This window comes from Hyperolius riggenbachi, chromosome 4 (assembly GCF_040937935.1).
Source record: "Hyperolius riggenbachi isolate aHypRig1 chromosome 4, aHypRig1.pri, whole genome shotgun sequence".
NCBI lineage: Eukaryota > Metazoa > Chordata > Amphibia > Anura > Hyperoliidae > Hyperolius > Hyperolius riggenbachi.
In genome coordinates this window covers 119,231,371-119,303,459 of record NC_090649.1, presented here as the reverse complement: position 1 = coordinate 119,303,459, position 72,089 = coordinate 119,231,371, and the positions used below count along the sequence as shown (strand labels likewise).

The 72,089-nt window shown below is 44.0% G+C and overlaps 1 protein-coding gene across 1 annotated transcript; it reads right to left on the bottom strand.

Annotated features, from left to right (window-relative positions):
* Nucleotides 1-20,004: 20,004 nt before the first annotated feature.
* On the bottom strand, nt 20,005-67,877 carry LOC137570483 (apolipoprotein L3-like). The gene is made up of 6 exons (XM_068279152.1): nt 67,818-67,877; nt 49,960-50,035; nt 40,607-40,651; nt 32,393-32,470; nt 26,849-26,917; nt 20,005-23,513 (listed from the first exon to the last, which is right to left on the bottom strand). The coding sequence occupies exons 3-6, from the start codon at nt 40,637-40,639 to the stop codon at nt 22,743-22,745; spliced, it is 951 nt and encodes a 316-aa protein (XP_068135253.1). The 5' UTR covers nt 40,640-40,651; nt 49,960-50,035; nt 67,818-67,877; the 3' UTR covers nt 20,005-22,742.
* Nucleotides 67,878-72,089: the final 4,212 nt, after the last annotated feature.

Sequence of the window (72,089 nt, the reverse complement as noted above, 5' to 3'; positions counted from 1 at the left end):
TCATTTAAAACTGCATTTTGTGTTCAATTATGTTATCTTTGACTAATAGTTAATGGTTTTTGATGAGCCGAAACATTTAAGTGTGACAAACATGCAGAAGAATAAGAAATCAGGAAGGGGGCAAATAGTTTTTCACACCACTGTACTTTATAGTTATTACTATTATTAAAGGGAAGGTTCAGGAGTGTATGAAAAAAATAAAAATCCACTTACCTGGGGCTTCCTCCAGCCCGTGGCAGGCAGGGGTGGCAGGCTCCCGGTGGTCTCCGGTGGCCGACCCGACCTGGCCAGGTCGGCTGCCAGGTAGGGCTCTTCTGCACTCCAACGACGGGCTCTTCTGCATCCCACGCAGGCGCACTGCCGTCATCGGACGTCCTCCGGGCTGTACTGCGCAGGCACAGAACTACTGCGCCTGCGCAGTACAGCCCGGAGGACGTCCGATGACGGCAGCGTGCCCCCGTGAGAGGTAGATTGGAGCGCAGAAGAGCCCGACCTGGCAGCCTGGCCTGGTCAGGTCGGGTCGGCCACCGGAGACGACCGGGAGCATCTGGAGCGGCGGCGAGGGCACCTCCTGCCTGCCACGGGCTGGAGGAAGCCCCAGGTAAGTTGATATGGGTTTTTATTTTTTTTTTCATACTACCTGAACCTTCCCTTTAATATTTCTATTGAATCTTGCTCTGTCTCAATTTTAGGATTAACATTTTTGGGTGAGAGGCTGCACTACATACCTTGTACCACAAGAGGGCACTGTTGGCTCAGTTGTTAATCTCACATTTCAGGTTTAAAACCGTTTGAAAGGTTAATGCAGACAGAGGTTACTAGTGCTTCCCCACACTAAATGAACTGCATTGTTGGTCCTTTATTATTCCCAGCAAAGCACTTTATCACTTTGAAGCAAACTGCTTCACCAAAGGCAACTCAGCCTCTTTCTTTCTGCTGCTTATACATTGTGTTACAGTTTTTGCTTTGTTTTTCTTAGAAGTTTTTGTCTGCTTAGAGTTATATCACAGGAAATACAGAATCTGGGTATCATTACCATTATATTGGCATAGACTATAGTACACTCTTATCCCCCTTCTTATGTCTACTTTTAATATAATATCTCATAATGCCAAGAGGGTTAAAGGGAATCTGTAAGGAAAAAAAGTGCCCCTATATGCCGTACTTGCCTCAGGAGGGAGAAGCCTCTGCATCCTAATGAGGCTTCCCCCGTCCCCTTCTTATGTCTACTTTTAATATAATATCTCATAATGCCAAGAGGCTTAAAGGGACTCTGAGCTCTAAACAAAAACGAAATTGGTACTCATCTGGGGCTTTCTCCAGCCCACCGTAGGTCGGGAGGTCCCTCGCAGGGGCATAGCTAGAAATGACTGGGCCCCATAGCAAAAAAAAAAATTATGCCCACTCCCCCCCACGACCTTCCAACCCCACGGACCTCGGACCTCCCACCCAAACATTTTGTGGGGAAATCTGATTTCCCCACAAAATGCAACCAGATTGTCGGCAGATTTCCCTACAATATGCAACCAGATTGTCGGCAGATTCCCCCACAAAATGCAACCAGATTGTGGGCAGATTTCCACAAAATATGCAATCAGATTGTTGGCAGATTTCCCCACAAATTGCAACCAGATTGTTGGCAGATTTCCCCACAAATTGCAACCAGATTGTGGGCAGATTTCCCAACAAAATGCAACCAGATTGGCGGCAGATTTCCTCACAAATTGCAACCAGATTGGCGGCAGATTTCCACACAAATTGCAACCAGATTGGCGCCAGATTTCCCCACAAAATGCAACCAGATTGTTGGCAGATTTCTCCACAAATGCAATGAGATTGGCAGCAGATTTCCCCACAAATGCAGTGAGATTGGCAGCAGATTTCCCCACAAATGCAATCTTATTGGCAGCACATTTCCCCACAAATGCAATCTTATTGGCAGCACATTTCCCCACAAATGCAATCTTATTGGCAGCACATTTCCCCACAAATGCAATCTTATTGGCAGCACATTTCCCCACAAAATGCAATTAGATTGTCGGCACAATTCCCCACAAAATGCAATTAGATTGTCGACAGATTTCCCCACAAAATGCAATCAGATTATTGCCAGATTTCCCCACAAAATGCAATCAGATTGTCGCCAGATTTCCCCACAAAATGCAATCAGATTGTTGCCAGATTTCCCCACAAAATGCAGTATATGTAGCCAGGTCTATAGTGGGCTGACATTAATTACCTGGAGGGAGGTGGTTGGGCAGGCTGGCATGCTATTTGTGGTGCAGGCACTGTACTGGGTAGGCAGTTAGGTAGCCGGGTGGGAGGGTAGGTAGATAGGTAGCCGGTGGGCAGTTAGGTAGACAGGTGGGAGGGTAGGCAGTTAGGTAGCTGGGTGGCAGGGTAGGCAGATAGGTAGCCAGGTGGGCAGTTAGGTAGCTGGGTGGCAGGGTAGGCAGATAGGTAGACGGGTGGGAGGTTGGGCAGTTAGGTAGCCGGGTAGGCAGTTAGGTATCCGGTTGGGAGGGTAGGCAGTTAGGTAGCCGGGGGGAAGGGTAGGCAGTTAGGTAGCCGGGTGGGCAGTTAGGTAGCCCTGTGGGAGGGTGGACAGTTAGGTAGCCAGATGGGAGGGTGGGCAGTTAGGTATCCGAGTGGGAGGGTAGGCAGTTAGGTAGCTGGGTGGGAGGGTAGGCAGTTAGGTAGCCGGGTGGGAGGGTAGTTAAGTAGCCGGTTGGGAGGGTAGGCAGTTAGGTATCCAGGTGGGAGGGTAGGCAGTTAGGTATCCGGGTGGGAGGGTAGGCAGTTAGGCAGCCGGGTGGGAGGGTAGTTAGGTAGCCGGGTGGGAGGGTAAGCAGTTAGGTAGCCGGGTGGAAGGGTAGGCAGCTAGGTAGCAGGGTGGGAGGGTAGGTAGACGGGTAGTTTAGTGGGGTAGGGGCCCGACTCCTACCCTCCCTGCCTCACCTGGGGTCCCCCCTCCTTTTATGAGCGGCGGGAGAGCGGCACAGCAGGCTCCGGTGGGGTAATCAGACGCTAGATGTCCAACTGCCTCCCAGGCTATGGTGTCTCCTCTGTATGCTGCTCGCAATAAACCAGGAAGCAGTGCGAGCAGCATACAGAGGAGACACCGTAGCCCAGGAGGCAGCTGGACATCTAGCGTCTGATTACCCCGCCGGAGCCTGCTGTATATGCCGCTCTCCCGCCGCTCATAATAGGAGAGGGGCCCCCAAGGTGAGGGAGGGGGGCCCGGGCCGGCGCCAGCATTTATTATAATTTTTTTTTAAAAAGTCCTCTCAGTAGGGCTGCCGCGGGCCCCATAGCAATGTCTATGGTTGCTATACTGATTGCTACGCCGCTGGTCCCTCGGCGTCCATCTGGCTCTTCTCCCAGGGCCTGGCCAGAAATGGCTCCCCGGCGGCATTGGACCCGAGTGTCGGGCTCCTTCTTCCTGAAACGTCACATCTGTCGTCACCACGATAGCCGCCTCGCGTCGTCACGGCGTCCGGCGTGACAGTACTGCGCATGCGCGGTTTAATCACACAGCGCAGTACTGTCACACTGGCCACCTTGATGACGCGAGGCGACCGGCGTGGTGACGACAGACGTGACGTTTCAGGAAGAAGGAGCCCGACACTCAGGCCCAGTGTCGCCGGGAGCCATTTCTGGCCAGGCCCTGGGAGAAGAGCCAGATGGACGCCGAGGGACCTCATGACCTACGGTGGGCTGGAGAAAGCCCCAGGTAAGCACCAATTTAGTTTTTTTTTAGAACTCGGAGTCCCTTTAAATGGGAATCTGAAAAAAAGTGCCCCTAGGCTGTACCTACCTCAGGAGGGAGAAGCCTCTGCATCCTAATGAGGCTTCCCCTGTCCTCTTCAGATTTAGGGATCTAGTGCTGGCAGCCCCCGAACAGCATGCAGCAATATTTTCCAAGCCTCGCTCCTGCACAGCCACAGTACAAGCTTCCCCTCGGGCTCCGGCGGAAATAGCCGAGCCCGATCAGGTCTGTTCTACTGTGCAGGCAAGACTTGGTAAATATTGCAGCGCGCTGAAGCCCCTCATGCACTTGCACCGCCCACTGACAAGCTTGTAATTCCACATGAAAGACCAATACAAAGTGGTGTACACGTGAGAATTGGAAGGAAAATCATACATGATTCCAAACATTTTTTACAAATCAATAACTACAAAGTGGGGTGTGCGTAATTATTCAGCCCCCTTTGGGCTGAGTGCAGTCAGTTGCCCATAGACATTGTTTGATGAGTGCTAATGGCTAAATAGAGTGCTCCTGTGTGTAATCTAATGTCAGTACAAATACAGCTGCTCTGTGAAAGCCTCAGAGGTTGTCTAAGATAATATTGGGAGCAACAACACCACGAATTTCAAAGAACACACCAGACAGGTCAGGGATAAATTTATTGAGAAATTTAAAGCAGGCTTAGGCTACAAAAAGATTTCCAAAGCCTTGAACATCTCACAGAGTACTGTTCAAACGATCATTCAGAAATGGAAGGAGTATGGCACAACTGTAAACCTACCAAGACAAGGCCGTCCACCTAAACTCACAGGCCGAACAAGGAGAGCGCTGATCAGAAATGCAGTCAAGAGGCCCATGGTGACTCTGGACGAACTGCAGAGATCTACAGCTCAGGTGGGGGAATCTGTCTATAGGACAACTATTAGTCATGCACTGCACAAAATTGGCCTTTATGGAAGAGTGGCAAGAAGAAAGCCATTGTTAACAGAAAAGCATAAGAAGTCCTGTTTGCAGTTTGCCACAAGCCATGTGGGGGACACAACAAACATGTGGAAGAAGGTGCTCTGGTCAGATGAGACCAAAACTGAACTTTTTGGCCAAAATCCAAAACGCTATATGTGGCGGGAAACTAACACTGCACGTCACTCTGAACACACCATCCCCACTGTCAAATATGGTGGTGGCAGTATCATGTTCTGGGGGTGCTTCTCTTCAGCAGGGACAGGGAAGTTGGGCAGAGTTGATGGGAAGATGGATGGAGCCAAATACAGGGCAATCTTGGAAGAAAACCTCTTGGAGTCTGCAAAAGACTTGAGACTGGGGCGGAAGTTCACCTTCCAGCAGGACAACGACCCTAAACATAAAGCTAGGGCAACAATGGAATGGTTTAAAACAAAACATCCATGTATTAGAATGACCCAGTCAAAGTCCAGATCTAAATCCAATCGAAAATCTGTGGCAAGAACTGCTGTTCCCAAACGCTGTCCATCTAATATGACTGAGCTGGAGCTGTTTTGCAAAGAAGAATGGGCAAGGATTTCAGCCTCTAGATGTGCAAAGCTGGTAGAGACATACCCTAAAAGAATGGCAGCTGTAATTGCAGCAAAAGGTGGTTCTACAAAGTATTGACTCAGGGGGGCTGAATAATTACGCACACCCCACTTTGCAGTTATTGATTTGTAAAAAATGTTTGGAATCGTGTATGATTTTTGTTCCACTTCTCACATGTACACCACTTTGTATAGATCTTTCACGTGAAATTCCAATAAAATTGATTCATGTTTGTGGCAGTAATGTGACAAAATGTGTAAAACTTCAAGGGGGCTGAATACTTTTGCAAGCCACTTTATACACTTACAAAGTTAAGGAAAGGTGGGTTGGGGGGGGGGGGGGGGGAAAGGCTGCGCATCCCTAAACACATGTTGCAGATGCAGCCTTAGTGGTATGCGCTGGCGTTCTCCTTGCTGTTCTACCAAATGTAAGTTACACCTTTTTTTTGCATAGCTGCTCCCGAGGTTTTAAATTTAGGATAGGTCACTTGCCCGGAGATCTGCCTCACCGTGGTGCAAGTGTCTAGTATAATATACTTTGCATGCAAACCATATTGGAAGCTAAAGTACCTCCTAGTTTAATAAATGTTAGCACTTGTCTTGGATGCAGGGCATGCATTTTTCAGTCTGGCAGAGGCGCTGTATGCCTGTGCGATTAACCATTCAATTGCAACATGTGTTTAGGGATGCGCAGCCTTCCCCCCCCCCCCCCCCCCCCCACCTTTCCTTAACTTTGTAACTATGTAACTGTCAGGTTAGCTGCTCCCAGCCCCTCCTCCTGAGTTTCCTGTTTGCATGATAAATAATAGCAGATTTGCATATGATTTGCATCTGAATTGAATGCGAAGTGTGCAGAAAGTCTATATAGGTGCTACACACTGAGCTGGTGGTCATTTCAGATGCAGCCTTAGTGGTATGCGCTGGCGTTCTCCTTGCTGTTCTACCACTTTATATACTGTATACTCGAATATAAGCCAAACTTTTGGGATCAAAAAGTATCCCAAAAGCGTTAATTACCCTTCCTCATTCCGGGTGGCCACCTTCTCGTCTCACGTGCAGCTCTATATTTGCTAGAGATCCAGGCTTCTGTGTCTTCTTTTCTTTGGGCAGCCATCTTTCCTTCTCCCTTGCAGTTCTGTGGCAGACCTTATACAAGTACTTTTTGGATATTACAGCCTAGAGAGTACAGCCTGGCAGACTTAACTTGATAACGGCCAGTCGGCTGAAATGTTGTGCATTTTTGCTGTGATGCTTTAATAAATTATCTATTGTTGCATAAATCCAGGTGGAGACCCGGTCATCTTTGTTCTATGACTTAAAACAAACCAGAGACAGTTTAAACTACAGATTTGATACTTACCTCCAGCCCCACAACTAACAAGACTTGTAGGAGGCGCCCAAAAATATCTTATCTTGAATCATATTCATTAGACCTCTTCCATACTACATGCAATTCCGATTCCGATTTGTGATTTTGATGCGACTGTACATGCAATTCTTTGTGATTTTTAATCGGTACTGCATGCTGCGTTTTTTCTGCGTTTTTCTTCTTATTTTGATAGCATGCAGGGAAAATCGGAATCGCAAATCGAAGACGCAAATCAGACTTGCAAATCAGATTTGCAGTCATATTTCACATTGGTAAAATATATATCATGCATCATACTTTAGATTCCTACACAACCTTTCAAAATGTTGCCTTATTAGACATTTTCCCTCCTCGAGGTCATGTTACTTATTAGTGCTACAAGGTCTCAGGTGTGAATGGGAAGCAGGTGTGTTACATTTAGAGTCATCGCTTCAACATGGCACCTCATGGCATTCTCTGCCGCGGAAGATCTTAAAAGAACTTTTGCTCTACACAAAGATGGTTTAGGCTATGATAAGATTGCCAACATTCTGAAACTGAGCTGCAGCATGGTAGCCAAAACCTTGCAGTGGTTTAACAGGACAGATTCCACTCAGAACAATGAACAGTTTGTCTTTTGCAAATAGTTGTATGAGTGGCGGCAAAATTGTTGCAGAGGTTTGTCCAGGGGCGGACTGACAACTCATGGGGCCCCCGGGCAATAGGAGATTATGGGGCCCCCCATAACAGTGTTTCCCACCTTTCACGTTATATTTTTACAGACTAAGATATAATCATTTATTGACAACAGTAAATATGTTATATTGAGATATCGTACAGTGACAAAAATCCCAAATGACCTTAGCAGTGGTGTAAAAGGTCTGCCGGGGAAGTCTGAACTCTGCCATAGTGTTTCCCCCCAAAATACATGTAATCTGACAGCATTTCACCAAAAATCCATGCAATTTGGCAGAGGTTTCTCCAAAATACAGATAATATGGCAGTCGTTCCCCCAAAATAGACGTTATCTGGCAGCAGCGGTTCCCCCAAATACACATAATTTGGCAGCGGATCACCCAAAATACATGTAGCAGCAGTGGTTCCCCCAAAATACACAGAATCTGGAAGCAGCAGTTCCCCCATTATACACAATCTGGCAGCGGTTCCCCAAAAATACACATAATCTGGCAGCTGTTTCTCAAAATACACTTAATCTGAGAGCAGCAGTTCCCCAAAAATAGTTAATCTGGCAGCAGTTCCGCCAAAATAGGTGCCCCCAGTATAGGTAACCAGGTCAAAAGGTATCCCCAGTGGAAGTATCCAGGTCTATAGGTTTTCCCAGTGCAGGTATCCAGGTCTATAGGTGTCCCCAGTATAAGTAGCCTAATCTACAGGTGTCCCCAGAATAGATAACCAGGTCTATAGATGTCCCCATTTAAGATAGCCAGGTCTATAGATGTTCCCAGTTAAGATAGCCAGGTCTATAGGTGTCTCCTGTATAGATAGCCAGGTCTTTAGGTGTCCCCAGTATATGTAGCCAGGTGTATAGGTGTCCCCAGTATAGCCAGGTCTATAGGTGCCCCCAGTATATGCAGCCAGGTGTATAGGTGCCCCCAGTATATGCAGTCAGATGTATAGGTCTCCCCAGTATAGCCAGGTGTATAGATCTCCCCAGTATAGCCAGGTGTATAGGTCTCCCCAGTATATGCAGCCAGGTGTATAGGTGTCCCCAGTATAGCCAGGTTTATAGGTGCCCCCAGTATATGTAGCTAGGTCTATAAGTGCCCCCAGTATATGTAGTCAGGTGTATAAGTGCCCTCAGTATATGCAGCCAGGTGTATAGGTCTCCCCAGTATATGCAGCCAGGTGTATAGGTCTCCCCAGTATAGCCAGGTCTGTAAGTGCCCCCAGTATATGCAGCCAGGTGTATAGGTCTCCCCAGTATATGCAGCCAGGTGTATAGGTCTCCCCAGTATAGCCAGGTCTGTAAGTGCCCCCAGCAGGGGCGGACTGACCATTAGGGCACTCGGGCACGGACCGAGGGCCCGTGGTCAGGGGGGGCCCGCCACCCGCCAGAGAAGCCTGACCAGGAGGGGAGACAGCCAGTGAAGGAGGGCAATGGGCATAGCAGCGGAGAAGGGGGGAAGTTCCCCCCCCTTCTCTCACCTTGGGGCCCCCCTTCCTGGCTGTCCCCTCCGTAATCTGTAATGTGTCGGACAGCTGGAAGCGGCTGACAGCAGGCGGAGACTTACCGCTGTTCAGCCACCGGAGGCATCGCTGATCTGTGTGCAGCTAGTCTGGGCTTCTCAAGCCCACACTAGCTGCACACAGATCAGCGATCCCTCCGGTGGCTGAACAGCGTCTCCGCCCGCTGTCAGCCGCTTCCAGCTGTCCGACACATTACAGATTACGGAGGGGACAGCCAGGAAGGGGGGCCCCAAGGTGAGAGAAGGGGGGGGAACTTCCCCCCTTCTCCGCTGCTATGCCCATTGCCCTCCTTCACTGGCTGTCTCCCCTCCTGGTCAGGCTTCTCTGGCGGGTGGCGGGCCCCCCCTGACCACGGGCCCTCGGTCCGTGCCCGAGTGCCCTAATGGTCAGTCCGCCCCTGGGTTTGTCTCACCCCTGGGTTTGTCTCACAATACTGTGTAATGGGTGTACATACCTCCCACCCCTGTGTAAAAATATATAGTTAATTTGTTCACTGCACTAGCTGTTATCCACTCTTGTCTTGTATTAACTGTTGTATAGTTTATTTTGTTATACCCTGTATACTAGCAAAGAAATGAACAGCGCTACTTAAAAACAGATGAGTGCTTACCTGCAAAAAAGTGCACACCCCACTCATGGGATTCAAATACACAATGAGCATACACATGACCTGTCTACCACTTGGAGGATGTTAGTTTCCGCTAACAATTTGCAATTTGTTAGGTACTTGTCCCTCCCACTGTCGAAGAAGTCTTTCCTCCATGGGAGGGGACCTAACACTAACTAAATTCTACCTATGCATATGCATAGCCTGGGCGCGCTACCAGTAAAATTGAGAATTGCGCAAAAAAAGTGGGATCAGCGCATCACCAGGCCGCCTCTGAATGGCCTCAGCTCAGAGATGCGCTGAGCCCCCCCAGAAACTGCAAACGCACCTTGATCTTTTATCTGATTAGCCGCACCCAGGCTATGCATATACATAGGTTAGGATTTAGTTAGTGTTAGGCCCCTCCCATGGAGGATCGACTTCTTCGCAGTGGGAGGGACAAGTACTTAATAGGTTACATGCAAGCTGTTAATGGAAACCAACATCCTCCTCTAGTGGTAGACAGGTCATGTGTATGCTCGGTGTGTATTCGACCCCACAAGTGGGGCTTGCACTCTTTTGCAGGTAGGCACTAGTCTGTTTTTAAGTAGCGCTGCTCATTTCCTTGCTATGTACTAATGTAATTCGTTTTTGGTCAGCTGCTCCCACTTAACAGCCATGCTTTTGGTGTATATGCAGAGCTTCTGTTTGGGTTCAAGGTGCGTTTGTAGTTCCTGGGGGGGGCTCAGCGCATCTCTGATGGAGGCCATTTGGAGGCGGCCTGGTGTTGCGCTGATCCACCTTTTGCACAATTTTCAGTTTTCGATTTTATCTGATTAGCCGCACCCAGGCTATGCATATACATAGGTTAGGATTTAGTTAGTGTTAGGCCCCTCCCATGGAGGATCGACTTCTTCGCAGTGGGAGGGACAAGTACTTAATAGGTTGCATGCAAGCTGTTAATGGAAACCAACATCCTCCTCTAGTGGTAGACAGGTCATGTGTATGCTCGGTGTGTATTCGACCCCACAAGTGGGGCTTGCACTCTTTTGCAGGTAGGCACTAGTCTGTTTTTAAGTAGCGCTGCTCATTTCCTTGCTATGTACTAATGTAATTCGTTTTTGGTCAGCTGCTCCCACTTAACAGCCATGCTTTTGGTGTATATGCAGAGCTTCTGTTTGGGTTCAAGGTGCGTTTGTAGTTCCTGGGGGGGGCTCAGCGCATCTCTGATGGAGGCCATTTGGAGGCGGCCTGGTGTTGCGCTGATCCACCTTTTGCACAATTTTCAGTTTTCGATTTTATCTGATTAGCCGCACCCAGGCTATGCATATACATAGGTTAGGATTTAGTTCGTGTTAGGCCCCTCCCATGGAGGATCGACTTCTTCGCAGTGGGAGGGACAAGTACTTAATAGGTTGCATGCAAGCTGTTAATGGAAACCAACATCCTCCTCTAGTGGTAGACAGGTCATGTGTATGCTCGGTGTGTATTCGACCCCACAAGTGGGGCTTGCACTCTTTTGCAGGTAGGCACTAGTCTGTTTTTAAGTAGCGCTGCTCATTTCCTTGCTATGTACTAATGTAATTCGTTTTTGGTCAGCTGCTCCCACTTAACAGCCATGCTTTTGGTGTATATGCAGAGCTTCTGTTTGGGTTCAAGGTGCGTTTGTAGTTCCTGGGGGGGGCTCAGCGCATCTCTGATGGAGGCCATTTGGAGGCGGCCTGGTGTTGCGCTGATCCACCTTTTGCACAATTTACAGTTTTCGATTTTATCTGATTAGCCGCACCCAGGCTATGCATATACATAGGTTAGGGTTTAGTTAGTGTTAGGCCCCTCCCATGGAGGATCGACTTCTTCGCAGTGGGAGGGACAAGTACTTAATAGGTTGCATGCAAGCTGTTAATGGAAACCAACATCCTCCTCTAGTGGTAGACAGGTCATGTGTATGCTCGGTGTGTATTCGACCCCACAAGTGGGGCTTGCACTCTTTTGCAGGTAGGCACTAGTCTGTTTTTAAGTAGCGCTGCTCATTTCCTTGCTATGTACTAATGTAATTCGTTTTTGGTCAGCTGCTCCCACTTAACAGCCATGCTTTTGGTGTATATGCAGAGCTTCTGTTTGGGTTCAAGGTGCGTTTGTAGTTCCTGGGGGGGGCTCAGCGCATCTCTGATGGAGGCCATTTGGAGGCGGCCTGGTGTTGCGCTGATCCACCTTTTGCACAATTTTCAGTTTTCGATTTTATCTGATTAGCCGCACCCAGGCTATGCATATACATAGGTTAGGATTTAGTTAGTGTTAGGCCCCTCCCATGGAGGATCGACTTCTTCGCAGTGGGAGGGACAAGTACTTAATAGGTTGCATGCAAGCTGTTAATGGAAACCAACATCCTCCTCTAGTGGTAGACAGGTCATGTGTATGCTCGGTGTGTATTCGACCCCACAAGTGGGGCTTGCACTCTTTTGCAGGTAGGCACTAGTCTGTTTTTAAGTAGCGCTGCTCATTTCCTTGCTATGTACTAATGTAATTCGTTTTTGGTCAGCTGCTCCCACTTAACAGCCATGCTTTTGGTGTATATGCAGAGCTTCTGTTTGGGTTCAAGGTGCGTTTGTAGTTCCTGGGGGGGGCTCAGCGCATCTCTGATGGAGGCCATTTGGAGGCGGCCTGGTGTTGCGCTGATCCACCTTTTGCACAATTTTCAGTTTTCGATTTTATCTGATTAGCCGCACCCAGGCTATGCATATACATAGGTTAGGATTTAGTTAGTGTTAGGCCCCTCCCATGGAGGATCGACTTCTTCGCAGTGGGAGGGACAAGTACTTAATAGGTTGCATGCAAGCTGTTAATGGAAACCAACATCCTCCTCTAGTGGTAGACAGGTCATGTGTATGCTCGGTGTGTATTCGACCCCACAAGTGGGGCTTGCACTCTTTTGCAGGTAGGCACTAGTCTGTTTTTAAGTAGCGCTGCTCATTTACTTGCTATGTACTAATGTAATTCGTTTTTGGTCAGCTGCTCCCACTTAACAGCCATGCTTTTGGTGTATATGCAGAGCTTCTGTTTGGGTTCAAGGTGCGTTTGTAGTTCCTGGGGGGGGGCTCAGCGCATCTCTGATGGAGGCCATTTGGAGGCGGCCTGGTGTTGCGCTGATCCACCTTTTGCACAATTTTCAGTTTTCGATTTTATCTGATTAGCCGCACCCAGGCTATGCATATACATAGGTTAGGATTTAGTTAGTGTTAGGCCCCTCCCATGGAGGATTGACTTCTTCGCAGTGGGAGGGACAAGTACTTAATAGGTTGCATGCAAGCTGTTAATGGAAACCAACATCCTCCTCTAGTGGTAGACAGGTCATGTGTATGCTCGGTGTGTATTCGACCCCACAAGTGGGGCTTGCACTCTTTTGCAGGTAGGCACTAGTCTGTTTTTAAGTAGCGCTGCTCATTTCCTTGCTATATACCCTGTATACTGTTGTTCAGCGCCATGGAAGATGCTGGTGCTATATAAAAGAATAATAATAATAATAGAGGTTGAAGAGGTGGTGGTGCATGTGGGTGAGCCTGTCAGTACCCAGACCATACGCTGCACACTGCATCAAACTGTCCTTCATGCTCATCATCCCAGAAAGAAGCATCCATGAGAAATTAAAAAAAATATTATTTTTAGGAGTAGGAGGAGTAGGAGTAGGTTTATGTCAAGCACTGCCCATTCAAATGAATGGTCAGTGCTTAGTACTGTTGTCTACCATTGCTTACCGTCATTTGCGCAAAAAGGCATGTTTCAATCCCGATTTTTTTTCCCTTTGTTTTGTTTTTTTTCCTGGTTGCAACCTGCAGCATCCATGATTGGCAACTGCAGCGCTTTCGTGTCCCCCTGCAGGAGTAAAAAATGCAATGCACGGAGCGAGCAACCGGAAGTGCTGCCAAAGGTTATCAAATGCTCTTATGCATGCTTTCAAAAAAAGCATTTGTACGAGACACAGGGAGGCTGCAGGCTACTAGTTCAAACGCCCATCTGAACCAGCCCTAATGCATTCTACTGTAGACTATCAGGCAGGGGCGTAACTAGGCCCCACCGGGCCCCCCTGCAGAATTTCCCAGCGGGCCCCCCAGCAGAATTTCTGAGCGCCCCCCCGGGCCGTTTTGAGGGGTTGAAGGGGACGCAGCATGAGGGGAAAGCCATGCAGCAATTCGGCGGGGAGGGGGGACGTTCCCCCTCCCTCACCTCGGGGCTCTCCCCTCCACTTTAAATCTAAGTCCGGGCAGTGTCTGGGCAGCGGCGGGAAAGCATGGGCTTAAATTCATCTTCGGGTGATCCGGATAGTAGTTATCTGGATGACACCCAGTACTGCTGTGCGACGGGCTGGGCGGGGGATCAAGCTTACCTTTCTTTGAAGAAGAGGCGCCTGGAGATGGCAGCCTTGGCAGCTTGCTCTGTCTTTCTATGTTTGTTTTATGTATTTTTGTTTTTCAACATTGCCTTGTGCAACCCAACCCGGATAACCTTCACCAGTGAACAACTACTGAGCATTCGGAACTTAGCTAAATATAATCTACCCCTGGGTATTTCATCTACTCTTGATCTTCTGGGGATTCTGACCAGTGGAGCTACAGTGCTGAACCAGGCAGTGAGGCTTAGAAGAAGAGGGAAACGCCCCGGGATCCAGACTCGCTTTCGACGCAGAGGACTGCGCTCTCCACTACCTGGAATCATACTCTCTAATGTCAGGTCCATATGTAACAAACTAGATGAGCTTCAACTACTGATTAGAACAAAGAAGGACTTTCATCTCTCTGCTGCCCTTTGCTTCACAGAGACTTGGCTATCTGAGCTTATTCCTGACAACGCTCTGCCGATTGATGGATTTACACTCTACAGATCTGACCGGGACCCACTTACTTCTGGCAAAACCAAAGGTGGAGGACTCTGCTTCTATATTAATGATAGATGGTGCATGGATGTTACAGTTATTAAGAGGACATGCTCGGCTGGGCTGGAAACACTCTTCATAAACTGCAAACCCTACTATTCACCCCGTGAGTTTTCTTCATTTATTTTGGCTGCTGTGTACATCCCTCCACAAACATGTATGCAGCCTGCGCTCCAGGAACTCGCAGATCAAATCACTGAGGTGGAAATGGAGTACCCAGACTCTCTTTTTATCATACTAGGGGATTTCAACAGTGCTAATCTTTCCAAAGAACTCCCCAAATACAGGCAACACGTCACAAGCGCAACTAGAGAAGGTAAGACACTCGATCACTGTTACACTACGACTAAGGACTCGTATCACTCTGTCAGCAGGGCAGCTCTGGGGAACTCTGATCATGCTGTTATACAGCTTATCCCAACATACATCCAAAGACGAAAAACTGCCAAACCTGTAGTGACCACAGTTAAGAAATGGACTAGTGAAGCTGTAGAAAAACTGCAGAGCTGCTTTGATTTAACTGACTGAAATTTATTTAAAGAATCCTCCAGTGACCTAAATGAATACACTGACGCTGTGACATCATATATTACCTTTTGTGAAGAGTCCTGCATCCCCACAAAAAAGTGCACCAGGTACAATAACGATAAACCCTGGTTCACATCACATCTTAGGAAGCTGCGCCTCGATAAAGAAAGGGCATATCATACAGGCGATAAAGTCATCTACAAAGCTGCGAAATACAAACTGCAGAGAGCCATTACCGCCGCAAAAAAAGATTATTCTCAAAAACTTGAGGAAAATTTTTCTAACGCCGACTCATCCACAATATGGAAATCTCTACATGAAATTACCAGCTACAGGAAGAAATCTCCTCCCCCCTCACTACATAACCTGCAGCTTGCAGATGAACTGAATACATTTTATTGCAGGTTTGACACTACCAACAAAAGCCAAACACAACAAGTCAATTTGTTCATCTCTGCCACAGGCAAACTGAACACTCTTCCTGCCAGCCAACGTCTCCACCCCCTGCGGTGCCTCAGCAACTACACAACACAGGAGGCCAGACACAATCTATTGACCTGTCCCCAGATGTGCATGCTCTAACAATATGCCAATCAGATGTAAATGGACTCTTTAAAAAACAAAACACCAGGAAAGCAATGGGACCAGACGCTGTGTCTGCGAAATGCTTGAATCTCTGTGCCGACCAATTAGTGCCTGTATTTACAGACATATTCAAAGCATCTCTAGAACTCTCAATTGTTCCTGCCTGTTTTAAAAGCGCAACTATTGTACCAATTAAAAAAAAAACAAGACCTACATGTTTAAATGATTACAGGCCTGTTGCCCTGACATCACTGGTCATGAAAGCATTTGAAAAACTGATAATGACTTATCTGAAATCCATCACAGATCCCTTGCTGGACTCTTTGCAATTTGCCTACAGGCCTAACAGATCCGCAGACGATGCCGTGAACATGTGTATGCATTATGTACTACAGCATTTAGATATCCCAGGAACCTACACCAGGATTTTATTTATAGATTTCAGCTCTGCATTTAATACCATAATTCCATCACTGCTGCACAGCAAGCTCTCCCAGCTACACATACCTGAACCCATCTGCAAATGGATAAGCGACTTCTTAACCGACAGAAGACAGCGTGTTAGACTTGGTAAACTCACATCAAGCTCTCTGACAGTCAGTACTGGTGCACCCCAGGGCTGTGTGCTTTCCCCACTGCTGTACTCACTTTACACCAATGACTGCATCTCCACAGATCCATCTGTTAAGGTTCTGAAGTTTGCAGACGACACAACAGTTGTTGGTCTCATTCAAAACGGGGATGAGTCTGCATACAGGCATGTGGTGGGACAGCTTTCCTCCTGGTGCAGCAGCAACAACTTGGAACTAAATGCTCTCAAAACCACGGAGATGATAATAGACTTTAGGAGATCTCCCCCCCAGCACCTCCCCTTAACCATAAATGGATCCACAATAACCCAAGCAGAGTCATTCAAGTTTCTTGGGTCCACGATCTCAAACGACTTAAAATGGGACAACAACACCGCCACTATTGTCAAGAAAGCACAACAGAGAATGTACCATCTGCGGCAGCTGAAAAAGTTTGGCCTACCTCAAAATCTAATGGTGCAGTTCTACACTGCAATCATCGAATCCACCATAACATCATCCATGACTGTATGGTTCAGCTCCTGCTCAGCATTAGAAAAGGGGAGACTGCAGCGCATCATCCGATCAGCGGAAAGGATAATTGGCTGTAGCTTACCTTCCCTGCAGGATCTTTACACTAGCAGGTGCAGAAAGAGAGCATCCAAAATTGCCTCTGACCCCTCTCACCCAGCTCACTCCATCTTCCAGCGCATGCCTTCAGGAGTAAGATTCCGGTCAATCGCTACCAAAACCTCTAGACACAGGAACATTTTTTTTCCTCAAGCGGTAGCCATACTTAATGCTGAACCACGTTAGAGCTGCTAGGACTGAAAGTAATCAGCACAGAACTAAACATGAACAATTCTCACATTGCTTACTGCCACTATACTTATAATGTCCTTAACTTGTAATATTCACACTGTCTGTCCTTGTATTGTTTTTGTTTGTGTTTGTTAAGCAACTGCCAAGACAAATTCCTTGTAGGTGCAAACTTACTTGGCGAAAATAAATTGATTCTGATTCTGATTCTTTCTGACGTCTTCTCCGGCTGTCCCTCGGAGCCTCCCACGATGCGTTCCACTCAGTGCTCATGTGACTTCAAACACTTCCTCCTTCCGGGTTGAAGGAGGAAGTGTTTGAAGTCACGTGAGCGCCGAGTGGAACGCATCGTGGGAGGCGCCGAGGGACGGCCGGAGAAGACGTCAGAAGGGTAAGCTTGATCCCCCGCCCAGCCCGTCGCATAGCACAGCACAGCAGAACTGGGTGTCATCCGGATAACTACTATCCGAAACACCCGAAGATGAATTTAAGCCCATGCTTGCCCGCCGCTGCCCAGACACTGCCCGGACTTAGATTTAAAGTGGAGGGGAGCGCAGAGGGGAGAGCCCAGAGGTGAGGGAATTGCCGCCGAATTGTGCATGGCTTTCTCCTCATGCTGCGTCTCCTCCAACCCCCGCAAAACGGCCCTGAGCGGGCCCCGGGGGAGGGGGGGCAGGCTTCAGGGTGCAGGGGCTGCAGGCCCTATTGTTACGCCAGTGCTATCAAGGATGATTTTGCAGCAGTCCACCTTATCTGTTTGCAGAGCGACTGTGATTTGCTGCACAGTGTTATTAACCCTTACATGAAAAAAGAAAAAAGAAAAAAAGGAAACAGTAGCAAGTTCTAAATAGGAGTGGAGCTATATGTACATGTTTATGGCATTCTTCTACATTGTGCCTTCAGTTTCCCTTTAATCCAATATCTTTTGGTTTCTCAGAAATGCTTGCGGCACTGAGGAAATCACATGACCACCAATGAATTATAGGAATGTTGTCTGCCCAGCAACACCTGACCTTTCATAGCACAAAAGCAAGCTATTATTAGGTATGTTTTCACAGAAACTTAACCAGACCTCAGACAGGATACCTTTATTTACCTACAAGAAATAAAGGCTGTGATAAGAAACACGCTACAGCAGACAAAAGGTGTGACCAAATAAAGACTTTCGGTTTAAAAGTACTCAGTAAACAGTTCCTGAAATGACTTTACCTGATGCAGACATTGCAGTCATATGCCTCTCTTGAACTTACGCAGTGCCTGATAAATATCATTGTGCCACAAGCCAAAGTAAACACTGCAGATACTAGTGTGCCACATTCTCCTCAGGATAAGGAAGTAAGTTTGAAAATTAAATGCTCCAATCTTTTTTAACAGCACAGTAACAAAACAATCGGCATATATTTAAAGCAAATCTGAATTGACCCTGAAAAAAGTTAGAAACTCACTTATGAAGTGGGAATGCTCTGGATCCCATAGACTCTAGAACCTTCCCGGTCTTCTCTCTGTCACCTCATTCCACCTCTGTCTGTCCCCTATTGAAATTCTGTGTCTTCGGGACTCCTCGGAAGGGATCTCAATCACTCACATCCCCGAGGGCTTTTTGAAGACAAGCATATCCGTACTCCACATGCACTAAGCTGAACCCGCTAGTCTTGAGAAATACTCAGGGAGGTGAGGTTACTTTTTAATCCTTCACAAGAACTCCTGAAGATTATGCGAATAGTTGGACTGAGGGCACGAGGAGAGGACTGGGATGGCTCTATGGGATTTAGAGCCTTCCCTCTCCATAGGTGAGTATATAACTTTATTAATTTTTAACCCTTATGGAGGGGCCGCCTAACCCCCTTAAGGACCAAGCAATTTTGCTGAAGGGGGGGGGCATTTGGGAGGTCAGGCTACTGGATCCCCTGTGCAGTTGGCAAGGCTTGGTGTCCCCTATGTGGCCAGGTGTCCCCCCTGTATGCAGCAGCCATTACTTATCTCCCAGGCTCCAGCGATGAGCCGCAGTAGACCCCTCCACTCCGGCCGGCATTCCCACTCGTAGTGCCGCTCAGCTCCGGGTTGCAGCTTGATGACGTCATCAAGTTGGGAGCCGGCACTGACGTCAGAGAGAGCGGGGATGTCGGCCAGAGCGATGGGGATCATCGTGGGAACTGCAGAAAGGTGAGTGGATCCTTTTCTTCCCCCTTACCGCACCAGCTGCCAATAGTGATCACTATGATCCGCCGGCTAACATAGTGATCACGTGATCAGAAGCCATATGCGATGGCTTCTGATCACTGAGAGGTGATGTCAGCCGTCATATGACAGCTTAATCTCCCCTCTCGGGTGCACAGGATCGCGTCGGGAGCAGAAATGGCGGGCGGAATAGTTCCTACACCGCATCAGGCTAGAACAGCCACAAGTGCGGCGTAGGATCTAATATAGGCGGTCCCCAGAAGGTTAAAGAGAATCTGTATTGTTAAAATCGCACAAAAGTAAACATACCAGTGCGTTAGGGGACATCTCCTATTACCCTCTGTCACAATTTTGCCGCTCCCCGCCGCATTAAAAGTGGTTAAAAACAGTTTTTAAAAGTTTGTTTATAAACAAACAAAATGGCCACCAAAACAGGAAGTAGGTTGATGTACAGTATGTCCACACATAGAAAATACATCCATACACAAGCAGGCTGTATACAGCCTTCCTTTTGAATCTCAAGAGATCATTTGTGTGTTTCTTTCCCCCTGCATCTCTCATGCACTGAAGTTTCAGGCTGCTCTTTTCTTCCTGCCCTTGTCTGTAATTCCTCACTATGTGAAAGCCCAGCCAGCTCAGAGGATGATTTATCCAGCTTGTAAAATATAAGAGAGAAGAGAGAAGCTGCTCTAATCTAAATAACACACAGGCAGTGTGCATAGAGGGGCCTGGAAGGGGGAGTTCATAGCAGAACCACAACACTGAAGAACTTGGCAGCCTTCCAGACACAGGCTGACAAGTCTGACAAGAGAGAGATAAGCAGATTTATTACAGAGACTGTGATAGTACAAAGTGCTGCAGTAAGCCAGAACACATTAGAATAGCTTTTGGAATTTGTAGGATGATAAAAAACATGATGCAATTTTTGTTACGGAGTCTCTTTAAGGTAAGTTCAGTATTGCTTTAATTACTGCCACTTTAACAGAGAAGGCAAAGAACACTTTAAGATCTCAAAACCATATAACCCCAAAAGAAAGTCAGTGATGTGTTCAAGGCAGTATCATCTTAGTTCTTCTACCTCTCCAGAGGTGTATATGAAGTTAAAAAATATACAGTAAATAGGATAAGGAAAAAGCTCATATGTGGCATTTAAGTGACAATCCTGTATCAACTTTTGAGGTGATGCAAGCACAAGATTTACCAGGTAGTACTACATTAAAACATGACATATTTATTGGAATTGGATATCATTAAAATCTGGTATGGCACTATAAAACATTACATAGTGCAAAAATACATCTTATGTAAAATAAGAGTAAAAGTCATTTGCTAGACAATGATATTTACTAGTTTAGAACCCTAAACTAGTACTTTTAAGGCCTAAATCAAATACATTATTTGCTAGACAGTAATACACAGTTATACTTGAATATAAGTCTAGAAATTTAGGTCTGATTCACTTCATAAAAGTATGGGGGTCGACTTATACACGAGTCACAGGCAACACTGAGCACGCTGATTGACTGAGCAATTTACCCAGTGGTAAGTGACACTTTGAAGAAAGGAAATGCAAAGAAAATACAGGTCATAGCTTAGGCTCGTATATCATAGCTAGTAAGTTCTGACTGAAATATAGTCCTCAAATACTAAATGGAATTTGTTGAAATCCACCTAAAAAATGTCAATGTCAACCTGACAGTTGAATCAGTTAGATCCAGTCCAAGGTACTGTTGGTGTTGGATTAGTGTTTGACCTGAGGTACTCATTTTATTTGAATGGAGCGACAAACACAGCCGAGCTGAAACTTCATAGGTGTTGCACTGAAATTATACACAAGTCAGTGCAAACTGTACAGTTGGACACCAGGTGGTCTAGGTAGAGATAGATTAAGATGCAATGGGGCCCTAGGCAAGTTAGTAGATTTGCGCCCCTTTGGGGTCCTTTTGGTAAGCTGAAGTGGAAAGAGGTCAGAGAAGGTAGCAGGTGAGACCCTTGACACCCACTAGGCCCCAGGTACTTGCCTAGGTTGCCTGGTGCATGATCCTGCTCTGGGTCTAGGCATGTGCTTTGGGTGATCTCAGTGCTGCTGGTGATTTTAGCTCTACATATAAGCTGGCCTTACGTGATTCATCAAAATTGATACATTATTAAACATGCTTTCAAAACATATTCATAATTGTGTGCAGAAGCCAAGCTGCAGTAAAAATAGCCATTATATGGATTTTTATTTGTATAGTAATTTACACTAACAATTTTTATTATTCTTGTTTGGATCACTGGCAGTATCGCAGTTAATGCTATTTTACGCAATCTACATTTTGCATGCTGTATTTTTTTGCAGGTGTGCCAAAATAGACAGCAGGTTGTTGACTAGCGATTAAGAATATTTACATGCAAATCTCCTGTGACCCAGGGTGGAATTTCAGTTTAGCCTAAGATTGTAATTGCTGCTTAATTAACCAGCTGCCAGCGATGTGATTAAAGAAAAGTGTGAATCCGGCGCTAGCTGACCGGAAGAAGGCGTGGCTAAGCGCCGAAACGCGTTGTGACAAGAAGGAGTAGGAGCCGGCTGTTGTCCCCAGTCCACCAGCCTTACATCGTGCACGGATCCTGGAAGCCCTGGCCAGGCTCAGGAAGTGGAAGTGACTCGCTGGCGGCCCTCTACATGTGCAATACTTGCACATTCATTGTAAGTGCAATTGTTTTATGCGTGATATCAGTAAATAAAGTTAATGCACCATAGGAGCGCACCCTTGTCCTCTTGTCTCCATATGCAGTGATGTGATTGGCAGCTGCTGGCTTAGATAGGCTCTCTCTTTCTGGATCATCACTATTGTTGCTTTATGTCTTTCACTCACTATCTTAGGCTGGGCACCCACTACAGATCGCTAATCACAATTCGCTTTGCGTTTTTGCTACCATTTTGTACAGCAATTTTAGAGCTATTTTCATCGATTTTAGAAGTGATTTTATTTAATTTCTAGCGATTGTGATTGTTTTTTTTTTGGGGGGGGGTGGTTCAGGTGGTAAAATTGCTGCAAAATTGCTTCTTTTACAGCGATTTTTAAACAATTTTGCAGCAGTCCAATCTTTTGTATTGGAGTGCAATCACTCCAAAAATTGTGCAGGGCTCATGATTGCTATTTCTCTAATTGTAATAGCTCTTGTAGGTTTGTTTCCATTGACGTTCATTAGCCTAGGGCTGTTGGAATTGCCAGCAATCGCCATCGATTCCAAAACATGACTAAGGATATTCCAAGTGGGCCAAAGTCCTTAGGCCCAGGACCCACTGCGGGTACATTGTGTAGTCGCAAAGCGCCAATGCTTTTAAAGATTTCAGAAGTGCCAAGATTTCTTAGAGCGATTGCAATTTGGCTACTGTAGCCACTGATGCAATTGCACCAGGATCGCTACCAAACTGCTGCAAGCAGAATTTTGCGACCTCTCTGCATTCACAACGCTGCTTGTGGGACCACCCCCATCGGGATCCACTGGCAAAGCGCTTGCCGATCGGCAAGCACTGCCAAAGTGAGGCTAGTGGGTCCCAGCCTTTACACTGTTTGTCCAGCATTAACCTACACTTTTGTCATCTTATTGGAAAGTGGGTGTCAGGCACGCCTTACTCAGGGATAGTTGGCCTGGCTGACTATCCCTATCTATAGCAATGTTAATCAAGGTACCTTTGGGGGTTCTGTATTATGTTTGCTTATTTGACTGTCCTCGGACATGATTGATCTGCTCTGTTAATGTACTCGATCCATTCAGGACTATTTGTGATTGCTCATGCAGCTCATGGTATTGTTTCTCTATCTCCTCAGCAGCTTCTCTTATCTTCTTCGCCTCCTCTGTCTTTGCTCCTTTATGGAGTTCTATTGCTCCTTTGACTACAAATGCCGCATCAACCAAGATAAAGAGGGCAGCAAACACTCCAGATATTACTGTTATGGCCTTCAGGCCTTGCCCCGCTAACTGAGCACTCCGGGCCGCCGCAGCAGGGATTTCTGAGAAGCTGGCAAGCCTTACTACCTGTATGGTGGAATTCATACCTCTTGCAGTCATCTGAAAGGCATGCATTGCAGTAACGGTTTTGCTGATGTCATTAAAAATGGTTTCCAACCTCTTAAGATCCTTTGCAATTTTAGACAACATCTCTTCGGCCTTTTTGCATTTGGCTTTTATGTTTACAGTGTCAGCTATGGAAGCTGATGCACCTGTGAGTCCCCCAGCTGTAGCGGCAGCGATACCAACGCCAGTCACAATCAGAGAGGCACCAAGTGTAAAAGGCGCCAAAGCCAGGCCTACAATGGTTGTGATCCCGCCAGCTATTCCAACTGAACTTCCCGCTACACTGGCAATTGTGGCTCCCTTATGGAATGTGTCAATGTCATTCGCGATGCCCAGAAGCTGTTCTTTTAATGGCGTAATGTTACTTTTCAAGTTGTTGTCAATGTCCTTAGCCTCATTAACCTGTTTATGATGAGAAAAAAAACATATTTTAGGTTTAATCAGTCAGTTAAATAGAAACTGTAGTGAAAATAACAGAATTAATAAAATTACATTTTTTTTTTAAACAACAAACAACATTTGTAAATCGCTTTGCTCCTGTAGGACTCAAAGCGCAACAGCATGGCTCAGATCAGTATTTGGTTGATTGGTAAATTGTGGTACAGAGGAAGAATTCTACAAGTCAGTAAATACCAGGCTAAACGGGTGGCTTTTTAGTCTGTATTTGAATAACTCCAGGGATGGGGCTGTCTTTACTGGGTGTGGTAGGGAATTCCAAAGGGTAGGGGCAGCATGACAGAAAGCTCTGGCTGCAAAGGTTTTAAGGTGCACTCTAAGAGTGACAAAGTTTATGGATCCTGCTGATCTGAGGTTGTGAGAAGTGTGGTGCCATTTAAGCAAGTCCTTCGTATATCCAATATCCAAATTGTATAGGTATTTGAATGTCAACAGTCCAATCTTGAAGAGAATTTTTAAGTTAAATCATGCTTGAAGATGTACAGCACTGCGTAATATGTTGGCGCTTTATAAATACAATAATTAAATAGATAAATAAGAGTATTTTCAATGTTACTGGTAGCCAGTGCAGTGAGCGAAGAATCTGTGTAATGTGACAGTGGCGAGCAGGGGCGTAGCAATAGGGGTTGCAGAGGTAGACACCGCATCAGGGCCCTTGGGCCAGAGGGGCCCCGAAGGGCCCTCCCTCAACTACAGTATTAGCTCTCTATTGGTCCTGTGCTCATAATAATCACTTCTATAGATACTTTGAATAGTGGTAATTATTAACAAACTGATCCCCAGCCCCTTCTTGCACCTCAGACACTGTAGTTGCCATTGGCAGGTTTTGGTGCGCCATATCAATTGCTATGTATAGAGTGCTTGGGGGGCCCCATAGTAAAACTTGCATCAGGGCCCACAACTCCTTAGCTACGCCACTGGTGGCGAGGCTGGTATGTTAGCAATGTGGCAGCAGCTTTCTGTACTAATTGCAGGCGGTACTGGTCCTTGTTTGGGAGGCCTGCATAGAGGGCATTGCAGTAGTCCAGCCATGAGATGATGAAGGCGTAAGCTAGAGCTGGAAGGTCCTCTGGCAAATGAGATTTATATAGTCAGTTTTTGCCTATTGCAAAATATTTCCTCTTCCTGATTTACTTTCTAAAAATTAATCACAGGTGGCGAGTTTGAGGGCATATTCACAGTGGGATGTTGCGGAGCTGCATTATAAACTCCGTTTATAAACGCAGCTAACCGCACTGCAATGCTAACCCTATGGGACGTTCACAGTGTGACATTAGCGTTGCATTGTAACGTGTAGCGCTATGGTAACGCACTGCTGCAGTGTGTTACCTGTAAATGCAAACGTTACCAGGTACTGGAAAGCATACTTTTCATTGCCTGAATGCTAAACTATACCTACTGTATGTTTTTTTGCGTTGCGTTGTAATGCTGCAGTGTGACTTTAACATTGCATTACAATGCAACAACCCACTGTGAATGTAGCCAGAAAAAAACATACCTGGTCTCCCAGAATGAATGGGGGAGGGGAGGAATTCTGCATTTCCAATCAGCCGAAGCCAAGCATCACAAGAAGGGAGGGCCTACATAGCAATATACAGCAATATGTGGCTATAGGAAGGGTTTCTGATGCTGAAACCAGGAAGATTACCGTAACACTGGGTATCCTGATTCCTGAATAGTTTACTGCATTCTACATATGTCAGTGCCTAGGAAACAGTACAGTAGTACAGTAGGAAACAGAGTATTGGAGAAACAAAGATTGGATTCAGATTGGGATAGGTGACTACCATGATTAAGCTGAAACCAGCCTGTCTGAAGGTAGCTATAAATAAAGCAATCATCAATACAATAGTTCAGTCAGAGCAATCCAAGGTTAGTTATCAGTCGCATACAGTATGTGATCACAGACAATGAGAATTCTATGGAAGAATCACATTATACCACCAGTGCCTATTGATTTTCTAATAGGAAATGATTAATCAGACTGTTCAGATAATTTACTTCTGATTTTATTATCAGGGTTGCATGTAATTGAAATTACGAGTAGCACTTACTGACCGTGGGAAAGGAGGGGTTAAAGAGGAACTCCAGTGAAAATAATGTAATAAAAAAAGTGATTTATTTTTACAATAATTATGTATAAATGATTTAGTCAGTGTTTGCCCATTGTAAAGTCTTTCCTCTCCTTGATTTAGATTCTGACATTTATCACATGGTGACATTTTTACTGCTGGCTGATGTCACTGGAAGGAGATGCTGCTTGCATTTTTGGCAGTTGGAAACAGCTGTTATTTCCCACAATGCAACAAGGCTCCCACAGTGTGATGTCAGGACCACAGTGCTGTGATGCGCTGACATCACACTGTGGGAGGGGTTTCACCACAATATCAGCCATACAGAGCCCCCTGATGATCCGTTTGAGAAAAGGAATGGATTTCTCATGGAAAAAGGGGTATCAGCTACTGATTGGGATGAATTCTGATTCTTGGTCACGGTTTCTCTTTAACTTACCCATGCCGCCCACTATTGCTGATGTGATCCACTTGTGTCCGTCACAATCCACGTCACTCCCTTGCTTCCTTCTTAAGGGTTGAAGGAGGAAGCATGGAAGTGGCGTGGAGCGCAATGTCTAACGCGAGTGGATCACATCAGCTATAGGCAGCTGCATGGGTAAGCTAACCCCCCCTCTCTCTTGGCTAGTAAGTGCTACTCCTAATTTCGATTACGAGCAACCCTATTTATGTTCACTTCAATCATATTATCTAATCAATCATTAGTTACTATTACCGTATTACTTCATGTATGGCCATGCTGCAAATTAAATGGGGCCAGTTTGTTAAACTTTAGTATTTTTCATTTTGTTTTCACATAAAATGAAAGCATTCATATTTTTCTTCTTCCTAAAATGAAAGGGTCTATTTTTCTCTTTTCAATTCCCATCATCTGGATGAGGTATTCCATAAGATAACAGGCAAAGTGAAATGTTTCTCTTCACAATTGGGCAGTTTATTCAGTACATCTAAAATGAGAAAAACATTCAAAGGACCACTCCTTGCCAGTCACCCATAAATATAAATGTGCATTATATTTATATCTGCTAAATAAAATGGCAGCCATTATAACACTGTCACCATGTAGGGGTCAGAACTGAGAAGCATCACTTTTCAGCTGTGCATCAGCAATCAAGCCATAAATATTTAAATATTTGTTTTAATTATATATTGCTTAATAATTCAATTGCACACATGGATTAAAAAAAAACAGTTCACTGGGTGACTAACCTTATCTTCAAGACCTTCAGTTAAAATCCTCAAGTCATCAAATGATAATTCATCACCATCACTAGTTATCTGCCAAGCATCAAATCAAAATGTAAACAAAACAAGAATAGGATTTAAGGGGCCCATACACCTAACGATTTTCCCACCGATATACAGCAGATTCGATCATTGTGATCAAATCTGCTGTGAAATTGTTGCGCAAACGCTGACAGAACGATCGATTTCCCGTCCGAAATCAATCGTTCCATTCGATTCCTGTCGATCCGTCCATGCGGAAGATTTTGTTCGATCGCTGGCGGGTTGGGAGTGCGTCGATAGTGGCGTTCGAATGCCTGACGACTGACGCTAGCGGCAATACATGACCTGCTTCGGCCGGCACGTGACCCCTGGTCTCCACTGTCCCTTCTCCCTGCTCGGCTCCTCCAGCTTCACTGAAGCTGGAGGAGCCGAGCACAGAGAAGAAGACAGCGGAGACCAGGGGTCACGTGCCGGCCGGAGCAGTGGCAGCTTCACAGATTGTGAAAATGCTGAAATCGATTCATAATCTGTTTGCAGTAAAGGCAGCCCTACGATCCCTCTCTGATCAGATTTGATCAGAGAGGGATCTATCTGTTGGTCGCATCTGATGGCCAATCGACCAGTGTATGGCCACCTTTACATGTACCTGGAAGCACTGAATGATATTCTAATTTATAGAGAGGTGAGGTTTTGAGGGATGTCAGTGCCCCAAAAAAACGAAGACACACAGAGATAAAAAAAAAAAAACAGGTATAGTATAGTGTATGCTAATATACAGGATGAACTAAAAAAAAGAATATCATGCAAAAGTTTGTTTATGTCAGTAATTCTGAATCAGATTGAGAGACCATTTAAAGAGTAACTCGAGTGAAAATAGTGTAATAAAAAAGTGCTTAATTTGCTCATTAAGCTCATTTGCTCATTGTAAAATCTTTCCTCTCCCTGATTTACATTCTGACTTTTATCACATGGTGAAATTTTTACTGCTGACAGGCAGGGCCGGCCCGCTCATGAGGCGGGGTGAAACTTTTGCCTCAGGCGGCAAATTTCTAGGGGCGGCATCCGCCCGTCGGAGGGTGCGGGGAGCCGGCCGCCCAGCTGGAGGGGTAGCGGGCAGGACGGGGGTATTGGGCCTGGCGGCGGGGAGGGGGGTCGGACCCCCCCCCCCCTCCCTCGCCTGGGTCCCTGTCCTCCGCTCCCCTCCAGCCTTAAATACATCCGAACTAGCGCAACTCGTAAGAGGCAGTGGGCGGGGAGGACTCACCTCTTTCTCGCTCGATCCAGCGTGCGCTCCACTGACGTCACTTCCTGCACGCCGCCCACTGTATTGTAAATGGACGGCGCTGCAGGAAGGGACGTCAGTGGAGCGCACGCTGGATCGAGCGAGGAAGAGGTGAGTCCTCCCCGCCCACTGCCTCTTACGAGTTGCGCTAGTTCGGATGTATTTAAGGCTGGAGGGGAGCGGAGGACGGGGACCCAGGCGAGGGAGGGGGGGGTCCGACCCCCCTCCCCGCCGCTAGACCCAATACCCCAGCCCTGCCCGCTACCCCTCCAGCTCGGCGGCGGCCCCCCCCACGAGGGGGGGGGGGGGTTTGGGTGGGCGGCTGCAGCAATAATTTTTTTTAAAATTTGCCTCAGGCGGCAAAAAGTCTAGGGCCGGCCCTGCTGACAGGTGATGTCTGTGGAAGGAGATGCTGCTTGCATTTTTGGCAGTTGGAAACAGCTGTTATTTCCCACAATGCAACAAGGCTTCCACAGTGTGATGTCAGGACCTCAGTGCTGTGAGGCACTGACATCACACTGTGGGAGGGGTTTCACCATAAAATAAGCCATGCAGAGCCCCCTGATGATCTGTTTGAGAGAATGAATAGATTTCTCATGGGAAAGGGGGTATCAGCTACTGATTGGGATGAAGTTCAATTCTTGGTTACGGTTTCTCTTTAAAGGCTCTGGAACCCTTTGCAGGTGTTTTGGATGAATTAGCTGATTAGAGTCTGACACTTTGCGCCTAGAATATTGAACATTTTCACAACATTGTAATGGGCTGAGATTTTGATTTTGGGGTTCTCATAAGCTGTAAGCCATAATCATCAAATTATAACAAATAAAGGCTTGACAAATCTCGCGTTGCATGTAATGAGTCTATTTCATTAGTTTCACCTCTTAAAGGGGAACTTCAGCCTAAACAAACATACTGTCATTAAGTTACATTAGTTATGTTAATTAGAATAGATAGGTAATATAATCTCTTACCCACCCTGTTTTAAAAGAACAGGAAAATGTTTGTGATTTCATAGGGGCAAACATCTTTTTGGTTGAAAGGAGGTGACAGGGAAATGAGACAGTTCCAACTGTCCTGTGTCCTGATCACCCCTCCCAGCTGCACGCGCTAGGCAAAAAAACAACAACATCATAAATCCCATCATGTTTTGTATAGCATCAGGGGAAAATGTCTAGGCAGTTTTCTTTGATGGGGCGGAGCTTAGCTTCTGTGCAGCTGAAAATGAGGCTTGGGTAAGAAATACAAAGTTCTGATGCTGTGAAACTGTTAAAGAAACACCAAGCATTCTCAGTGCTGCTGAGTAGACTTTTGGCCTGGAGGTTCACTTTAAAGAAAGCCCAAGGTGGGCTCAAAAAATGAAAAAATAAGTAGGCTACCTGATCCACAGGGCTGAGTGGATCAGGCAGCCATGAAAACCGCCGCTCCCAGCTGCACCTGTGGGCCGGAATGGCCCACTTTCACTTTTGTGACCTCACGATGCTGCACTGAGAGACTGTGTGTCTCCCATAGCATGCACTGAGGCGGGGGTGCGGCAGGAGGGGTGGCCAGGGAGAGAGAGCTGCCCAATGGCAGCCCAGGAAACCCTGTAGGAATGCCCCTGGTGGACGTTTTGAACAGGGAATTCCTCTTTCCTGTGTGTACCTCCGAGTTAGCGACAAATCTTGTCGCTAAACTCAGGGGCTATAGGGTGGGGGGGGGGGGGGCAGAGAGTGGAGGTTGAGGGACATAGAGCCATGTCATTAGGCAGAGAACATACCTATGTGTCCCATCTGCCCCCCAAAGATCCACCTTGGGTTGATTTGAATTACTGACATAAATGCACTTTGGTATGATATTCTAATTTTTTGAGTTTCACCTGTAAAAGGGAGGAGTGTTAGAAAAGGAAAGTTACTCACAAACCTGAAAAAACCCGCCTTCACTCGGAGGGTGTTAGATTTAGGGTGCTCTCCAGGGAAAGAAATGTGTTCTCTTACCCTTTTATTTTTTAAGAGTTTTATTATATTAGATGTGCCTCCTCCCCATGTAATTTATAGAGATGTACCAGTAAGCTTTGAATGGATAGTCTATCATGTATGAAAGCATATGGAACGTGAAGTCTTTCTGATGCCCACAGCTATTCGTTTTTTGCCTTTCCTGTTTAATGTGCAGTTAAAGTGTACCCGAGGCGACATGTGACATGAGATATACATGTGTATGTACAGTGCAAAACATATTAACCATTTATGCAGCCTGGACTTGATTGTCATGTCCCGGCGGCTGCTGTTGTGCTTCTGCTAGTGCCCACATGCGCCCGTGTTGCCCCTCTTTAGCCCGGAGATCAATGAATGGGAACATAGTTCCCACTCATTGATCTAAGTCCCCGGCAGAAAGACCGACAGAACAGAAGATGCTGTCTTTCTGATTAAAAAAAAAAAAATGCCCATCTTCATTATGCTTCCTGGAAGCAAGAGTGCTCGCTTCCAGGACTAAAAAATTATTGGGGAATGTGGCCATCTTGTGGCCTCATAGTAAAACTACATCTTCATACATTTGTTAATGAAATAAACACACATTATTTCATTTAAAAATAACTGTTTACCTCCCACACCAAAAGTTACCCAAATAACATTTTTAATGAAAAAAAAAATTACAATAAAAAAAACAAACATGAATAGTTACCTAAGGGTCTGAACTTTTTTAATAGGTATGTGAAGAGGGTATATTAGGAACATCATCACACATTCTGGTGTGAGAGTTCTGTGCATGTGCGGTTCAGTCTTAAAGTCTTGGTCTTATTTAAAATTCAGAGGGGAAATTGCAGTTTTAAACTAGTGCACTGTCATATTGAAGCAGATTTTGACTCAATGTAAATGGTGCATGCTGTTGTCACCAGATTGTAACCAGATTTGCTATGTATGACTGGGTCAATAGTGGAAACATTACATAAAAGGGTAGTTTTTTTGCAGAGAAAAATGCTTTTTAACCACTGTGCAATGTTGGATTTCAGCACCCTTGGTCTCATTCATTTCACCATGCTGTAAATATATTTCTCCCTCAAAATTTTAAAATTGAACCATATCTTTGCATATTCCCTGAGCTAGCCTTGATACACATTTCACATGGCATGCATTGGGGCTGTGCAATCAACCGTTAAAATCAATCCCACTGACTTTAATGCAAATGCAAAAAAAGGCGAATTTTGAGTGCAATTTAGTAAAATGTTAACTAAGCACAAATTTGCCAAATGCGCTGCACAATCAAGTTTGTGAATTTCGCCTGCTCGTCCCTGCTCCTTAGACACTAATAACCTAATTTGTGAATCCTGAAAACATGTACTGTTGGTGGGCTTTGAGGACAGGGATGGGATGCACTGGTCTAAGCCCTCTGATGCAATAGGAAACCTTGGGTAAGTTCATTCTAAAGCGGGAATGTATGAGCTTTTCTACTTATAAATAATTTGCAGTTCATATTGTTTGGTATGGGCAGTACATCGATGACCTTTAGTTACCAGATAGGCGCCTCACATCTCTGCAAGTTGTGATGCAAAATTGACTTTGGTGAAATTTGGAGACCCTAAAAATAAATGTTCCAAAGTGGTCTAACACCCAGCATTTCAACTTTGCTTTAAAAGATTGCTTACAGCTTATAAACTATTATGCCAGATTTTTTTTTTAGCAGAAATTCACTGAATGGATTAAACATGACATTTTAGTGCTGCATTTAGCTAGAAATCCTCCTCGTGCTTGCTTGTTTAGTTACGAATGTATCTATCTACAATGTAACAAACAAACACTGCTCTGAGAGAACAAAGAGGGCTTCCCCGGCAGGCTTTCCAAAGGTCTATTTGTATTCCAAATAAAGATACATTTTGTAACTAAAGATAAGAACGGATGCGGATTCCTAGTTAAATCCAACACTAAAATGTCATGTTTAACCCATTCAGTGAATTTCTGCTTAAAAAAAAATCTGGCATAATAGTTTGTAAGCTGTAAGCAATCTTTTAAAGCAAAGTTGTAATGCTGGGTGTTAAACCGCTTTAAACAGCTGTTAAGCACCCACAGCAACTCCACAGCACTCTATCTATCTCTGATGGTTAGCACCAAATCTATCTATCTCTGATGCTTAGCACCTATTGCAATTTAGCATCCAATTCTACCTAGAATTCATTGTCCTGCAACTTGGCACAATCAATACAGCTTCATATTCAATGCTGTAAACCATTGCCCAATCTACTTAGCATCTAAATAAAAGAGCTTTCCACTTACCGAAAGGGAATCCTCTTCTTGCGGTCCTGGAACTGACCAAAAGATGAGTCTCTGAGCTTCTGGCTGGCCTGAGCCACTCTGCAATGCAAAATATGACTGTAAGGGAATAGCAATATATTAACACACGGAAAGGGTATGTTCTCCTGTAAACTGCCTTAACCCCCTTGATCTTTACAACTTGTGGAAATGATGCATCATTCCAAACTTTTAACTGGATAGACATGCTGCTACCTAGCTTATGTTTATGTTTCACTAAACGGAAATATTATTCTTCAGCATACCAAGAAGGATGACCAGAAGTACTCACATGCATTTTAAAACTACAATCCACTGATATGAAGGGAAATGGACTTGACCCACAAAATGTTGATTTAGTCCTCAATACAGTACTGAATATCAATGATTGTGCCTTCTAGGAAGTACGTTTATTGACTTATTATTTTTGTCTATTGACTCTCCATTTAACTTATTCTTAACAGTCAAACCAAGGGTGCCTTTATTTTAATGCTTAGTTCTGTAGTTAGTTTACTAGAAGCTATACAGTAGTTGCACTTATGTGTTTTTGAAGTGTAATGGAATCAAGATCTTCGACAAGTCCACTTACCCAAGTGGAGGCGGGGTATATCCTCATTTGCCAAATAGATTAACCTGCCTCGACCAAAAAAAAAACCACATTTGTGTAGAGCTTTGCTCCTGACAGACTCAAAGTTTGCCGCGATTTCGATCGCGTAAATAGCGAAAACTAAAAGGCATAGGGCGGCAGTTTATATATTGTTGGAAAGAGGAGAAAGCGAGCTTTAAAATGGTATGCATCTCTCTATAGTTACTGCACTGCTCGGAGTCCCTTTAATGAACAGGAAGAGCTGGTATTTAAACCGTGTCAGAGGCAGAGCCCTTAACTAGTTCACCATCCAGTAGAGCCGGATTAAGGCCGAATGGGGCCCTAAGCAAAGTAGCAGGTTTGGGCCCCCTCTGCTCCCCACCCCTGCATAAAATTATTATTTATATAGCACCGACATCTTCTGCAGTGCTGTACAGAGTATATAGTCTTGTCACTTAACTTTCCTTCAGAGGAGCTCACAATCTAATACCTGCCATAGTCATGTCTATGTATGTATCATGTAGTGTCTGGGGCCAACTTATGGGGAAGCCAATTAACTTATCTGTATGTTTTTGGGTTGCGGGAGGAAACTGGAGTGCCCGGGGAAATCCACGCAGACACAGAGAGAACATATAAACTGCTTGCAGATGTTTCCCTAGCTTGGATTCAAACCAGGAATCCTGCGCTACAAGACGCTATAGCACTGACATCTGCATCACTTTAAAGACAAACACTTATATAGCGCTTTTCTCCTGGCAGACTCAAAGCGCCAGAGCTGCAGCCACTAGGGTGCGCTCTATAGGCAGTAGCAGTGTTAGGGAGACTTGCCTAAGGTCTCCGGCTGAATAAGTGCTGGCTTACTGAACAGGCAGAGCCGAGATAGATTCAAACCCTGGTCTCCTGTGTCAGAGGCAGAGTCCTTAACCATTACACCATCCAGCCACTTTACAGAGTACATAGTCATGTCACTGACTGTCCTCAGAAGAGCTCACAATCTAATCCTACCAATAGTCATAGTCTAATGTCCTACCATATTATTATTATGTATTTATATAGCACTGACATCTCCGACAGCACTTCACATAGTACATAGTCATGTCACTGACTCTCCTCAGAGGAGCTCACAATCTAATCCTTCCATAGTCATAGTGTAATGTCCTACCATATTATTATTATTTATTTATTTATTTATATAGCACTGACATCTTCTGCAGCACATGTCAGAGTACATAGTCACGTCATTCACTGTCCTCAGTAGAATTCACAATCCAGCTGCTCCTGGCATTCATTGCCAATGAGTGCAGGAACAAGCTTCAGAAGCAGCCTTTCGAAGTGTGGCCAGGATGGTGACCCCTGTAGGTAACCAATTGCGCTCCCTTTACCCCCCAGGCACCCCTTATGGCATGCAGTGTTCTAAACCTTCCTTATGGGGAGGTTCAATGCAAAAACATTTTTTTTATTTGCAGTTACCAAGTGTGATTGTACAAGGGGGGAGGGGGGTCACTACACTGTCCTAGGATCAGATACAGGCAACTGAACTCAATGACACCAATCTCAGCTTCTACACAGACAGGTCTGATCCAGCTGGACAAGACACAGACAGCAGGAGAGATGATTTGGCTGGAGAGCTCTGCACTGCAGTGCACAGCACAGGTCTCTCTGACACAGCCTGTCACTGAGCCTGCACTTCTTGTCTCTAGTCTGCTCTAAAACGGAGTGCTGAGCTCTGCAGCCAAATCACCTCTCCTGCTGTGTCTCCCCCCAGCTGGATTGGGCAGGTTTTTCCCCTTCTATAGATCGAGTTAGGTGCCTGTGGTTACCTGCTGTCTGGGGTGGAGAACAGCTATGAGGACAGTAGTGTTGTCTGGATCATGAACGATTCGGATCTTTGATCCGAATCTATTTTGTGAGTCGAATCATCCGAATCATCAAAATGAGTGATTCGGATCGCAAAGGGGGCGGGCCAGGAGCGACACGCCCCCTCTCAGCGGGCAACGGGGTCCTGGAAGCAGAGCAGAGATGGATCGCTCTGTTGAAGGGGAGGCAGCCTTGCACAGCCTCAGGTAGATGAGAGAGAGGGGACATCGGTGCCACTGCCAGATATGTGTAGAGCACACATACTGGCTGCAATGTGCTGCTCATTATAGGCTGTCCCAGTTGTGCATAGTGAACACATTGGAAACTTTTGGCACAGCTCAGTAACGTTACAGGCAGCATGCTGGGCTAGGACAGGGCAGGCACTGTAATTGCTGTGCAATTGGGTAGCACGGTGGCGTAGTGGTTAGCTCTCTCGCCTTGCAGTGCTGGGTCCCTGGTTCGAATCCCAGCCAGGGCACTATCTGCAAAGAGTTTGTATGTTCTCTCCGTGTCTGCGTGGGTTTCCTCCGGTCACTCCGGTTTCCTCCCACATTCCAAAAACATACGGATAAGTTAATTGGCTCCCCCTAAAATTGGCCCTAGACTACAGTACTTACACTACATAATATAGACATATGGCAATGGTAGGGATTAGATTGTGAGCTCCTTTGAGGGACAGTTAGTGACAAGATATATATATACACTGTACGGCGCTGCGTAATATGTCGGCGCTATATAAATACTAAATAATAATAATAATAATAATAATAATATGATCCTCATGCACTGCTCTATACAGCTGCACTTTACTTCTGGGAATGCTTTGGGGAATGGGAGTTGGGAGTATACAGATGAACATATAGGTGAGATATATGTAAGGCATAATGATTGCAGCATGTGGGTATTGTGTGCAAACATTTCTGCTCTCTGCTCGTCCCTCCTCCCTCTGTCCACTCCCTGCCCTCTGTCCATCTTCTCCCCTTCTCTGTGTGTCCACCCCCCCTCCCCTTCTCCTGTCCTGCTAGTCATTTCACCCCCGAATGCTTCCCTTGTAAAATTATCCGAGATTCGGATCAAAGATCCGGATCTTTTAAATGATCCCATTCGAATCATCCGGATCATTGAAAAGATCTGAACTTCGCATCTCTAGAGGACAGAGGACTCCTGGACACATGCTGCAGCCTGCAAGCTGCTGTGCACGGTGGATGGGGATTTGGGGGCGTGCCCAGCTCACTATGCTGGCTCTCTCTTTTTCATTGGCAGAGAGAGGCCCCAAAATGAAAGGGACTTACTGATTGGTGGGCGGGAGGGGCAGAAAGAGGCCTGTTAATTTTTTTAGCTCAGCTGCCTGGGGACAAGCCTGACTATGCAGGGAAACTACAGTCGTGGCAATTAGCTCCTTTTTAGGTGGACGCCTGTCCCAAAAGGACAGACAGTGTGGACACTAACTATTCAGTGTCATTTGTACAGACTGCCTCTCCAAATATGGACAGTTGGCAACCCTGATGGGGCCCTTTAGACCCTGAATGGGGCCCTAAGCAGCTGCTTGATTTGCCTGGTTGAAAATCCGGCCCTGCCATCCAGCCATATACTAGTATCACTATGAGCATTAGGAGACATGGATATGTCTATGTACTATTTTCCCAGAGCTCAATAATAATTGTAAAATAGTTAAAGTGCCAAGTAGACAGAAACAGTAACAATACCCTCACCATTGTGGTGAGACCCAAGGGCTGGGGTGATCAGCTCCTGTACATAATACAGAGCAGCAGCGGAGCATTATAAATTGCCTCCTGCGTGCAGATGGATAGGTCCTCACTGTACAAGCACCATATAGCCAATCACCACGCAGCTTCCATCCCATGTTGCATGACAGGATTGGAAGCCGCATGGTGCTTGGCTGTACAACACTGAAGAAGAGTGAAGAGGACCTGTCTCACTGCCGGAGGGAGGCAATATATAACAATTCGCTATTGATGCTGCTCTGCATTACATACAGGAGCAGGGCCCCCTGTGATGGTGGTTAGCCAAATACTGTGACGGGAGGCAGGGTGGGCAGATCTATGTAGGAGGGGGGCCTGGGACAGAAATAATGCAGGTTTGGCACTCTGAATGTTACCCCGATGGCAGCAATGAGGATAACATCACATGTTTTTTGTACGTTGAGGTGGTCTTGCAAACTAAAGGAATTTTAGCACACTTAGGCCTCTTGCACACTACATGTGGGTCCGATTTTTTATTCCGATTAAAAAACGTAGCAGCATGCAGTATGTTTTTTAATCGCTATCAAAAAGTTGATCAGATAAAAAATCGGAATCGCATGTAGTGTGCAAGAGGCCTTAAACTGAATACCCACAAGAAGATGGATCGGGTAACCTACGGTGACACAAGCTGATAAACAGGTGTTCTCTGATTCATCCTGTACCACAAGAACACGCGACTGCACACGATGGGTGCGAACAATAGTTCAAACTATGGGCTCAATTCTAATAGGCCACTCACTAAAATAACAAACATGAGGAGAAATACCGTATTCGGTATTTCTGATTTTTCTGCAGTATTCTTAAAGCCTTTTCATAGTTCGGTATTTTTCTGAACAAACGCGCGGTGAGTAAGGGAGGGGGTGATGGGGATGCCTTCCTTGGCTCACTGATCCTCCTGGCTGATGGGCAGATGGCATAGGGGTTGAGTGCAGGGGCAGCCCCTGCACTCAGCCCCTATGCCGTCTGCCCATCAGCAACATCCACGCAGCAGCAGCTCTGTGCAGTAGCCGGCCTCCACCATCCCCCTCCGTGCTCACTGACTCCTATCAGGCTGATCAGTGAGGAGGAGCACATAGGATCAGTCAGAAGCACACAACAGGCATGGGTGTAAGCATCCATCTGAAAATGGCGCCTGAGAATAATGGCGCACAGTGTTGCCGCTAATCCGTTTGCCGCTTATCGCTATTTAACGTTAAAGCCTTATTGTTATTTAGCGTTAAAGCCTTATTGTTATTTAGCGTTAAGACACAGAACCCTCTCTGTACCTATCCCTAACCCCTAAACCCCCCCTGGTGGTGCCTAACCCTAACCACCCCCCTGGTGGTGCCTAACCCTAAGACCCCCCCTGGTGGTTCCTAACCCTAAGACCCCCTGGTGGTGTATATTGTACTGTAACTATACCTAACCCTACTCTTACACAGAACCCTCCCTGTACCTAACCCTAACCACCCCCTTGGTAGTGCCTAACCCTAAGACCCCCCTGGTGGTGCCTAACCCTAACCTTGACAGTGTTACATTCAATCCGTTCACCGTTTTGCAGTTAAATAATGTCTGCAGTTTGGCTTATGTAGGGCGCTATTGATAAATAACATTAGTGTGTGCCACTATTGATAAATAACGTTAGTGTGTGCCACTATTGATAAATAACGTTAGTGTGTGCCGTTTTTCTTCTTTTTTCCCTGTGCGCCATTATTATGCAGTACTAACGATAAATAGCGATAAGCGTATCTTTTTAATGCGGCGCCATTCTTATGCATAGGCCCTGTGCGCCATTATTCACTGATCCCGGGTGTAATGAGACACCACAGTGCCCGGCAGGAGACTGCTTTACAACAGTCTTCACTCTGCAGAGATCACCGGCTCCCAGCAGCTCAGCCTTATCAGACAGGAATCACTGAAGGAAACTCTGTCCCCCTCCTGCCTCCCACTAGCCACACAGCTTATCCATGGAAAAGATGAAGTTTCCGGCATGTAAGAGCTGGTCTTAAAAAGCAACTACTTTTGCTTGAGTTTGCAAATGCTTTAATCTTTCAGAATTCAAAAGTCGGTATTTTACCTCACTGCTTTCTTAACTTCACTTTTTCATGTGGTAACAGCCTATCAGAATTAGAAGTTTGATAAAATCAGTGGTATTTTTGCATTGCCGAATGCGATAAGGCTTTCAGAATTGAGCCCTATGTTGATACTTTGTGCGGATGTAGTCAAGGATCTTTACCACTTTGTCCACTGCTACAGTATATCTACGTCATCTGTGGCACCCTCCAAGCCACCATGATGTAGATACACTGACTAGCTTGCAGCCCTGCTGTGCACTATCAGGTGCGCTTCAGAGTGCACCCCCCGGCACTGTCAGCTGCCTTACTAATTGGTGAAAGGGAAAATGTTCCCTTGTAGCCAATTAGTGATCCCCCGCGGATGAACGATCACTGCTGTAGCAAACAGCGGTGATCCTTCATCTCTCCCCCTCCGCGCCAGATCGATAATATAAATGCCCCTGCAAGCAGAATATCTCACCTTACCTGGTTCCTGCGATCATCCTTCAGCCCCAGCTTCCATTCACCACGGTGCACGTAGCCCTGTGATGCCGAACATCCGTGTCCCGTCTTGATGACGTCATCAAGCCTGGACACGGATGTTCGGCATCACAGGGCTGAGTGCAGCACGGTGAATGGAAGCTGGGGCTGAAGGATGATCGCAGGAACCAGGTAAGGTGAGATATTATCCTTGCAGGGGAATTTTTTTATTGACCTGGCCACGGAGGGGGCAGAGTAGTAAGGGGGCGGGGGCACATCTGGCTACCCATAATAGAGGGTGGGGGTAGTGTTCCGAAAGGGGGGGTTAAAATGTATTTTGGGGCCCATCAGGGTAACAGGGGGTGGGGTATTAATAATGGGGGGCACATCTGATGGTCCTGGGGGCCATAACCTAACACTGGTTGCACATTTGGCTATAATGGGGAGGGGGCGCTAATCCTGGGGACACATCTGGCTACAATGGGGAACATTGATCCTGGGGACACATCTTGCTATAATGGTGGGCCCCTTTTCCGGGGGGGGGGGGGGGGGGGCGCGCATCTGTCTATCTATATGGGGGGCTAGCAAATATGGGGGACAGATCTGGCTATACTGAGGGGCTGATACTGGGGACACGCCTGGCTATCTATCCTTGGGGGACGTAATACTGGTGGCATGTTTGTTATCTACTGTAGCATTTTTTATTTTTTACTAGAATTGGTGAAACCTAAGGATTAATGCAATTTTTCATCCCCCCCCCCCCTCTTTTTCCCATTAAAATGCTTAGAATTTTTTTTTCTTGGGTCAAAATACCCCCCTATGAAAGTCTAGTATGTCCCGAAAAAAACAATACCTAGATCATTTAGGTGTCGGAGTAGGGATAACGTTATGGCTGTTTAAATAGGGACATGGCTAAAGCGTCAAAACTGCTCTGGTCCATAAGGGGAAAAGAAGGTCTGGATGAGAAGTGGTTAAAGATCTGATCTGCAACGACAGTCGTGATCGTTGTGAAAGAATCTCGCAAACATACCCACGGCGTGACATCGCGGAAACAATTGCTTGACACAGAAGAAGTTGTGCATCGCAGGAAAAAATTGCTGTAAAAATGGGTCCGTGGGTACGGACCTTAAAAGAGAGTGTGAAAAAATAGAGTTCTGTATAGTGAGAGAAATGTGCTGTCCTGTACACTAATGGGCTTGGGCCGGGCGTGTACTACAGGTTTACGAGATCATCCTGTTTGCTGATAATATTAGACATCCGAATGATTGGAATGAAATTTATGTAGGGCAGTAATTCTCTACACATAGCTGAGATAGACTTTCCTGAACAGTGAGTATTCAGCTGCACACTGCTTAACACACATACATTGGAGTAATTCACGAAACAGCCAATGGATGAAGTCGTTTTTGATTCCAAGATCCTCCATAGAGTTTAAAGATATTACCATGTTATTAAAACAAAATATCGTTAAGTCTCCTACCTGATTTGTATTCATTTCTTCTGAAGATTCCATTGTGTGCTCTGGCTGTGAATTACAATAAAAGTTACAAACAATAAAGTGTGAATGTGCTTGTTGAGTGGTGTCTACAGAAATCAACTCCGAGGGCTCTTTTATACTTAATGTGTCGTGTTGAGCGGAGTTGCATTGCGTTCCATTTTGGCGAATGCAACACATTAAGGGCTTGATTCACAAAGCAGTGCTAACCTACTTAGCACGTCTAAAGTCTTTAGATGTGCTAACCAGGGTGCTAAGTAGGTTAGCACCGGATCTCTCAATCAGATCGCGCGCTAACTAAATCTTATGCGCGCTAAGTCCCATAGGCCTTAATGGGCGCGGAGCGCCGTGCGCTCAGTGCACTGCGCGCGTAAAGTTTTACGTGCATAAAGTTTTGCGCGTGTAAAGTTTTAAGCGCGAAAAGCTCGTTTAGATGTGCTAAGGGGGTTTTCACAGGCGTGCTAACAGTTAGCACCGCTTTGTGAATCAAGCCCTAAGTGTAAAATGCTTTAAACATTTTCCTTGATAGACCCCCTAGTGAAATGCTCCCATTCATCGGGGTTGAGCGGACTTCACCTTCTTTTTATTGACATCCACTAAGGAAGGGCTGCATTCACACAACGCAGGTTGCGAAACACATACGCTATAATGAGTGCGTGATTAAACACAAGCAGTGCGTGATAAAACATGCATGCTATCTTGTAGTATGGTTGGTAGCTCTAGATAGAACGTGAGCATTTTCCCATGCTTTATCCAGAAATGTTCTGTAAACTGCATTTTACTATAACATGATCCATTACGATGCAGGGATGTGAACATACAAGTTGTATGACTGCACAATGCAAAGCACATAATATGAAGGCACCCTCGGTGCTCACTTTCACTATGGTCAATTTGCTGCATTTCCCCACACGTGAATTTGGATGGGGAAATTCAGCCTATTGAAATCATGATTCAGAGCCGGGACAAGGTCCTCCAACACCCAAGGCTGAGACACTCCATCCCTCCCACCCCAGCCGTCACACACCGATTGCTATTAGACTAAGAGACACCCCAGGGCCCCCAACACCTGAATCTCTGGTTATCTGGCTTGCAGTCACTGCCAGGTATCCCAGGAACAGGAAAACAGGAAAATGTGTTTAAACTTGTATAATACCAGTCTCTGTCAATAGCCAAAGCGTAGTAATAGATTCCCTCAGTAACCAAAGTGCAGTCTTGGCTTCTGTCAGTAGTAGCAATGTGATAAGAGCCTATGCCAATGGTAAGTGAGTACTGCAAAACTACAACACTACAGATGTGGCTACAGAGCCATAGGCCTCAAAAGTTACACTGGACTGCATGTATAACAATCGCATGATACAGACAACCAAATCAGGATAGCCAAAGACAGCCACTGTGAGAGAGCAGTGAAAACTACACCAATAAAGAGCTAATCCTGCGACTGGATTAGGGCTCAATATGAGAGACCAGAAGTTCCAAGTGCACGTCACGGTCTGAATTGCTATACCACTGCTACAATGTAGAAAGCTGGTTACACAATGGCCCCAATTCACTAAGCAGTTTAGACTGGTCTACAGAAGGTTTTCAGTCTACTGATGGTTCGGTGTAATGTTTTAGACCTGTTTTTAGACCTGGTCTAACATTCAGTAATCACACAATTTGCAAAGGCAAACAAGGAGTAACCACGCCCACTTTTTCTGACAGACCAGCTGATTTCTTGTCGGTAAAGTAATTCTGTGAGGTATTTTAGATGTGAGGATGGAACCTTTTGAATTAATTATGCAGGAGTTTAATTGTATGCAGAGGAGAGCTCAAAGGAGAAGAATGTCAGTCATAGCTACTTGTTTGTGAATTGCATCTTTTGATCATTTCCCCTGCATTACCCACTTAATTACCAAATGGTTTAGACCAGGTCTAAAAACAGGTCGAAAACATTTGGTAATAGTGAATTCCCCTTTGATGCAACTGACTAAACCATGAGTAGACTAAAAACCATCAGTAGACTAGTCCAAACTGCTTAGTGAATAAAGGCCATTATTGTAGCAAGAACTGTAAAGTTGGGTGACTCTAGAAACCCAGAGAACACTGAATACCTGGGACATTCTACAGGGCCACTAGAAAGCTGGGACAAAAAAAGTAACCACTACTGGAAAGCACTAGAACTACTTTTGGCCACCTCCCTTCTATGCTTTTGAGGGCCCATTCACACTGGGGTGATTCACCGGAAATCGCTAGCGCTTTTAAAATCGCTAGGGTAATGTAAAGTATATTGCAGTGATCTCACCGCCACGATCGCTGGTGATTCGGGGCACATGCAAAATTTTTGAGCAATCCTGATTGCAATATTAAAAAGCGCTAATTGCCATCGTACAAAAATCACAAAAATGTACAAGTAAAATGTATGGGTTTACCATGAAAAATCGCAGCCACAAAACGTTTCACTAGCGTTTTGCCATCCCCGGTGTGAATGGGCCCTTAGGGTCAGTTCTGCCTGAGAGTGCCAGTGTCAAGGAAGTACAATAAGAACTGCTTAAAGGGGAACTGAAGAGAGAGGTATATGGAGGCTGTTATGTTTATTTCCTTTTAATCAATACCAGTTACCTGGCGGCCCTGCTGGTCTATTTCTCTGCAGTAGTATCTGATTAAAACCAGAAACAAGCATGCAGCTAATCTTGTCAGATCAGACTTATAAGTCTGAACCACTGAAACAGCTGATCTGCTGCATGCTTGTTCAGGGGCTATGGCTAATAGTATTAGAGGCAGAGGATCAGCAGGGCTGCCAGGCAACTGGTATTGTCTAAAAGGAAATAAACATGACAGCCTCCATATACCTCTCTCTTCAGTTCCCCTTTAATGCGGCCCAAGGGATTAATAGGACCTTGGCCCTCATCCAGTGTAAAATACTCAGGAATTTTTGCATTTTTCTCTGTTCTTTCTGATCCAGCCCAGCAAACTTACCCCCAGGCTCCTCCTCAACAGCACTTCCTTCTCTTCCCAGCTCTTTGTGTTGTAGAGTCAGACTTAAGACGTGAAGCAAAAGCTGTACTTTCCACAACGTCAAGACTGCAAACAATTTAAAAGAGAACAGAAGCAAATTTGTACAATGGTGTACTTTGTTGTGTGTACTTTCAGGGCTAGTCCTGTTCTGCAGTGAACAGCTGCGTTGTAAAAAGTAAGCCTTACACAGCTGCTTACCAGCCAGGCAGATTCCCTTATTATAGTGAAGTTATAGCCAGTTTTAGAATTTTTGACCTACAGAAATCTCCTTGCCTACTCTATCTATGTTGCCTTTTTAATTGAATCTTCATATTCATTTTGAGGGGCTTCTTGATTTCATAATTGATCTAAAGGGTTCCATAGGCATAGTTCTTACAGGTATTCATATCACAGATGTGGACATATTTATTGGTACCTCTCCACTAAAGAAAAGAACCCACAATCAGGCTCAAGGCAGCCTGGCCCAGACACGGCAAAGCAGAGCTTTTGTGTGACTTGCTGAGTAGCTTCAGCTTCGTCTTGTGTGTCCAAAAGGACCATCTCACGGAAGGCACATTTAAAAAGCACTGCAAGGAAAAATGTGCATGAGATATTGCTGATAGTAGAATATCAGTCATTTTACTGATGTTCTAATATCTCCTGTTATTGATATTAGCTATTGGCCTATCCTCACACTACAGGATCTTCTAAAAAAATTAGCATATTGTGATAAAGTTCATTATTTTCTGTAATGTACTGATAAACATTAGACTTTCATATATTTTAGATTCAAATACACACAACTGAAGTAGTTCAAGACTTTTATTGATTTAATATTGATGAGTTTTGCATACAGCTCATGAAAACCCAAAATTCCTATCTCAAAAAATTAGCATATTTAATCCGACCAATAAAATAAAGTGTTTTTAAAACAAAAAAAAGTCAACCTTCAAATAATTATGTTCAGTTATGCACTCAATACTTGGTCGGGAATCCTTTTGCAGAAATGACTGCTTCAATGCGGCGTGGCATGGAGGCAATCAGCCTGTGGCACTGCTCAGGTGTTATGGAGGCCCAGGATGCTTCGATAGCAGCCTTAAAGTGGTCTAACACCCAGCATTTCAACTTTGCTTTAAAAGATTGCTTACAGCTTATAAACTATTATGCCAGATTTTTTTTTAGCAGAAATTCACTGAATGGATTAAACATGACATTTTAGTGCTGCATTTAGCTAGAAATGCTCCTCATGCTTGCTTGTTTAGTTACAAATGTATCTATCTACAATGTAACAAACAAACACTGCTCTGAGAGAACAAAGAGGGCTTCCCCGGCAGGCTTTTCAAAGGTCTATTTGTATTCCAAATAAAGATACATTTGTAACTACAGATAAGAACAAAGGATGCGGATTCCTAGTTAAATCCAACACTAAAATGTCATGTTTAACCCATTCAGTGAATTTCTGCTTAAAAAAAAATCTGGCATAATAGTTTGTAAGCTGTAAGCAATCTTTTAAAGCAAAGTTGTAATGCTGGGTGTTAAACCGCTTTAAGCTCATCCAGAGTGTTGGGTCTTGCGTCTCTCAACTTTCTCTTCACATTATCCCACAGATTCTCTATGGGGTTCAGGTCAGGAGAGTTGGCAGGCCAATTGAGCACAGTAATACCGTGGTCAGTAAACCATTTACCAGTGGTTTTGGCACTGTGAGCAGGTCCCAGGTCGTGCTGAAAAATGAAATCTTCATCTCCATAAAGCTTTTCAGCAGATGGAAGCATGAAAGGCTTCAAAATCTCCGGATAGCTAGCTGCATTGACCCTGCCCTTGATAAAACACAGTGGACCAACACCAGCAGCTGACATGGCACCCCAGACCATCACTGACTGTGGGTACTTGACACTGGACTTCAGGTATTTGGGCATTTCCCTCTCCCCAGTCTTCCTCCAGACTCTGGCACCTTGATTTCCGAATGACATGTAAAAGTTGCTTTCATCCGAAAAAAGTACCACTGAGCAACAGTCCAGTGCTGCTTCTCTGTAGCCCAGGTCAGGCGCTTCTGCGGCTGTTTCTGGTTCAAAAGTGGGTTCAGGCTTCCATCTGCTGAAAAGCTTTATGGAGATGAAGATTTAATTTTTCAGCATGACCTGGCACCTGCTCACAGTGCCAAAACCACTGGTAAATAGTTTACTGACCATGGTATTACTGTGCTCAATTGGCCTGCCAACTCTCCTGACCTGAACCCCATAGAGAATCTGTGGGATATTGTGAAGAGAAAGTTGAGAGATGCAAGACCCAACACTCTGGATGAGCTTAAGGCCGCTATCGAAGCATCCTGGGCCTCCATAACACCTGAGCAGTGCCACAGGCTGATTGCCTCCATGCCACGCCGCATTGAAGCAGTCATCTCTGCAAAAGGAATCCCGACCAAGTATTGAGTGCATAACTGAACATAATTATTTGAAGGTTGACTTTTTTTGTTTTAAAAACACTTTTCTTTTATTGGTCATATGAAATATGCTAATTTTTTGAGATAGGAATTTTGGGGTTTCATAAGCTGTATGCCAAAATCATCAATATTAAAACAATAAAAGTCTTGAACTACTTCAGTTGTGTGTATTTAAATCTAAAATATATGACAGTCTAATGATGAATTTTAGGAAATTCCAGTCTGACTTTTTGATGTTGCTCTTTCTGCAATGGATCTTCTTTATTGAATCCACTGTCAATCAAAAAGCAATAGGTGGTGCAGTCAGACACTGATGAACTTTGGGGTTCAATTTGTATATCTTTGGAAGTTTTACTTGACTTTTTGTCTACCGTTTTCACAATCCATTTGCCCATTTCAGGATTTTCCTCTTACAGTCCCATAATTGCAAGTATATGGTAGTAATGGGTGCTACAAGTTAGTGGTGATCTGCAGAGGGTAAGACCTGTGAAACACGTCATCTTTTTAGTATCACAATAAATCGTTTTTGATACCCTGTTTCTCGTCTGAGGTAAGATCTTTCATGACATTTAACAGTTGTTGGATTTTTTTAATACATTTTGGCCACCTCCTCCAAACTATCCTAGTATATCATTTTGTTGTTGTTTTTGGAGAGCGACCAACAACTTCCATGACGTTCTATACTACAGGGCCGTGTGGAGATGGAATTCTCCATATGTCTAATACAGTGGCTGCCTGTCTAGCAACCTGGTTTTGTAAGTAGTATTTCTATTTTTAATTGCCCTAATCTAAATACTACACTCTAATGGCACTTCTGGTGTTATTCCCCCCCCCCCCCCCCCCGTTCCTAGAGTTCACTGATTGAAGTTCATCCACAGGACAGCCCCACAAGTATATGAAAATCTGCTCACAGTGGATGGTGGTGCCAGTTCTGATGTCATCAAACTAAAGTGGGGATGGATTGGCCACTCGGACCAATTTTGAGTACCTGGAATCAAAGTTGGAGTCAGAGCGGGAGTTTTATAAACTGAGGAGTCGGATGATTTTTGTACTGACTCCACAGCACTGGCAAGAACAATGCCATTAAGAAAGAAGTCCTAAAGTGGAATCCACAAGGTAGAAGAAAAAGAGGGAGCCCGAAAGCAACTTGGAGAAGAAGTTTGGAGGAGGAAATAAAGAATGCAAAGACATCATGGACCAAGATAGGCAAAATTACTCAGGACAGGCATTGGTGGAAAGCATTTATTGAGGCACTTTGCTCCAGTGGGAGACATAGGAATTAAGTCAAGTAAGTCAATGCTTATTGAAAAAAGTTCTCACTGAAGGTGTTGCACATGACTGTTGTCAAATAATACCTAATTTACTAACATTTCAGCAACCCAACTATGCTCCGATGTGACCTTTGCAAGGGGAGCAAACTGATAATACTTAAAGCATACCCGAATTGGAACGAAAAAGTACATTTCTACTTACCTCGGTTTTCTTCCACCCCTGAATCTTTTAGGTTGCCCTGTGTCCTCTGGGTCCCCTACAATAAGCCGCTGCCCTCTTGGTAAGATCTGCAACTGGCGCCCTCTCATGACCCGTGGTGCACATGCGCCGCGGGTCATGAGAGGGCGCCAGTGAACTAGACAGTACGGAAGCCCTTGAGGACTCTGCCGCTAGAGCGGCTGAAGATGTATGTGTCAGTCGGCATCACGCTGATGCCTCCCATGATCAAAGAAGAAGATCAAAGGACCAGCGGGAAGGATAATTACAGCGGCTGCTCCTAATCCACTTGGAACCACCAACTGGGGATCGCACTGCTGCGGGGCTGATGCCGGTGACCGAGCATGATCAAAGGACCACATTGCGGATTATTACAGCGGCTATTGCCGCTTGGAGCCACCGGCCGGGGATCACGCTGATGCAGGGCAAATCAAAGAAGATCAAAGGGCCAGCACTGCGGATCATTACAGCGGCTGCTCCTATGCCGCTTCGAAACAGTGGATCTCGCTGCTGCTGCTGCTGTAGCCCACTGCACACCTCATTAAGATCATTTACTGCAGGAAAAAAACAAGCGCCAGGATAGGTATGACTGCTACATTCGGACTATAAGACGCAGTAACTTTTCCTCCCTGCTTTTGGGGGAGAAAAAGTGTGTCTTATAGTGCGAAAAATATGGTATATAGCGCCAACATCTACCGCAGCGCTGTACAGAGTATATTGTCTTGTCACTTAACTATCCCTCAGAGGGGCTCAAAATCTAATCCCTACCATAATCATGTTTATGTATTTTGTGTAGTGTATATACTGTATGTGTAAGGCTAATTTAGGGGGAAACCAGTTCACTTATCTGTATGTTTTTGGAATACTAGAGAAAACTGGAGTGCCTGGAGGAAACCCACGCAGATATGGGAAAAAACATACAAATTCTGTAGAGATAGTGCTTTGACTGGGATTCTCACTGGGGACCCAAAGCTGCAATGTGAGGGTGCTAACCACTATGCCACATGAAAAATGTAAAATGCTGTTACACACCTGAAACAAGCATGAGGCTAATCCAATCATACTTCAGTCAAAAGATCTGATCTGCATTTACTTGTTTGGATCTATGGCTAAAAGGATTGGAGCAGGACTGCCAGGTAATTTGCATTGTTTAACCCTTTAGCAGCCACATATAGCAAAGCTATATGTATGCTGCAGGACCTATTTTTTAATGCCACTGGCTAAGTCTGCCTTCCCTAGCCTGGCAGGCCATGCAGAGCACCACAGGGAGCTGTCATATTTACCTGTTCTGTTCTGGGCAGTTGGATCAGCTTCTCTACTCTACTCGCTGCGCTGCAATACCGACATCCTGTTCTGAGTTCCGATCACATGATATGGCATGTGATCGTGACCCAGGAGATGGTGCCATGATTGCATCGCCGTCTGATGGTGGAGGAGTAATAGAAGATTCTAACAGTAACACCATCCCCTAGGTTACAACCACATGCCATATCAGGTGATCGGAACTCAGAAGAGGATTCTGGGAGTGCAGCGCCACAAGTAGAGGAGAGGAGAAGCCAATCCAACCACCGGAAAAGGTAAATATAGAAAAAGCTACCTGTGCCACTCTTCATAGCTGCATTAGGCTGAAAAATGATATATGCCATAAGAAGATGGCCTGGCAGTCATTATCTAACTTGTGATAATTCATGCAGGGCTACTAACAGGTTCAAAGGGGTGGAAATAAAATTACATATGGAATGAAATTGCAGAGGGTAATCACATTTGCTATGCCAATTACTTGTGCTCCCATTTACAAACACAGGAAAGCAAGTATGTAAAGTCTTAAGGTGGCACACCTTTCCTCGGGCTGTTGGGTGCTATGACCTGGGTGGCTCGCCAACACCACCACACCAGATGCAAAAGTAGTAGAAACTCAGGTCAGCGCACCAAATGTATTTCCAAAGTGTCAGATCTGTGTACACAGTGCTTTGAGAAAGGGGACCCCATGGGGCCCCAAAACAATTGTCAGCTGTAACTTTGTGGACTGCTGATGCAATAAACTAGTAAGCTTGATGCATTGGACATACATTTGGTGTGCTGCCCTGAGTTTCTACTACTTTTACAAACACAGTAAAAATGAAATGCACTATGTTTACGTAAAAATCTGATCAGTGGAAACAGGACACCATGAATACATTGATATCCGTGGTGCCCTGAAATCAGCAAAGGGCATGCTGATCACATGATCCGATTTCAGGATTGAAATGTGGCCAGTGGAAAAGAGCCCTAATGAAACACAGATCAGATGACGGAACATTAGTAGAAGCAGAGCAGAGTTCACACTCTCACATTTGGAGCTATCTCCAATGTGAGCTTCAGTTCTTTGGAGAAAAGTGAAGCTTCATCATTTCACTAACATGGATCAGACAAGTTAATATACTTCTGCACTTACTTTCTCAGTTAGTTGCAGGCTAGTTCTCTGTTTGTTTGGATCCTCCACGTCAACTGATTTTTTTCTGCTGCAGTTCCTTCCTTCCAGACACAGAGAGATAGGACAAGAAAAAAACAATCAGTCTGTGCTGTCTAGTCAGCTGCTTAAACGCCCTCTGGTGACTGCTCAGTTTCAGCAAAAACTAAACTGGTGACCTACAGTATGTCTGTGCTATTTAAAAAGGTAACACTAAGAAATGGACATTGGAGAGGTGATTTTAATGCTCCAATTTTATGTACCCATTCAGTGTTCAAGGACAGTTCAGGGAAATCAGAACTAAGAAAAGAAGAACACAGGCAGAGTGTAAAGAGGAACTGTAGTGAAAATAACATAATGAATAAAAATATTTTTTTTTTTTGCAATATTCATTTATAGGTTATTTAGTCAGTGTTTGCCCATTGTCAAATTTCTCCTCTCCCTCTGCTACTGATTTTGAACAGCTCTTGCTAATGAAATGCTATCACATCACTCAACTGTGAACACACACATAGGATAATAATAGCTAGAGCTTTTAAAATCACAAAGCGCTCAGAAAAGCTCCTGTAGTGTGAACTAGTCCTTACTGAGAGTCAGGGGCGTAGCAATAGGGGTTGCAGAGGTTGCGACTGCATCGGGGCCCTTGGGTCAGTGGGACCCTAGGGGCCTATCCTCAACTACTGTATTAGCTCTTTATTTGGTCCTGTGCTGATAATATTCACTTCTATAGTAGATTTGAAAAGTAGTGATCTTTAACACACAGTTTCCCATCCTCTTCTTGCTCCTCTGACACTGTGATTGCCCATAATTGGTTTTGGTTCGCTGTATCAATTGTTTTGTATAGAGTGCTTGGGGGGCCCCATGTAAAACTTGCACTGGGGCCCACAGCCTCTAAGCTACGTCACTGCTGAGAGTTCTATGCACAAAGGAAGGTGCTGTTTGATTGACAGTTGGAAACAGCTGTTATTTACCATGGTCATGACATCACACTGTGGGAAGGGTTTCACCACAATATCAGTCATACCCCCTCCCCACTGATCTATTTAAGAAAAGGTAAACATTTCTCAAATGATAGGGGGTATCAGCTATTAATTGGGACAAAGTTCTCTCCTGAGTTAAATTGCACACACCTCATGCAAAATTGGCAAGAAACTGGTTAGACAACACACTAGTTGCCACTACTTCCAAACAGCTTGGTTTGAGCCTCACTATTAATAGTGGTTTGAATCCCTGCCTCTCTCTCTAAACTTTTTTGCAGGAGACTCATGCTCACAAAAATCTATGGCCCCAGATGCGTGCAGCCACAGGAACTGAGGACTGGAGGTGTAATGCTGGATACACACGGTGCGTTCGCGCACTCGATTTTCCCGTCGATTCCCGTCGATTCGTTTATTTCCAACATGTCCGATTTGGATTTCGATGGATCGTTAGGTCGATTTGCATGCAAAGTATGGCGAATCGACCTAACGATCCATCGAAATCCAAATCGGACATGTTGGAAATAAACGAATCGACGGGAATCGACGGGAAAATCGAGTGCGCGAACGCACCGTGTGTATCCAGCATAAGATCTACAAACTTTTGGGGATCTTTTAAGCCTCCTGTAGGATGGGGAAATCACATCAAGAGGTGAGAACTCTAATTTCAAACCAGCATCAAAGTATCTACCCACTTTCAGTCCAGAAATCAGGATTTTTTTCAACCTTAAGGTGGCCATACACTGGTCGATTTGCCATCAGATTCGACCAACAGATAGATCCCTCTCTGATCAAATCTGATCAGAGAGGGATCGTATGGCCACCTTTACTGCAAACAGATTGTGAATCGATTTCAGCCTGAGACCGATCACAATCTGTGGAGCTGCCGCTGCTGCCGCAAGACCCCCCCCCCCCCCTCATACATTACCTGTTCCGGCCGGCGCGAGTCCCCGCTGTCACCGCTGCTCCTTCTCCGCTCCGGGCTCCAGACCGTTCCTGCAGCTACTGAACTTCCTGTCCAGGGGAAGTTTAAACAGTAGAGGGTGCTCTACTGTTTAAACTTCCTACCGGGACAGGAAGTTCTGTGTAGCTGCAGCCGGTCCGGAACCCAGCGCAGAAAGAAGACAGCGGGGACCAGGGGACTCGCGCTGGCTGGAACAGGTAATGTATACCCGCTGTACCCGCTGTATTGCGTCGGTCATCAGGAATTCGAACGCCGCTATCGACGCACTCCCGACCCGCCAGCGATCAAGAAAAATCTTCCGCACGGACAGATTGACGGGAATCGACAGGAACGATTGATTTTAGACGGAAATCGATCGTTCTGTCAGCGTTGTGCGCGGCGATTTCACAGCCGATTCGATCACTGTGATCGAATCGGCCGTATATTGGCGGGAAAATCGTTAGGTGTATGGGCCCCTTTATTTGTAGGGAGTTGCAACAAATGGATGATAAATACAAGAGTAAGAATGACAATCTTAATCCACTTGTGCGGAGAGCATTGAAACAGGTGAAAACTGGAACTGATGTCATCATTCGTGAAGCTGACAAAGGTGGGAATATAGTAGTGTGGCCCATAGAAATGTATTTAGAAGAGGCACTCAGACAGCTCAACAATGCTTACACAACCCCCCTGGTAGACCCATCATATCCGGCATTAATGCCATCACGAGCAACCTATCCAAATTTATAGATCAGCACTTGCAAAAACATGTACGCAAATTGGACTCGTACACGAGGGACTCCCAACACCTCATCGAAATCTTAAAGGATCATGAATGGAAACCAAACTACACCTGGCTAACATGTGACGTCTCTGCACTCTACACTAACATAACACACGAATTTGGTATGGAGGCAACACAATTCTATCTCCAATCCGATCCAGACATGCCGCAGAAACAAAAAATCTTTTTGCTACAGTGCGTAGAGTTTATACTCACGCACAATTATTTTACCTTTTTGGATACTACATACCAACAAATAGGGGGTACGGCGATGGGTAGCAGCTTCGCGCCAAGCTACGCCAATTTAGCTATGGGCCTCCTTGAAACCATTTACATCCTGAATAATAACCCATTCAGAGATCACATCGTGTTATATAGGCGCTACATAGATGACTTAGTATTTATTTGGCAGGGTGACACAACCCACATTCCACCTTTTGTTCAATATCTTAATTCCAACAGGGCCCAACTCTCATTCACCTTCCAACACAGCAATACATCCCTGGAATTCCTGGATTTGGTCTTATTCCATGAAAATAACACTATCAAAACAAAAACCCATTTCAAAAAGGTAGATTCCAATAGTTACATTCACTTTAACAGCTTTCACCACAAACCATGGACCACCAACACCCCCTACAACCAATTTAAACGAATCTACAAAAACTGCACAGATGTCCAAGACTACGAAATACAGTCAAAAATATTAGTCAACAAGTTCAAAGAAAGAAAATACCCGAAAAAACTTATTCAAAATGCCAAACACAAAGCAAAGTGCAATCAAGAACCACACACTACTCAGGACAAATCCAAGACAGACACTACATTACGGTTTATTACTAAATATAATGTCCAACACACAGCCATTAGAGACATACTCGCTCACAGATGGGAGATTTTAAAACAGGACCCTTTTCTATGCGAACACATTCCCAACAGACCTATAATGACTTATCGAAGAGCACCCAATCTCCGAAACCTATTGGCTCCAAGTAAACTAAAATCCCATGATAGAAAGGAGGTCTCACCTGTAGGGTCCTCTGCATGTTTTAAAAAACGATGCCTAGCCTGTAATTTTATCACCACCACCGATCATGTCATATCCCATAGCAACAAATTAGTATACCCTATATATAAGCATATAAACTGTGACACCAGATATGTTATTTACGTGGCCACCTGTCCATGTCTGGTCCAATACGTGGGCCGCACCAGCCAACATCTAAAGGACAGAATAGGTCAACATAGAAGGAACATCCAAAACGGACTAGCCACCCACAGCTTATCCAGACACTTTGATCAGTGTCACAACAGAAATGTATCTGAAGTATCCTTCATAGCACTGGAGTCCATAAATCCTATGGCCCCTAATGCCATTCAAACACTAAAAAACAGAGAAATGTACTGGATTCAGACACTCAAAACACTCACACCCCTGGGACTGAACGAACAACTTGAAAAGACGTTCTAAATATGTACCCTACACACCCAAGCCCATCTATAACCAACACAAGAATACAATACCCTTAATTAAAAACCCCCCTTCTCCCAACAACAAAACCCACCCCCCCAAAATAACCCTCCTCCAATCCCTTCCCCCCCCCCTCCCCCCCTCAATTTTTCCATTATACCCTAAATATCATCAGATATATACACAATTTAGATACTCCACAAGTCGCTCTTTTTTATCTTTTTTATCTTTCCTTTTTATGTTTTCTGTTTCTTATTAATAATGTTTTATTAACAATTCTGATGCACGCGCGTGGATACGCATGTATGCACGTATGTGTAGGTATATGTATATATATGTGTAGAATTTACTCTCTTCCCCCGCCCCTTATGGAGAGTTAGATGGAAGTGTATGTATATGTATGTGTATGCATGTGTGTGCGCATATATATGTATAGATATGCATTTGCTTTTTATGTGCATGTATACTTTTTATGTATTTTATTTCTTGAGGCTTAGGTTTATCCAAAGTTGTTTTTCCAATATCACTTTTTCCTGTATACACTATCACCTATAGCCTTATATGCCTTGTCACATGTGGGGCCGGAATTACAGACAATACCACTAGTGTTATATTTAGACCATGCATTGGGTCAGTCACAAGAGGGAGTATAGAGCTCCTTATACCGACATAGATTTTATATGCATATATAATGATACCGGCTATACACATGCTGGAATAGCATGTGTGGATAACAAATAACACTTACTTGTGATATATACACAAGTATAGTGAAAGATATATACTGTGGTTGGTCACCTAAATGGGTATACAATCATGCTGATACCATCTTTTATTACAGGTATGCATAGCGCATACCTTTTCCTTGCCACATCAAATACTGTTTTAAGCAAGGCCAACAAGGTGGCCATATAGTATTGTCTCCTCACGAGCGCCCCCATCTCACACTGTGTAAGTGACAAGCGCTTTTTGCCCACAGTGGAGATGGAGAAACTGACTTCTTGCTCATATATTACGCACTTCCGTTTGGACGTGCGCTCACCCAGCAGACCACGGAGCGCAGGCCTTAGCCGGCAATACCCCGCCCCTCAGGAGGACGTCATCTCGTCCCCTCCGCAGGAGGTATATATCCAAACACGGAAACGGCGCCAATTTACAGCGGAGGCGCCACTCGTGATTACACAGCATCACTGGTAAGTCCTCTCCCCCACCCCCTAACGGGCCATCACCACCATAGACCACCTCCGTCTCTACACCCCCAGGCTCCATCTTTTGAGGACAGGTATACACCGATCACAAAGGGCTCATCATACACCTGGGACATGTAGTTGAATTTCCTGTCACTGCAGGTGGGAGCGCATGCAGTTGATAAGTCGTTACAGTATAGACCCACACACACAGGGGTGATAACTATTCCCAGGAATAAGGCCCCATCACTACTCACGCTTATGTTACACGCATGTGTGCCTGTGTATGCGGGTGCGTATGCGTATGCATGTACTTGTACACATGTGTGTAGTTTCATGTATATATATGTCATAGGCTGACATCCCTATATCCCCATGTGGTATATCAAATATAATCATGTCTCATGCAGGGTAGGATGGGGACATACTGCACAAACCTCTATAACCTCAAACCCCCCTTTTTTATACCCTGCATGCATATGTATGTGTACATATATGGGTATATATGTGGATGTACATACATTTTATTACTGATATGTGTTTGTTGAGATCTTTTTGAAGTGCTTCTTGGAATTTTATAAAGGTATATATATATATATATGTTTTTTATGGAAATATGATTATAGAATTGAACGTGGTAGTTTTAGATCAAAGAGAGATATATATATATTAATGTAATTTTTTGCAGAATAGGACATAATAATTTTTTAATTTCACGCTGCTGTTTTTACTTCTCACGTATTTTTTATTGTGTGTTTTTTATTTTTACCGTGGTTTTTATTTTATTTTATTTTATTCTATTTTTATTTTAAATTTTATTTTTATTTTTATTTTGTCTCTTATGTTCAGTTGCTCCTGCCTGTGTGTACCTTCTTTGCCTGAGGAAGCGGACTTGGGATCCGTGAAACGCGTTGCAAAAATTGTTTTTTATATAAGGAGTAATAATTAAATTATATGGTTTTATTACACCAAAATTAGTGCTTGTGTTTTTGTGAGGTGAGCAAGTCCACCATTGCTACCCACAATCTTATGGTTTTAATCTGACTTTTTACTCTTCTGGCGCCTCCTTATACTGATTACATATTGATCCACCTGGTGGATGGGTGTTGACACCCCTCTTTTTTTCCTCTACGGAGAGCGACTTCTTTAACCTGAGCGAGGACAGGTCTAATCTCCTCGTCCGCGATTGAAGTGGTTGCCCCTATCGGCAACCCATACTTGTGAGTATAAACTAATTTTTCTTACGATTGTGCCAACCAACTAAACGATAATACACTATTGGGGGCTCTCGATCTCCCCTTTATTCTCCTTTCTGATTACATAGCTCAACAATAAGAGTTTTTATTGCATTTTACCACAGGATCCAACTAAAAGATATCAACAAGAACTAAAGACTCTATTGGATGAGGCTATGGATTCTGGAGCAATTACAGACAAAAGAAAGTACGTTTTTGTGGATTGATAAACCTGCTTTGGCCACATTTTACATGCTCCCCAAGGTGCACAAACAGGCCAACAAACCACCAGGGAGGCCAATAATTTCAGGGATAGGTAGCCTTACTGTGAAATGTGGGAAATTTATAGATTCTTTTTTAGTCTTTTGTGGAGACCTTGAACTCCTATATAAAAGATACGGGAGACATGCTCAACCATATTAATGATTTGTCTTTGACAGATGATATGCTTCTTGTAACCTGTGATGTAGAAAGTCTCTACAGTAATATCAACCATGAAGAGGGTATATGTGCTGTAGGTTATTTTTTGGAGATTGGAAACTTGGGGAGTGATAGACGTGACTTCATTTTGAGACTTTTTGAGGTTTGTTATGACAAGGAATTATTTTGTATTTGACTCGCGCTTCTACCTACAGGTGAGGGGGTCGCAATGGGCCCCCCTCCAACCTCTTCCTAGGATGGTGGGAGCGTGAGGTGGTTTGGGCAACCCAGATGGAACAGTTTCATCCTCATATTTCAGGTTGGTGTCGCTTTATAGATGATCTATTCATCATTTGGCATGGGACACATGATTGTTGTATTGAGTTCTTGGCGGAGCTTAACAAGAACACTCATAATATTTTTTGACATACAAAATTTCATACAAAGAGGTTGAGTTTTTGGATCTCAAAATTTCCAAAAATGCAATTGGTGAATGAGCTACATCTGTTTATAGGAAACCAATGGCGACTAACAGTGTTTTACAGTACAACTCACATCATACAACCAAAACTAAGAACAACATTCCGTTGGGACAATTTATTAGGTTGAAACGCAACTGCTCCTCCATTGATAGCTTTAAGCAAGAGGCTATGCTCCTCAAATCCAGAATTCAAAGGAGAGGATATCCCCGTAGGTGTGTAGCGAGGGCAATGGGGAGAGCGAGAGAAATACTTTGAACACATCTGTTGACTCCAAAGAAAAGACAGCAACCGGAGATTATACGACTAACTACACCCTATAACACCAACTGGCAGGATCTTTATAAGATCGTACAGAAACATTGGGTGTACTCAAGAGTGACCATGATCTGAGTCCATATCTGTTGGATAGACCAAGTATTACTGCGAAAAGAGCACCTACCCTCAGGAACATTTTATCTAAGAGTCATTTTCGGAGACCTGAGAGACCCCTGAGTGTTAAAGGGAGTTTTCCCCGTGGGAACTGTTCTGTGTGTCATTTTATGGTTACAACCAAGGAAGTCATTAGTACCTCCAATCAGAAAAAATTACTATTCATGATTTTATTAATTGCAAATCAACAGCCATAATACTGTATATATGTTGCAATGTCCATGCCATAGACAATATATAGGCCAAACTAAAAATCAACTAAAGGTGCGTCAACAAAAACATGTTTCAACAATTAAATTGGTTTGAAGACATCATGACAAAGGGAAACGTTTGACTCCAGTAGAGGCACATGCCCTACTGAGCCACAAGGCATCTCTCAAGAGTTGGAGATTTGATGGAATTCAGCAGATCAAACAAGGGATCAGAGGTGGTGATTTGGTGACTAAACTCCTCAATAGTGAATTGAGATGGATACATGACATGAGGACTCTCCGTCCTCATGGTCTCAATGAGGAGTTCTCATTTGGACGATTTCTGCCTCAATAATAGGCATTTTTTTCTGTAATCCTCTCTCCCCTTTTTTTCGTTTTCTCTTTGGCTTTTCCTTCTCTCTGTGGATTTTTCCCCTGGGTCAAACTGTCTTTGATCTCTTACAGTTACTCTCTACAATTTTTGATAATATTGTTTCTTTTCTTTTCTAGAAATATACATTTTTCTTAGGTGCATTTTGATACATCCAATGGATATAATTCCATTTTCAAGATTTCTTCTGTTGTGATGTGTTTATATATTGATTTACATAATCTTTATTATAGTTTCTTTTTGGATGTAATGCACGCATCCTTACATTATTCTCTATTTCTGGCTCTTCATCGTTGTGGTTATATTTAATTTTCACCTCACTGACACTATATCATGCTTCACTACATGGTTTATGCAGGGTCCTGGTCTGGGTAAGTAGACCAGTTCACATGATGACTGGTGTATGGATGCACATTTTTCACTTCTTTTACACATGAAGAGCTGGAGGGAGTACAGCTCTCACACATTAGTCACTTCACTATTGGTCACTATTTGTATTAACATTTGGCCTGATATTTATACGTGTGTATATATAATACACTTTTTTAATACTTTGTTGTTGCATATTATTTTAGTCTGTCAATAGATTCATATTAGCACTGGACACTTTATTAATTGAAACCATTCCTTCAATAATGTACTGTATAATCAAGCACAGGCACTTTATCACAAAGTAAACCTGATAAGAACTTCTTCTTGAATGATCTATACAATTTTTGTTTTTTCACATGTTTTATTTTAATTATTTTTTTAATGTATTATTATGTTTCTACACTTTTTTGCACCTTTTTTTTTTAGTTTTTTTGGTCATTTATATAATCATTGTATGCACAATTCACTGCGATTGAGTGGATGATGTTCATCCAGCATCATTGTACTGTATGCTTGTATTTGCACTGCAACTGTATTATAATTTTCATCCACTAGATGAAGTCGATATATATTAGAGTTAATACAAATTTATCTTACTCTTTAAGTAATTTTGTACCAAGGCTGTTCCCATTTATTGTATAAAATTGAAATGTTTTATTTCTTTAATTATTACTATTCAGCCAGCGCTTCTTTCTATCTTTCCGACAAGTGCCCTTCTCTATTGGTTAGACACTGACTCGTGAGCCGTCTGACCGCTCTGCCTGAACGATCAGTGGTATTACATCACATGCGTGGCCACGCATGTTAAACCAGGAAGTACATTTCCCTACTTAGGCTGTGTGCTTCCTTCTTACTATTTATACGGGACAGCAGCGTGGTTTATTCACCTCTTGAGAAAGCGGGTCACCGTGATGTGTGTGAAGGGGCACAGAGGGGGTTCTGCACTGTTCACAGCTTTCAAACAAGTAATTTTCATCCTTGATCTTTCTATCTTCCTAGCGCTGATTGGAACTAGCATTTGTTTTCACACTGTATGTTTCATGGAAGTCATTTTGCATCCTTGTATTTGAGTGCTGTTTCCAGGAGCTGCTGTTTTTGATCATACAAATTTGTAGTGGATTGGTATGTATGTACATGCCGCCATTTTTTTTTTGGATTGCCTGTTTTATAACACATTATTATATATGCTAGAGAATCTTTGTATTATATGACAATGTTGTGTCAATCCCCCTGCCCCCCCCCCCCTCCCCCCTAGTGTCTTTGTGAGTTTTTAAATGTTTTTAAATTAGTATTAACATGGCCGGCCACATCACATCACAATTTGCACAACCCAATCAGGGGAGCGTACACCAGAAAATGAATCAATTATTGTATATAAAGGACTCTGGTGACTCTACCTGTGCTTATCAAAAATATGAATTTTAGGCCAGCAGGTGGTGCCAGGGACAGAATGAGCGCTTGCATGGTCCAGGAAGGCCGGCCTGATCGAACCAAGGATGGTGTTCCAGGCCACCCGCGGAAGAAACCGCAGAGCTGAGCATAATTGGCGGTGGACGGAGCACGGACGGGCAAGCCATCAGCCACATTGCCTTAAAACAATTGTTGAATGAAGCGGCGGGTGAGCAGCGGGTGAGATGGAGCAGTAAGTATAAGCTCTTACTCCCCTACCCACTGCACATTAGGTTTTTTATACATCTGGTTTCCTTGAAGGCTCATAAAGCACCAGGACCAGATGGCCTGTGTAATGAATATTATAAAGTCTATGCAGACATGCTCATGCCACATTTATTGCCGATATTTAATGCTGCCCTTGAATCTGGTTGCTTCCTTGAAGACATGCTACAGGCCACAATAACTACAATTCCTAAAGCAGGGAAAGATCCTGGCGAGTGCTGACCCTGCCAATTTTAGACTGATTTCATTCAATTCTGAACTTTTCCAAAATCATAGTTACTAGATTACTTGATATTTTACCAAAATTAATCAAATCAGAACAAGTAGGGTTTGTTAAAGGCTGCCAAGCTTCAGATGGCACCAGATGGATACTCAATGTGATGCAAGCAGCAGAGCGCTCTGGAAGGCCTTCTCTGCTTTTAGCTTTGGATGCAGAGAAGGCCTTCGATAGGGTAAATTGGCTCTACCTCCAGGCCATCCTTGAAAAGTTTGGATTTAGTTTTAATTGCTGGCTTTCTTTCTAAAGCCTTTTATAAATCCAATGGCACCCGTCAAGGGTGTCTTCTCTCCCCCCTAGTATTTGATCTAGTTATGGAGCCATTGGTGGAAAAAATTAGAACGCATCCACATATAAAAGGCATTCCAACTGGAGATATTGTCAGTACAATTGTTTTATATGCTAATGGCGTAATAGTGATGGTAACTGACCCAATTAAGTCAATATTTACAATTCATGCAATACCAAAACATTTTGGTATGGTATCTTACAGGAAATGGCATATTCTTCATATGAATATTCCTACAGATGTAAAAGAACTTATAAATTATAAACGTCATTTTCAGTGGGCCTCTTCTCACATATCTTATCTAGGCATCAGCCTTACCAAACACTCCCCACAGTTATATGCGGATAACTTCATACCACTTCTCAAACAGATGATCTTTGTGAGCAATACACCAAGTTCACCCTCTCTTGGATGGGCAGAATAAGCGCCTTTAAATGTTAATTTTATACTATATACTATATATATTTTGAACTCTCCCTATTCCTATACCTCAAAACTCAACACTTCTTCTCCTCCATACATACTAACACACTATATATGGAATAACAAAAAAACAGGAATACATAGAGTAATATTATGTCCACAATCTGACAAAGGTGGCTGAGTCTACCAGATCTACATACAGTGGGATGCGAAAGTTTAGGCAACCTTGTTAATCGTCATGATTTTCCTGTATAAATTGTTGGTTGTTATGATAAAAAGTGTCTGTTAAATATATCATATAGGAGACGCACGCAGTGATATTTGAGAAGCGAAATGAAGTTTATTGGATTTACAGAAAGTGCGCAATAATTGTTTTTTATTATTGGAATTCTTGGAACTCAAATTGGCTTGGTAAACTCAGTGACCCCTAATCTACATACACAGGTAAATCCAATTATGAGAAAGGTTTTTTAAGGGGGTAAATTGTAAGTTTCCCTCCTCTTTTAATTTTCTCTGAAGAGAAGCAACATGGGGGCTCAAAACAACTCTCAAATGACCCGAAGACAAAGATTGTTCACCATCATGGTTTAGAGGAAGGATACAGAAAGCTGTCTCAGAGATTTCAGCTGTCTGTTTCCACAGTTAGGAACATATTGAGGAAATGGAAGACGACGGGCTCAGTTCAAGTTAAGGCTTGAAGTGGCAGACCAAGAAAAATCTCTGATAAACAGAAGTAAAGAATGGTGAGAACAGTCAGAGTCAACCCACAGACCAGCACCAAAGACCTCCAACATCATTTTGCTGTAGATGGAGTCACTGTGCATCGTTCAACCATTCGGCGCACTTTACACAAGGAGATGCTGTATGCAAGAGTGATGCAGAGGAAACCTTTTCTCTGCCTACAGCACAAACAGAGCCACTTGAGGTATGCTAAAGCACACTTGGACAAGCCAGCTTTATTTTGGAATAAGGTGCTGTGGACTGATGAAACTGAAATTGAGTTATTTGGGCATAACAAGGGGCATTATGCATGGAGGAAAAACAACACAGCATTCTAAGAAAAACACCTGCTACCTACAGTAAAATATGGTGGTGGTTCCATCATGCTATGGGGCTGCGGGGCCAGTGCAAGGACTAGGAATCTTGTCAAAGTTGAGGGATGCATGCATTTCACTCAGTATCAGCAGATTCTGGAGACCAATGTCCAGGAATCAGTGACAAAGCTGAAACTGCACCGGGGCTGGATCTTTCAACAAGACAACAACTCCAAAACACTGCTCAAAATCCACAAAGGCATTCATGCAGAGCAACAAGTACAACGTTCTGGAATGGCCATCTCAGTCCCCAGACCGGAACATAATTGAAAATCTGTGGTGTGAGTTGAAGAGAGCTGTCCATGCTCAGAAGCCATCAAACCTGAATGAACTAGAGATGTTTTGTAAAGAGGAATGGTCCAAAATACCTTCATCCAGAATCCAGAATCGCACTGCAACCTACAGGAAGAGTTTAGAGGCTGTAATTTCTGCAAAAGGAGGATCAACTAAATATTGATTTCATTTCTTTTGTTGCCTAATTTTGTTTAAACACTTATTGCACACTTTCTGTAAATCCAACAATCTTAATTTCACTTCTCAAATATTACTGTGTGTGTCTCCTATATGATATATTTGAGTGACATTTTTTATAGTAACAACCAACGATTTATACAGGAAAATCATGACGATTAACAAGGTTGCCCAAACTTTTGCTTCCCACTGTAATTACTAGACAGCTATACTGTTGGATCAATCTAGATCATGGTCAAACAATAGAGATACACCCACTTGGGCAAAAATAGAAAGCAAATTAGATGACATGCGAGTACAACAACGCATAGCACAACGACTCATCCTCTTACAAAGACCTAAGCACTGGCTTTTATCGATACAGACCACCACTAAGTCCTGGGGCAGATATGCAGAAACTCCTAAACCCAAGTTAGCATATACCATATTACAATTACCAATAACTTGGTTATCTTATTGGACCCCTGACCTCAAGGTAGATAATTGGTGAGATCCAGATATTTCTGGATATTAACCTTAAAATTTTTAACAACATATAGAAACATATAAAAACAATACCATATGCCAATACCAACTAGTGACTTCTATAGATTGCTTAGGATTAGACACTTCTTACAAACCATTACACACAAAGAACTACAGTAGCAATAAAAAGTATGTGAACCCTTTGGAACTACATGGATTTCTGCACAAATTGGTCATAAAATGTGACCTGATCTTCATCTAAGTCACAACAATAGACAATCACAGACTGCTTAAACTAATACCACAAAAACAATGAAATGTTTCCATGTTTTTATTGAACAGACCATGTAAACATTCACAGTGCAGGTGGAAAAGTATGCAAACTCTTTGGATTTAATAACTGGTTGAACCTCCTTTGGCAGCAATAACTTCAACCAAACATTTCCTGTAGTTGCAGATCAGATGTGCAGATGATTGACTATTGTTGTGACTTAGATGAAGATCAGATCACAGAAATTCATATAATTCCAAAGGGTTCACATACTTTTTATTGCAAATATATATCCAGTTCTCTCTATACAAATAAAAATGTATAAGACCACTACACTCTGGTATATCTCACTAAACTTTTGTAACTTTAACAAAAATATGTACTCTATATCAAAACCTGGGAGAGAGATTTTGGTAGATCATGCTTTCTCACACTTTGGTCTAAATCCCTAGCCATAACACATAAAATATCAAACTGCTCTGCCCATTGGGAATTGTCCCAAAATCTGCAGCTCAGATGGTATCTGACCCAGATAAGTTAGCAAGGTATGATGTATCTCAGTCAGCTCTTTGCTGGAGACATATGTGATGGGACTGCCTAAAATGGCTAATTATTGGAAGAAGTCAGAATGTTGAATTTTTATATCACAGATTGCCTCATCCCCACAGAGATGGATATACTTCTCCTTCATCTGAAAATTGAAGTTTTTCCAAAACAACATTGTGCAATGCTTCTTCAAATACTCCAAGCAGCTAAAATAGCTATAGCAAGAAATTGGAAGATACATGACTCCCATTCGATATCCCAGGTGTTACATGTTGTAAGCAGAGATGAGCGTAATGACGTAATTACGATTTCGCGAATTTTTTTTAAAGGGGACTCCCAGATTCCACCATGAACTCCCCCCCCAGGAAATCGCGGCCTCCACCTCCACCGCCCATCGGAGGTGGAGAAGAGCCCCTTGTCCTTGGATTGGACAAGGGCTCGGAGGGGGAGGGGAAAGCTTGGCTGCCCCTCCCCTTCCGAGACCCCCCAATCCATGGACCATGTGGGCTGGTATAGTCAGGGTGCGGAGCCCCACGCGGCCGGTGCTCCGCATTCTGGCTATCCCAGCCTGCATGGGGGACAAGGGGTTAAAGAGGTCTGGGAGGGGGGACCCCACGTCGTTTTTTTTTTATATTTCCCACACTCAGAACGAAGTAAGTAAAACTCTTCCCACTTGGGGGAATCTATGAAAATAATACACTATTGTTACCTGTGCAAAAAAAACTGACATTTTCCGCATTTAAAAGACATTTTTGCCCTTGAAACTTAAAAATCGATTTTCTCAAAAACTATAAGGTCTTTTTGAAAAAAAAAAATTTCTCTTATTCCCACTGATCCCCTTAATATACCCTGGGAATTTGGTGTTCCTAAACTTTAAGCAGGCTTTGCTATTAACCGTTAAAGTCGGCGGGTTTTTAAATGTATACATTTTTACTTTGAAACTTTAACATCGATTTTCTCAAAAACTATAAGGTCTTTTTGAAAAAAAAAATTTCCCTCTTATTCCTCCTGATCTCCTTAATATATTCTCCAAATTTGAGGCTCTTGGCATTTAAGGGGGCTTTGCTATTAACCCTTAAAGTCGGCGGCTTCTTTACATTATACGGAGCGTTACGGTTTAACGCGAAATTACGGTATCGTTTAATGCGAAATTACGGCATGAACGAAACGCGAAATTACGCGTTGAAAATTACGCTTACGGTATTTTCAAGTACGATTTTAATGGCAATTACGCTACCGTAATTTCGCATCGTAATCGCAAATTTCGCATGCGTAATTATAGTAATGCGAAATTATGAAAATTTCGGCTCAACTCTAGTTGTAAGGCAAAACCAAATATATGAACATAATACAATTGCTATATGAAAGTGGTCAATGGTCGTGGAACAAATGTGTCTAATCTTATAATTCAATAATCATAAAACTAAATAAGTACGTATAAGTCAAATATATGAACATATGTACCGTATTTTTCGGACCTTAAAGTGAACCTCCGGACTAAAAATCGACTCAGCAGCACTGAAAAGGCCTGTTGTTTCTTTAACAGTTTCACAGCATCAGAACTTTGTTTCTCTTATCCAAGCCTCATTTTTAGCTGCACAGAAGAAAACTGCCCGGGCTTTTTTCCCCTGATGCTGTGCAAAGCATGATGGGATTTCTGATGTTGTTGCTCTCGTTCTGCTGTTTTGGTGCCATTTTTTTTTTTTACATTTTGAATTTGACATTTGAAGCCTAGCGTGTGCAGCTGGGAGGGGTTATCAGGACACAGGACAGTTGGAACTGTGTCTCCTGCTCCTTGTCACCTCCTTTCAACCAAAAAGATGGCTGCCCCCATGACAAAGATGGCAGCCCCCATGAATCACAAACATTTGCCTGTTCTTTTAAAACAGGGTGGGTAGAAAATTATATTACCTATCTATTCTAATTAACATAACTAATGTAACTTAATGACAGTATGTTTGTTTAGGCTGAAGTTCCCCTTTAAGACACACTTTTTCTCCCCCAAAAGTAGGGAGAAAAGTAAGTGCGTCTTATGGTCCGGATGTTTAGAGCAGCTCTTGGCAGCACTATCAACACGCCCGCCTCCCTGCACCAGCTTTTCCTGGCAACTCCATCACTGCAGCCCGCCTCCCTGCATCTGCTTACCCTGACAACCCGATCACCGCAGCTTGCCTCCCTGCACCAGCTTTTCCCGGCAACTCCATCACTGCAGCCCGCCTCCTTGCATCTGCTTACCCCGACAACCCCATCACCGCAGCCTGCCTCCCTGCATCACCTTTACCGCCTCCCTGCATCTGCTTACAGAGTGACAGTATGGTGTGGTACAAGCTGCGCTTCTCTCCCAAAGCCACAGCACAGGTGAAGAGTTTTAGGAGGGCTATTGGTCGCAAGGAATACAGAAGGAGTCTGCCTGGGAGCCTCGCATGGTGGAAGATAAGGAGCCGCGTCACCTGCGAAATCCCCCGGTGGCTTCCTGAGCCCCTGATCACCTGCTCCATGTACCAGACAGTAATCCCCTACTGCAACACCCTGCAATCATGCTAAGGTGAGAGAGAGGCATCGGGTGTCACCTCTGATGTGTGAGCATCATTGTCTGATCTCCCCATGCTCATGCTGACATCCCAGTATAGCATCTCCAGATTAGTGTAGAATAGATGGTTTGTTACTGTAGTTGGAGTTAATGGGGATAGGTGTAGGTAAGGCGTAGTGGGGATTACTTTATCTGGGGGGCAGCGGGGGTTACAGTAGCAGTGTGGATGAGTGTAGTTGGGGGCTTAAGGTTTACTGTTTACAGTAGCTGGGGGGTAGTAGGGATTCGTGTGGCTGGGGGGCAGTCAGGGTTACTGATTACTGTAGCTGGGGGGCAGTAGGGATTAGTCTAAGGGGGGCAGAAAGGGTTATTTTAGCTGGGCAGTGTAGCTTAGATAGAGATAGCTTTGTGGGGAAAGCTCCACAAGATGCCCCCTGCACCATGGATGCACTAGGTTTAATATTTTTTTTCCCCTGGTTTTTGGCCTGTAAATCTAGGTGCGTCTTATGGTTCGAAAAATACAGTATGTAAGAATGCAATTGAAGGAGGAGAGGCATCTAAATGAATGGGCCAGCTGGTTGAAATGGTTACCAACAAATAAAATGCATATAGAAGCAATAGGGTACACCAAAGCCTCCATATAAATAAGGGTACATACAGAACCTATGAACCCAAATATGCTCACAAGCTCACATATACTCGATCTTTATGATAAACACTGTATCAGAAATATTCCTCAGAAATCAGAGTAAGCTCATTGAACACACAATTGATTTTAGCTGAAACTTTAATGTATTAGTACTTGCTTGACAATGTTTATGTGTACTTTTAGATACGTAGAATCATGAATCTTCTCATGTAATAGTTTTTCAAATGTTTGGAATATGCAATATAATCGATTACTAGTCATCTTACCTATACCTTAGTTTATTGTTCTCTCTTTTTCCTTCTTCTCTGCTTATCTTATTACTCCTTCCTCCTTTTTTTCTTTCTTCTCCTTACTATAAAAATTGTGAGAGAAAACATTATTTGAGAATGGATCAGGGCTATAATTTGCTTGGGGAGTAATAATCGTGTTAGTATCTACAAACCACAAAAACCTGTATATTTTGCCTTTCCCTGACACTACTGTAGGAATAAATAATCAACTGTACTACTGTAATAATCAACTACCGTACGTATGTATAACGAGATAACATTTGTTGTATTGTTAACACTGGTATCTTATTAAAAATGTCTTGCTGTATATTATGCCTGCATTATCTCTCAATAAAAACTTTTTGACAAAAAAAAAAAAAAAGATAAAAAATAGATCAGAGCACTATAAGAACCTCAGGACATAATCTCTAGGCAGCCTTTTAATGACTTAGCCCCTGAAGACTGTGTGGCCTTGCTTGGTTCAGCAGCTAAAAAGATTGCCATGCGATTTTACTGTACTTCATCTAGTGGGTTCTGCTTCTACATGGGCAGAATAACCTGCAAGGACTGGGACTTTAACCACGTCCTGCAAAGTGCACACATTAAAATGTCCTGTTTGAACCTCTTAGCTGCTAATAGGACATTTTAATGTTTAGTTTCTGCCGCTGCCATGCACAGGCACGTTCCCAACACGCCCACCCAACAGGACTTGCTTGTCTGCGATTGGTGAACAAGAACATGTGTTCCCTGAGCCAATCAAAGTGTCTGTGAATGAATGCCATGTTTATTCATTAAAATAAAAGTAAAAAGTAAAGTTACACCATTCACAAAGACTTCCTGTAAGCACAGGAAGATGTGTGTAGCACCATCTGGTGGACAAAAACTCAAATCAAAATAAAAATACATTAAAAAATACATCCCCTATAGTTATTAACCCCTCCCCCCCCACCCCCATAGTTACCAAATATGAAACGTGAAAAAAAAAACAAAAAAAAAAACAAAATGACATTTAAACAAAAATACATAAATAGTTACCTTAGGGACTTAGCTTTTTTAATATGTATATCATGAGGGTGTATTATTGTTATTATTGCATATAAGGGCTTGTAATTATTGATAGGGTACAGTAAGAAAACAAAAAACACCTTTCTTTCCAAATTATATATTGTCACTATACATTGTACTAGGTGCGAAAAATAGGACCAGCACCATCAACTTAGTTTTCTCTTTTATTGCTTATATAGTCACATATGGCTAAGCAGCTATGCTTGATAAAGGAGTTGAATGCTCTAGAACATCACATTTAATTGCTGTATGTGACTATATAAGCAATAAAAGAGCAAACTAAATTGATGGTGCTGGTCCTATTTCTTTGCATTAGTACAAGATCCTGAGTGCTGCTGGATCGACACATTGCAACTGGTGTATTGGTGGTGAGCTCCTTTATCCTTTGCAACATACATTGTACTGGGGACATAATTTAAATATTGTGATAGCCAGGATAAATAGGCGGATAAAATGTGTGGGTTTTATCTACAGTTGTGTCATGGTCTGCATCTGCTGGTGACATTATGAACTGCCGCTATACACTTCCTCCATTCCACCAGAAGATGTTATTGTTTTCCTCACGGATCTTGCAACAAGAACTTCTTCCTGCCCACCAGCAGAGGGCTCACTACTTCAGGAACGGTGTACGTTTACAGACTATTGATGGGAGGAGACCTGTCATCTATCAGTATTTAAACCAAGCCTGCGCACTAATCAGTGCTAGTTAATTGTTGCTGCTCAGCCTGTGTGCTAGCCTGTCCTGGTTTCCTAAGATCCTTCTACCTTGTTCCTTGTAGATTGCCTTCCTTTGTTCTGACCTGTGCTTGCTATCAACGATTCTTTGCCTAAAGACGCCTACACACGCTAGATTTTTTTAAACTACGGGTCGTCAGACCCGCCCACGGAGTGGTTGTTCTGACAACAGTTTGCATGTGAGTGCAGGCTGTCGTCAGGCTGATAAGGCTGGTTTTGATCGATCCACTGTGCGTAGTTTAAAAAAATCCAACTCAAATATATTGGCAAGACCAAAAGGGCCATGAAGGAACGGGTACTGGAACACTTTGGGAAAATCAAGGGGGGTAAAGCGGTGGGGGGTATATATGAACATTATAGGGAACATCATAATAATGAATTGACAGGTACCCTGGTTAAAGGCATTTACAAGCTAAAAGTATCCACAAGGAGAGGTGACTTTGATGAATTACTGTACTGTAAGGAAGCATCTTGGATTTTTAAATTAAATACAGTAGCACCATTTGGTCTGAATGCAGAATTAGACTTGACTCCATTTTTGCGGATACGACGTTATGATTGATGGATTGGGACATATGTGGACCCGCAGTGCATGAGGGGTGCCATGTGATAAGGGTGCAAAAAGATAATAGAGTACTGTGACTTTATATCAGGTTGGTTCACTCATGCCATTTCCATTTAATATAAGCCTAACGAATATTGGAGTATGTGCTCATAAATTCAGCAAGGTTACTGATGATCTTGCTCTACAGTGAGAACTATGATACATTGGAGTACCTGCCATTAATTGATGTACAATTGCCCTCCCATCTGCACTGGACAGTGGACTTGTAATGTCTCTATGGACCCCCGTGGGACTCAATTTCTATGTCTGCCTTACAGGAATGCTAATCGGAGATCCATGTATATGCGCACGGCCGTCCGCTCACCTGAATGGCTCGTTGGAAAGCGAGTGACGGTGTGAGTATGGAGAGGAGGCGTGCCTTCAGACTGTTTTTAACTGCACTTGACGTATGTTGAAGTCACACCCTGATGAAGCGTCACACATGACGCGAAACGTCGGTGGGCGGAGCCACGCAGTTTGAGTTGCTGGCCGCGCTTCCGTGTTGGTGAGCATTCTGAGCGTCCTGCTTCCTCCCATCACCCTCGGTAAAGAAAACAGCTAACCGGACTGTTTCTGGAGTGAGGTGACCTGGCTACTGGGGTGAGCGGACCCCCGCAGTGACTTAGAAAGGAGCGACACATACATAGGGGAGTTGAACGGACGCCAGTAACTACGTTTGGTGAGATCTACCCTTCTCTTGTCCCTCTGATATAAATGCAGGAACTGTAGTGACTATCACTGGCTGACGCCTGGAACAAGCTGGAGTATTGAATCTTGAGGGGGGCCCCCATTAATATCATAATCATGGCACCAGTATGAAAGCGCGGAGTGCTTGGAGTGTGCATATATGGAATGTTTCTATGTGTTACCTACCAAGTTGAAGCATTGATCATTCTCATCTGTTTTGATGGCTAAATTAGCTGTGCATATGCAATTTTAATCTTTTGAATCATAACGGCTCTTTTCGTATCGTGTAAATATTAGAGCTGTTGTATGTCCTTGATTAACTAATACATTTTGATACTTTGCACATTAAGGAGGCTGGTAACCCATATGTGTTCTGATTTGCTTTGGGAGTTGTGTGCTAGCCTGTCCTGGTTTCCTAAGATCCTTCTACCTTGTTCCTTGTAGATTGCCTTCCTTTGTTCTGACCTGTGCTTGCTATCAACGATTCTTTGCCTAAAGACGCCTACACACGCTAGATTTTTTTAAACTACGGGTCGTCAGACCCGCCCACGGAGTGGTTGTTCTGACAACAGTTTGCATGTGAGTGCAGGCTGTCGTCAGGCTGATAAGGCTGGTTTTGATCGATCCACTGTGCGTAGTTTAAAAAAATCCAGCGTGTGTACGCGCCTTAAGAGACTAAATTGTATGTCTGTTCCCTTGGTTTATTTCTTGCCTGTAGGACTTCCTCTTTGCCTGTCCCCTGTGTACCGCGAATTGTCTTGTAACTATATTATAAATATCTATTATATATATTATCCAGGTTCCGGGATCCGTGTTCACACATTTGTATATACACTGGGTTGCTCTGCATATATACCTTATGCGGGGTAGTCTAATTGTATATATCCCGGATTGCATGTTTATGCCTGTTAAATACACTTGCTAGCAGGAATATTATATTGTGTTGCTTTTTGGATATCATTGCATTTATTTCTGTTGTTGTACATGAGGTTAATATACACTGCTGATTACACTATTATTTATGTTCCTTGCATGATTATGTTCCTTGCATTATTTATTCATTTATTCCTGGCCTTGTCATTTCAGTTATTTCCCACATAGTGATGTTTTCCCCTCTGTTGCATATCTTGTGCATTTTCCATGCTGTGCAATGCATAAATGCAAATTGTTACGTAACAAGTAGC

Coding starts and splice junctions, on each gene's coding strand:
- LOC137570483 (XM_068279152.1), bottom strand. CDS start 40,639: ATGGAATCTTCAGAAGAAATGAATACAAATCAG. Junction 32,471..40,606: donor AAGAAATGAATACAAATCAG/GTAGGAGACTTA, acceptor TTTGCATTGCAG/AGTGGCTCAGGCCAGCCAGA. Junction 23,514..26,848: donor CTGAAGGTCTTGAAGATAAG/GTTAGTCACCCA, acceptor CATCATAAACAG/GTTAATGAGGCTAAGGACAT.